This window comes from Ascaphus truei, chromosome 1 (assembly GCF_040206685.1).
Source record: "Ascaphus truei isolate aAscTru1 chromosome 1, aAscTru1.hap1, whole genome shotgun sequence".
Classification (NCBI taxonomy): Eukaryota; Metazoa; Chordata; class Amphibia; order Anura; family Ascaphidae; genus Ascaphus; species Ascaphus truei.
In genome coordinates, this window is record NC_134483.1 from 365,602,691 (window position 1) to 365,674,779 (window position 72,089).

The 72,089-nt window shown below is 41.5% G+C and overlaps 3 protein-coding genes across 6 annotated transcripts in view; all 3 read right to left on the reverse strand.

Annotated features, from left to right (window-relative positions):
• Nucleotides 1-9,400: 9,400 nt before the first annotated feature.
• Nucleotides 9,401-27,362, reverse strand: ASAH1 (N-acylsphingosine amidohydrolase 1). Its single transcript, XM_075610098.1, has 14 exons — nucleotides 27,195-27,362; nucleotides 25,556-25,602; nucleotides 24,370-24,460; nucleotides 22,695-22,781; nucleotides 21,167-21,245; nucleotides 20,098-20,172; nucleotides 19,930-19,975; nucleotides 18,449-18,593; nucleotides 16,383-16,437; nucleotides 16,135-16,216; nucleotides 15,023-15,154; nucleotides 14,794-14,917; nucleotides 12,766-12,822; nucleotides 9,401-10,156 (listed from the first exon to the last, which is right to left on the reverse strand). Exons 1-14 carry the CDS (start codon nucleotides 27,300-27,302, stop codon nucleotides 10,067-10,069), a joined length of 1,218 nt encoding a protein of 405 aa, XP_075466213.1. The 5' UTR covers nucleotides 27,303-27,362; the 3' UTR covers nucleotides 9,401-10,066.
• Nucleotides 27,363-35,012: 7,650 nt separating this feature from the next.
• Nucleotides 35,013-52,684, reverse strand: FRG1 (FSHD region gene 1). 2 transcript variants are annotated; one of them, XM_075610102.1, is made up of 10 exons: nucleotides 52,510-52,684; nucleotides 49,969-50,119; nucleotides 47,848-47,915; nucleotides 46,765-46,887; nucleotides 44,012-44,072; nucleotides 42,152-42,266; nucleotides 40,422-40,526; nucleotides 37,443-37,534; nucleotides 35,853-35,963; nucleotides 35,013-35,153 (listed from the first exon to the last, which is right to left on the reverse strand). In XM_075610102.1, exons 2-10 carry the CDS (start codon nucleotides 50,028-50,030, stop codon nucleotides 35,117-35,119), a joined length of 774 nt encoding a protein of 257 aa, XP_075466217.1. In that variant the 5' UTR covers nucleotides 50,031-50,119; nucleotides 52,510-52,684; the 3' UTR covers nucleotides 35,013-35,116. The 2 variants fall into 2 exon arrangements, with proteins under 2 accessions (XP_075466217.1, XP_075466218.1); XM_075610103.1 differs by lacking the exon at nucleotides 52,510-52,684 and adding an exon at nucleotides 50,289-50,535.
• A 10,936-nt stretch (nucleotides 52,685-63,620) lies between these two features.
• LOC142500249 (uncharacterized) overlaps nucleotides 63,621-72,089 on the reverse strand; it is a 21,910-nt gene continuing 13,441 nt past the window's right edge. For all 3 annotated transcript variants that reach the window (XM_075610100.1, XM_075610099.1, XM_075610101.1), the window contains exons 5-12: nucleotides 69,458-69,529; nucleotides 67,793-68,586; nucleotides 67,614-67,690; nucleotides 67,258-67,365; nucleotides 66,966-67,174; nucleotides 66,807-66,875; nucleotides 66,623-66,718; nucleotides 63,621-66,526 (exon numbers count right to left, since the gene is read on the reverse strand). In XM_075610100.1, the coding sequence (XP_075466215.1) occupies nucleotides 66,316-66,526; nucleotides 66,623-66,718; nucleotides 66,807-66,875; nucleotides 66,966-67,174; nucleotides 67,258-67,365; nucleotides 67,614-67,690; nucleotides 67,793-68,586; nucleotides 69,458-69,529 (1,636 nt within the window). In that variant the 3' untranslated portion in view covers nucleotides 63,621-66,315. The remainder of the gene's footprint in view (nucleotides 66,527-66,622; nucleotides 66,719-66,806; nucleotides 66,876-66,965; nucleotides 67,175-67,257; nucleotides 67,366-67,613; nucleotides 67,691-67,792; nucleotides 68,587-69,457; nucleotides 69,530-72,089) is intronic.

A 72,089-nucleotide genomic window follows, 5' to 3' on the forward strand; every position in this document is an offset into this window, starting at 1 on the left:
CTTCAAATATTTAGTTTGGAGAGAGTTATCATTATCTGAAGTATATGATTTGTTTATGCTCATTTTAAGAATATTAGGGTTATTGTGGCTAGAACATTGCGAGAGGTTTTGCATGAAAACCTCTCAAAGTTCATCAGTACTCAGGGATACAAACATTCAGCACTCACATTTATGTTAAAGGAACAGGGAAAAGCAAGAATATGCAGGACTGGCAACCCACTTACACCAAGCGAATTGCAAGAAAGAAGCTAAGAGACCGGATCTTTCAGGATTACCATGAAGTTCCATTATGTTTCAGAAGTGCTGTACACTATAAACTCGACCAGGAATAACTGACAGTACAGTTCCAGGTACATGTATGTGATGTATACTATATAACAATGTAATACACATTAGCTACACCATACGGAGTAATAGTAAATGTCTTAACACTGAAAAAACCTGCTCTTACTCTGTAAGTGCTGGTGAGTCAAGTATTTTGAAATTATTAATAATGAGTCAGAAATTTAGTTTGTACGGATTAATTTATAGCATATTGCTGCTTAATTTAGTTCAGAACTCAGCATTGATACATCAAAATGTAAATATATATTTTAGATGCGTACCTTACCTGTGTATCTTTTTCTGGCTATAGTGACATTTATTTGGTTGGGAACTATTTGACTCTTTACATCCTTAAACGAAGGCGGAATTGCCAATACCCCAACAAGTGAGGGCTGTTCACGGTTAGGATAGGTCAATGTAATTAAGGATCTTTGAAAATGAGGCTGATTAGCAGTTGCCTTGCACCTGAGCTGTGAATTTATTAAACAATTAATCAAACTGGGATTAGCCGGTATTTGCCAATGATTCACTCTAGTTGTAGATATAAAAACAGGTTTTATTTCTCATGACTTCAGAAAATACATTTTAAAAATGAAGCTATTTATTTTCACAAATAAATACCATCATATAACACAAATCAATGACTCGCACTGCAGAGGGAAATGGTGATATCACTTGTACTAATTGCATCTAGGAGCAAAAGAAAGACATGGGGGCCTATGCAGAGAGCAGCGGTAGAAATAATTGGAGAGTTTAAGAAAAAGTAGGTTTAATGGAGAGTTTTATTCTCCATATGCAGAAATCTGCAATTGAAAGCATGAATGCGTGTGTTGAGTTTAAAATGGAGAGATGCGCGCTGCAGAACAGTGTTTGAAAAAAATCGCGCTTTTTTTTTAATTTTTTCTATGGCCGGCGAGCTCCTGCTTCTTGCCAACTTTAGTTGGCGGAGAAAATTGAAGAAAATCGCGCCAAAAACAGCCGCTAGATGGCGAGCGCGCCTTTCTGAATTCGGATATTTTTCAGACTGGCGAGATGTAGTTTCTCGCCAGCCGCGCGGCGAGATTTTCAAATAGAAAAAAAAAATGGCGCGTTTTTCCTACCTCGCCATTTTCAGCTGTTTTTTGCGCGATTTTCTCCGGAAAATGGCAAGATTTTAAATAGCGCTGCTCTCTGCATGAGGCCCATGGTCATTTCAGGAGTGTTACTAGGTGGTGGAAATGTAAAAGTCATGTGATGGCCATTTCCCCAGAATGAGTCATTGATAATGCCACTACATTGTATATACAGGCAGCTTCTTTAATGAATGGAAATTAAAGTTATGCAGATTTAGAGGCTTTAATAGAACATAAACACAGCGGGTGGGGTGTGTGTGGGTCACCAGGAAGGCTCTGTGATAAGTAGATCAGCTGTGCAGAAAAAGCACATCAAAGTGAGCATGAGACATCAAGAGTTTCTCCCCCCCCTCTGATAAATCTGGTCCTGTTTTTTGCAGCAGGGATTTTTTTTTTTTTTTAATCCAAAAGGAGACCACCAGAACTGCATCATACATACATCATACATACATAGATATAAAATTGAGCACTAAAAAACTGATTGTGAATAACAAAAATCAATAAATGTGAAAACATAAAATCACAACTACAAAAAAGAATACATGACCTTAGTGACGGAAATATAAACGGAGTTGGCTGCTGATCAGATGGGATGGCTCAGCATCACAGGAACTAAACACAACAAACAAGAAGAGCGCACAACTCGGTGTAGTAAATAATGTTATATTTAGTGGGGGAAAAAAGTGAAGACAAGTATCGCACGTACAGGACAGATAATACTTAAAAGCATGTTATGCATAACCCAGCATGGTACTATAGACAGGCAATGTAGCTGCACAGATGGACACCGGAGTAAGCTGCTGGCTCAGATGTAGATCAGTCTTTTCCTCCAGATGTCCTGCAGACACAGTCCAGGCTCCGGAACAGCAGGAGAAAAGGATCAAAACACACAGAGGATCCCGGGAGTAATACAAGTCACTGGTGAGGGATCGCACAGCTATATAGAGACCTGTAGCGCAGTGGGTGAGCACACACTGATCACCGGTACACGGCTCACGCCGTGGGGTGAATGGCGGCTCAGATCCACACCTGCACAGGTGAATAGCCAGTTGCTGTTTACTGCAGTTGTGATGTCAGATGACAAAATAGTCCGGATGGCATAGTTACCCTGTGTGATCCCTGATGCAGTAGGTTTGCCCCCTATGAAACATGTTGGATGTTTTTTGTTTATGCCAGTTTCATCTTCTAAGTGTATCTCTTATTGTGACTTCTGAAAAATCAATAAGGAGATTTTTTTCTTTGACAAATTTTGCAGTTAAAGAGATTTCTCATTTCCAAGAGTCTTTTTTCTTGTCAGTTTAGATGATGCTTATTTTATTTACACTAATGCTGAACTGCAGCAAATAAGAGACATTTACCTCCTGTTAACCCTTTTGCTGCCATGGGGTCCCCACCACAAAGTGCAGTGTTTCTGGTCTCCTGGCAGCGAAGGATAAAGGCCAGTTCCTGACTTGTGACTTTTACAAGTAAAAACCCTGCTCTTTGTTTAGGAAGGAATTATAAAAATGGATATAAGTACACTTGGGACCCTGTATACCAGGAGGAAGGGCTGCAAAAAAAAAAAAAAATCATTGCACTACCTGTTGTCTATTCTAGACATAGGACAAGTGCTTTCACAGTAAAGAAAGCACTCATTAAACAGCCAGGCTTGTTTCAACATAAGATTAAAATAACTGAAAAGTTAAAGTCCTAAAGCCCAACCATAAGAAGCTCAAAAAATGACAGCCTATGCAATACAACTATCTGTTGGGTAAGTCTCACATGCCAATATCAGGGTTGCCGAGACTCCGGGTTTTGGGTACTTACCTCCGGGCTACGGGTTTAGCCTGTCAATCTCTGGGTGGTGGCAGTGGTAGCGGCGGGGTACGGCGGTGTATCCGGCATTCTTGTGCAATTCCCCCTCCAACTGCAGTGAAGATGGCTGTGCGGCGTCAAATGATGCTGCGTTGCCATGGCAACGGACCGCTACGTGGCGCCAGGTTGCCACGGCAGCCATGTTCACTGCAGTTGGAGGGGGAGTTGCGGCAGGATGCCGGGAGCACAGTAAGGGACTTTGTTTTTGGCCATCAGTTGAAGGTGGCAACCCTGGCCAATATCCAACAAGTTAACCCAATCAGTAGTTCTCAAACCTCTCCTGAGGTTCCTGGGGCAATCACCACACATTCCTTTCATATGCAAGTTAACTGGGTTCACCTGTGTGCAAAGTGCATTGGTTTGTCCTAAAACACAGTGTGGCCAACCCCATCCATTTTCCCCAGAGAGGAAGAAAGATTGTTTCAGACCACAGGCTGAATGAATGCATATTAAACACGTGTTCCTTTAACTATTTCCTCTCAGACGGCCAACCCAGAGAAGGGAGAAACCAAAAGGAGAGGGCAGAAAGGGGAAGCGGGCCCTGCTTAAGTGACAACACTATTTATAAAATGTTTTACCAGGAAGTAATACATTGAGAGTTACCTCTCGTTTTCAAGTATGTCCTGGGCACAGAGGTATGATGACAAATACATGGTTACATTAAGTGAACAGGGTTATACATTATATACAAGATATTGCACATAGAAGTCAAGATCAACCTCTCCCAAGTTTCAGCTTAGGCTGTGATTATACACAAAAACGCCTGTGGTGTCTACCGTAGTGACACCGCGCGGCGCAAAAACAAGTGTTATACACCCCTGAAAACTGCTTATGCCAAATGCAACTGTCTCCCCGCTCGCTACTGCAAAGCAGGAGACAGTTCAGGAGATGGGCAAATTTGTTTTCAAGCAGCGACGGCCGCATCACCTGACGCAGACGTCCAATCAAAGTGAAGTTCAGTGCACCAGTGTTCGTTTTGCTGAATCCTGTGAGGAAGTGTGGAACAGGAAGTGTGGTAAAGGAAGTGACATCTGAGCATGTCTCCCCTGCAGTCGCTTGTTAAATCTCTTGCACATGTAGCTCTGCAGCGTCGCTACTAAGGCTGCGCTTATAGCGACGCGACGTCGCGTCCAAACGCATTGTCGCCGTCTCCGTAGCCATTGCGAAATTTGTCATTTGAGTTTTGGAGACGTCTCTTTCTACAAGGGGAGTGATGTCAGGCAAGGGGGAAGGCAGAGGGGCGGAGACAATAGCAAGGGGGAAGGCTGAAATGGAGAGGAGTTGTAATTTCTGTTAGTATGCTGAATTTACTTTAAATTATGGGAGAATTTACTATGTTAAAGTTGTTAATATAGTGTTTCACCACACACACACACACACACACACACACACACACACACACACACACACACACACACACACACACACACACACACACACACACACACACACACACACACACACACACACACACACACACACACACACACACACACCCTCTCCCTGCATCAGAAGCAATCTGATTGGTTTATAGCCTGTCACATGGTGAGACCATCGCGGTAAAAATTCTACTGACTACAGAGATTTAGGTCGTTCCGTCACCGTCGCGCCTACTATAAGCGCATGCGACGGATTAAATGCATTTGTTTTGATGCGACGTCGCATCGCCGCCACTATAAGCGCAGTCTAGTGATGGCGACGCGACATTGCGTCAAAACAAATGCATTGTCGCCGTCGTTTTTAGTGCACGCAACGAAGTGATAGCCCTACCAAAAATCTGGTAGTCACCGTTATTTGATTTTTTCAGCGACGGTCTCCCCTTGTGGCCAATCAGAGAGCTTCTCCGTTCCCCTTTCTGACGTCACTGGCCATGCAGCCAGCGACGTCACCTAAACTTACATTACAACTATCGCAATGGCGATGGGTGATGTCATCGGTCGCATCTCCGTCGCCGTCAGTATAGGCGCAGCCTTAGGCTGGGGCCATAGAGGGGGTAGCAGGGCTGAGGCGCGCTGACGCTGAGGTTCGCCTGCTGAAATCTGCGCGATTTCATGCCCATGCAGGCGAGCCAGCGGGCGCGATCGGGAGGCGGGGGGACTGACGGAGGCGGGGCAGTGACGACGTCCGCACTGATTGGATGTTTTCAGCGGACAGCGCTCTGAAAAACAGCTTGGCTGTCGGCTGAAAAATCCAGCGCCTCAGCACGCTTGCGTGAGCCCCCTCTCAAGGCATCCTCATTGAGGATGCAGGGGCTCAGCGCGGAGCGTCCGCATGGCTCAGCGCGGCCTGTCCTTCTATGGACTCGGCCTTATGAAGCCACAGGAGAGCGCGGCTGCACTGAAGCTCTTGGTATAATCACAGCCTTAAACACAAATTTAGTAGGTTTCTGATGTGTTTATTTATAAAACCTCACAGATTTAACCACTCAAATATGGCACTGCTTTACCTTGGATCTTAGGTGGACTGAAACTTTACGTGGCGTAGGAGAATGCACAAAGCAATGAAAACACAAAGTCATTACACTATGCCTAACATATACATTTTAATTACAGCAGGGCGCCGCTTCTCGGCGCTCCGTTATCCGGCGTTCCGCTTATACGGCGGCACCGAGAAGGGGGCCGCCATCTTGGATTTCCAGTCGCGCATGCGCAGAACGGGCGGGTGCGCCCGGTGCGCATGCAGACAGCAGGTTGCACGCACGCAGAACGGCAAAAATGCCGGTTTGCGCATGCGCAGAAGTGAAAATCGCCGGATCCGCTTTCCGGCGATTTTCACTATACGGTGGGCCTCTGGAACGGAACCCGCCGTATACCAGGGGCCCTGCTGTACGTAATAATCCCCGAAGAACAGGGCTTTCAATTCTTCCAGCCAGGGCATTATTGGCCAGTAATGCCCTGTTCTGAGGGGATTATTACTATTATAAGCTAAATGTTGGCTTCCCCCCCCCCCCCATAAAAAAGATACTTTTGTAGTCATATTGATTTTTATCAGCATGATTGTCTACATTCTTATGCTTTTACTGCAAGTTTATTAAAAGGAAATTGTACTCTCTATACACACACACACACACACACACACACTGCAACCTCCACTCCCCCTACACTCTGTAGCCCCCCCCCTCTACACCCACAAAACACAGTGCAACCCTCCTACACCCTCTACATTCACAAAACACAAACACACTGCAGCCCCCTGTAAACCCACAAAACTACCCACAAAACTACACACACACCAAAACACACACTGAAGCCTTCCTCCACCCGACACACACTGCAGCCCCCCTCTACACCCACAAAACACAACAGCAGCCCCCTCCCTACACCCACTGTAGCCCCTTGTAAACTCACACACTGCAGATAGACCCACAAACAAAACACTCTGCACCCCTCCTTCACCCACAAAACACACCAATAAAACACTCTGTGGCCCCCTTTACACCCACAAAACACACAGCAGACACACCCCCTCACTCTCCTGTGCAGAGCTCTTTGCAGGCAGGGTGGGGGAGGAGTCAGTGCCTTGCTGGTGCCTCCTGTCCAATCACCTCCCCTGTCTAAGAGCTGCTCTCAATCTTTGTGAATGAGAACTGAAAGCTGATTGGCTGAAAAACTTGGCAGAGTGCCAAAAATTCCAGCCCATTATTGATTAGATAATGCCCAGAATTTTAACCAATCAGAGAGCAGGGATTTCAATAATGCCCGGAATTTACCAGATTTAGCCTATAATTAAGAAATAATCCCAGAAGAACAGGGCATTACTGGCCAATAATGCTGGAAGAGTTGAAGTCTAGAGGCGAAGTTGAGGGACATAAACCGAGCCAGGGCATTATTTTTCAGAACGGGCGGGTGCGCCCGGCGCACATGCACAGACAGCAGGTTGCACGCGCATACCATAGGTTGCACATGCGCAGAACGGCAAAAATGCCGGTTTGCGCATGCGCAGAAGTGAAAATTGCCGGATCCCCTTTGCGGCGATTTTCACTATACGGTGGGCCTCTGGAACGGAACCCGCCATATACCAGGGGCCCTGCTGTACGTAATAATCCCCGAAGAACAGGGCTTTCAATTCTTCCAGCCAGGGCATTATTGGCCAGTAATGCCCTGTTCTGAGGGGATTATTACTTAATTATAGGCCAGGGCATTATTTTTCAGTAATGCCCTGTTCTGAGGGGATTATTACTATTATAGGCTAAATGCAAGCTTTTTTTCCTAAAATAGACACTTTTGTATAGATATATAAATCAGGGGGGGAGGGGGAGGGAAAGAAAGAGGTGGGGGGGGGGGAAAAGAAAGAGGTGGGGGGAGGGGGGGAAAGAAAGAGGTGGGGGGAGGGGGGGAAAGAAAGAGGTGGGGGGAGGGGGGGAAAGAAAGAGGTGGGGGGTTGGGGGGGAAGAAAGAGGTGGGGGGTTGGGGGGAAAGAAAGAGGTGGGGGGTTGGGGGGAAAGAAAAAGGTGGGGGGAGGGGGGGAAAGAAAAAGGTGGGGGGAGGGGGGGAAAGAAAGAGGTGGGGGGAGGGGGGGAAAGAAAGAGGTGGGGGGAGGGGGGGAAAGAAAGAGGTGGGGGGAGGGGGGGAAAGAAAGAGGTGGGGGGAGGGGGGGAAAGAAAGAGGTGGGGGTTGGGGGGGAAGAAAGAGGTGAGGGGGGGAAGAAAGAGGTGGGGGGAGGGGGGAAGAAAGAGGTGGGGGGAGGGGGGGGAAGAAAGAGGTGGGGGGAGGGGGGGGAAGAAAGAGGTGGGGGGGGGGAAAGAAAGAGGTGGGGGGGAAGAAAGAGGTGGGGGGGAGAGAAGAAAGAGGTGGGGGGGAGAGAAGAAAGAGGTGGGGGGGAGAGAAGAAAGAGGTGGGGGGGAGAGAAGAAAGGTGGGGGGGAGAGAAGAAAGGTGGGGGGGAGGGAAGAAAGAGGTGGGGGGGAGGGAAGAAAGAGGTGGGGGGGAGGGAAGAAAGAGGTGGGGGGGAGGGAAGAAAGAGGTGGGGGGGAGGGAAGAAAGAGGTGGGGGGGGGGAGGGAACAAAGAGGTGGGGGGGGGGGGGAGAAAGATGGGGAGACAGTGATATTAACTACAAACGAAATAAAAGCCAAATACAAATTACCTTAGCAGATGCTACAGGCACACCCCGGTTTAAGGACACTCACTTTAAGTACACTCGCGGGTAAGGCCATATTTTTAATAGCACCATACCCGTGTCCGTACGCTTGCTTCACGAGTACGGACACTTATTCTGCCCTAATGACCGCCATAGTAGTGACGCGCCGATTGCCCTCGCCCAATAAGCAAATGGCAGCTCGCGCATGCGCCTGTCAGTACGTCCTGAACAGTAATATCTGTTCCCTACCTGTACCGAAGCATCGAAAAGTGGAATAAAGGTAGTGCTTCACTTTAAGTACATATTCGCTTTACATACATGCTCTGGACCCATTGCGTACGTTAATGCGGGGTATGCCTGTATACAAGTTGTGGAAGAAATATTACTAGTTACTAGTTGGGACCCGCCAGCTTCTCACAAAACTAGCAGCTGTGTGAGAGAGAGGGAGAGCCTGCATATGCGAGGAATGGAGATGCAGCTGGAGCTTGGACCGGGAGAGGTATTTACTGTTAGCAGTTTTAAATTTGGCAGTTTTTTTATTTCAATTTCTCAGCGCGTTCCCCGTATCTCTGAAAGGTGAGTTGGCAAGTTGCCAAAAAATTCTGGGCATTACTGAATGAATAATGCCCAGAATTCTAACCAATCAGAGAGGCAGGGATTTCAGTAATGCCCGGAATTTTACTGCTTTAGCCTATAATATATAATAGATATCTAAAGCAGTTTGTTATATTTACACCTAACAATTATTGTTCCAGAAGATAACATTCCCGTTTTTAGAATGCACAAAGCTGCAGCCATCGCTCAACCAGAACTGGCATTGATCCAGATTGCAGCAGAATGGAGACTCTGGTCAGTTAGTCTGAACATTAAATGTTGCAACATGAATCTGGACTTAAACAAAACAAAAAGCTATGCTCTTGTAGTGGTCACCTCACCATTCATTTCAGTCCTGCTGCACACTTTTAAATTAGCCATATTTTGTACGGTAGGCAGTGTGATTCCAGGTATGTTCAATATAAAAAAACAGGACAGGTTCAAGTGTACAGAATTGGCTTTAATAAGGTGTCATTACACAGTGATCAACTTGTTAAAAAAATTCTATATACATATACACACACACACCCAATTTGCAGGTGTCATTTTTTTTTTTAATGCAATATTAATTTCAGAGTCTACCTTTATCCCCTATTTGCAATGGGGTCAGGTTATCCTACAATGATGTATTAAATCCTTCCTAATACTATCAAATATCATTTTTTTTTTTTAAATCAGAACATTTCACATAGAAGCATTAATTCAATCAGTGAGAAGGCACGGTTTCTATGGTGTCATTAGGAAAAGTAAGTACGTAAGAAAAGTTGAAAATGTTAAATAGTAATCCAGGGGTGGCCAACTCCAATCCCCAAGGGCCAACAACAGGTCAGGTTTTCGGGATATTCCTGCTTCAGAAAAGGTGTCAATCAGTGGCGTAGTCAGCATGACTGAGCCACCTTTGAAGCAGGGATATCCCTAATACCTGTCCTGTTGGTGGCCCTTCAGGACTGGAGTTGGCCACTTCTGTAGTAGTCCATATAAGCCAAGCGCTTCCACAAGTATTTCTTCTTCATTTAATTCTTCTGTGCTGTGCTGTGCTAGCTCCCACCAACTGGATAGTTGTGAGTCAAGTAGCAGTCCTTTTAGTTTCCTTCAGCCCTACTTCTCACCAAGGCATGCAGGGGTCTGGACAGTCCCGTAGATAGGCTTCTAGGTTGCCGTCAGAAACAGTCATCAGCGTGGTATATGTAGTAAGCTACGGGAAATAGGACCAAAAAAAAAAAAAGTAGCATAAATATAACCATTCCCCTTTATGTTTAATAGTGTGATTGTAGTATATGCTACCGTATATGCGGTCCAACGTTGAGTTACAGAACAGCGATACGAGCTCCATAAAATGCTGACCGGGCAAAATAGGCGACCCAGAGTTCGCAAAGATATTCTTTATAAGTCCAAATCAGAAGGAGGCTTAGCTCTCCCGAACTTACAAAACTACTATAGAGCGGCACAACTAGGGCAACTTATTAGCTGGCATTCAAACCCAACCGAAAAAAGGTGGGTCGAAATAGAGGATTTGATCTGTTCCCCATGTAAAATAAAAAATCTTCTCTGGCTCAATAAAAAGTCTAGACCAGCTGAGATCTACAAGAACCCGTGAAATCCTTTGCCTGTAATCTCTGGGACTCCCTCAAATCCAGGTTCCAACTAACCGGTACCCCTTCCCTTATCCAACCCCTATTCTCGGACCCCTCCCTTCCTTTTTACACAGGTAACCCGCAATCCAATACCTGGATTCAAAAAGGACTCATAAGAGTTAAGGATATTTTCACTCAAGGGAAAGTCACCCCATTCTCTTCGCTACAAACAAACCATGATATCCCCTCTTCCGAATTCTTCAGATTTCTCCAGGTTAGGCATTATATTCAGTCTACAAACCAAAACAATCCCATGTTTTAACTTTGTATGAGAACTGTTGTCTACACCAGCCCCACACAAAGGGCATTATCTCCAGAATATATCAGAGTTTATCCTCTATCAAGAGCAACCAACCCCCGATAACTATATGGTATCCTGGAAAAGGATCTTAACGTCTGCATAGATCTCGATATCTGGAAAGATATCTGGGAAGCCGCCTCCAAAAACTCATCGTGCGTCGTGATTAAGGAGAACATTTATAAGTTAATATTCAGATGGTACATGACTCCTGCCAGACTAGACTCTTTTCTCCCAGGTGCTTCCCCTCTGTGTTGGCGTGGTTGTGGTGAAGTGGGGAATGTATTACATATATTTTGGTCATGTCCCAAAAGTCAACAAACATGGTCGGAAGTGTTCGCCCTAATACACAAGATTTTGGAAATCACTGTCCCACACGACCCAGTTTATATATTGTTAGGAAAACCAATGGCCAATCACTCAAAAAAAAAAAAAAGCTAAAGTAATATCCAAAATTTAAACGCTACAAGGTGTACAATTGCCAAAAATTGGAAACAACCTGCCCCCCCATCCCTAAACGAAATAAATAACAAAATTTGGCATATAGTCTATATGGAAAAACTCTCAGCCTATTTGAACGGCTCTACCTAGCAATTCTCTGAGATTTGGGCTCTTGGTTCCGTCATGCAGGTATATCCCCATATATAGACTAGAATACTTGGAGCAGAGTGATACATGTGGTATTTAAATTGTTGTTTACAGTGTTATACTGTTACAAATGCTACCCCTTCCCCCTCTCCTTTATTGTTTCATAACCAGTTTATTTGTATTATTGTATCCCCCCTTTCTTTGTTGTCTCTTATGTTTCCCTTATTTTGTATGTATATAAAAATCTTCAATAAAAATTTAAGTAACAAAAAAAAACAAAAAAAACCTTATCCGATATCCGGTGTTGTTACCACACAGAGCAGAGTGGTGGCAGGCGTAGAACTAGACAACCAAATCATGCTTAGAAGACAGGGTGCATGTTAAGTGTGTTTTGAATGTCACCCATCTAAACAGCTTTGTAACTTCCAGTCACTATAAATTAATCGAAAACGCTTCACTTGCAAAGAAAAAAGTAGAAAATGATAAAGATATTTAATAAAAAAGCTATTTACCTTTTCTTCTTCATTACAGCAAGTTAAGTGACCATGTACATTTTGAAGCACTTGGTGTAAAAAGGTGCACAGAGTAAAAATTGCACATACTTCAGGGTAGATGCACAGAAGTGTGGCTGCTATTAGTGATTGTTATTGACCATTCAAGAGCCAGTCACAATTGTTAAGGCTTTGGTACGTTAATCTACCCCATACAAAGGAATGCATGGCCAGGCATAACTATGGTACTGTTGGGCTATATTACAAACGTCTATGTGCAAACAAAGACATTGCATTATAGAAAGAGTGGGTACTGGACCACATCATAACCGCTGCATATTGTACGCTTCAGATCAATAGATATGGGAGATACAGCCAAGTAGGATACCAGGTCCTTCAGAGCTCCCAATACTAGCGTTTCAGTTAACAAAGTGTAAATCACACTTAATAAAAATAAATTTAAAAAAGCCATCACAATTTTAGGCAAATTCATTTTTATTTGTCACAATGTCAGACATCCAGAAACAGGACATCGCTGAAGAATGGTGTGTGTGATACTCAATGTATTTTCTATTACTATTATTTACATTACTTATGACTAGGCTGTGTCCCCTGCTCTGTGCATTCTGCATGGAAGGATGAACTGGTGATAGCCATCTCTCCTGTGCTCAACCCTCTGACTAAGCAAACGTAAGAGTTATCACAGATATTATTTTGTTAAAATAAATGTTATGATTTCAAGAAAAAAGGTAAACCTTTATGAAACAGGACTGTAAAAATTGGAGCTGGTTACCTTGTTGAGGACAGGTTTGGTTGAAAGCACATCATAAATTGTTGCAAATGAGATGCTCTAGAAAGATAATTGAACATATGGCACGTTAAACTAATTTTCCTGCAGCATTACTTTCATAGGCTTCATAAAATAAAAAAAACATATCCTACTCGTGTTACTAGACAGGAGAACATTTCACCTAAACAGATTTGCCCAAAGAGTTTACTGTATAAAGTTTATATTGTGTGAGTTATAGAAAAAATAAACTGTAGTAGTCAAGTAAGAGAAAGTGGTCAGGCACGACACAGCTGTAGAGACAAGAGGGGCAGAAAGAAGGTAGTTGTGAGCAGACTGCAAGATAAGATTAGGCCAGAGAGGCGAAAGAGTGCATTGTACTGTATGTACCAAATTCTACAGAGGAACGCAAGACTTAAGCAGCGGTCACAAATGTTTTTCTTCCTTAACAACAAAAAAAATGTAAATATGTTTTGGTTGTTTATTTCCTTAGAAAAAATATTCTTTTACTGGATCAGAGTAATTATAATATCTGATGATAACTGGTCTCCACTTTCATATAGGTTTGGCCTATACTGTATGCACACACAAAAAAAGTGTGATTAACAATTTGTCTGTACATATATAAAACATTTTACAGACAGGAGTCTAATGAAATATTAGGTACAAATCAGGAAAAAAAACCACAGTATTGTATATGTATTTTTAGGTTTTAAATGTCTGGTCTATTTTTATTCCTGTACGAAAGTCAGTCACTTACATACAACCCCTTAAAGCTGCAGTTCAGTCAATATCCTGCATGTGTGTTTTTTTTTAATAAATCAGTTCTGTAGTAAGAAAAAATAGTTTTAGCATTTTCTGTTTTTAAAAAAACAACTTTGAAAGACCAATTTTCTTGTATTCTATTTTAACAACCATTTGCTAAGGCACTGCCCCTTCATGTCCTGTCACAAGCCCTGGCACACCCCTTTGTCAGCCCTGCCCTCCCTCTAGCACATGTCAATGCAGGAGTGCTCATGAATATTCATGAGCTTCCACTGAGTGACAGAAGCAGAAGAAAAACATATCCCTTCTCTAATGATGTCACCAAATTTCGCCGATCAATACATGGAGAACGAATTGACCTGCGGCTATACAGTTCTTTAGGTAATTAGAGATTGCACACATGAAACTATTGAAGTAAAAAAATTAATTAAAAAAAAAAAAAGACTGAACTGCAGCTTTAAGCTGATCACTATGACTACAGTAGTTCGTTTTGATCCTAGAAGGGACTGGAAATTTAAGGAGGAAAGCGGATAAGAACGTTGAAGGAGGCCGAGATGGACATAAATGCGGCATTTAGAATTGACAGGGAAAACTCCAAGGCAAGGCAGCGGTTAGTAAAAATTCTCAGAATGAACGTTTGGACTAATGTTTTAGCTGCAGCAAGAGAGGAACAGGGCAGACACTAGCATTATTACAGAAACAAGACAGACAAACTGGAGCATATTGGTACCTTATGTTATATGAAAAAAAGGGAGACATAAGTAGTACCATACCTTTTTATTGGCCCAATAATGGTTCACAGTATACAAGTGGTTCATGGTCCAACCGTGGTCTCTGAAGACTTTGGTCGTGATCCACAAAAACCTTCAAAATTACAACAGGCAGCTCCTTCTTGCAGTCTGTGACCTTTCTATTACTAACAGTACATCTGTGCTAAAGATTGCTCCAGGAGTAGCTACTGTTGACATCTTATGTATATATACTCATGAATAAAGCCAATTTAAATGTAGTTTGGCCTCCAAGTGCATATAAACAATAAGGTGAAAAAGAAAAGCCTGAGAATCCCTGGCATAAGCCAATAAGAAAAACATATATATTCTAATGAATACTTTCTCAACGGTTACTTTGGGCAGCTGTACCTCAAAAAGGGGTAAAGAAGGTGGTAACGAATATCACCCGGGAAGAAAGGGTGGTTTCCCCATAATTAAAATAGGAAAACCCTTCTAGGAAAGGACTTGAGAAAGAAATGAGCCCCGTCATTTGATGTACCTGTTGGGTTGTCCGATTCATGCACTTCATTGCTGGTACCCTTCGGTTATCAACGAAGAGAGGTTCCTTCCAATGGTCATAGTTGGTCTCCAGTACGTACCACCTTCCCTGCTGAATATCAAGCCTTAAAAAAAATATGAAAAAGAAAATAAAAAAAAATGCGGGATATTTTGGCCATGTGTATTTCAAACACTTGTCGTTTTCCCAAAGTAAACCAGTAAATACTCACTCCCAGATATCGAGGCAGGATTCTCTGGAGCGGGTGATTACACAAGCCTCTCCGGATTTGTTGCCTCCAAGTATATAATATGCTGGAGCAAGCATTTTTGTTTTTGATAGAAGGGATTTAGCTTCCTCATAACTGCAGAGAAATCAACAAAATACAACGGTGGCAATTATTTAAAAGGGGAAGCAATTGTTTCAGCTTTTTTTTTTTTTTTTACATTTATTCCCCCCCCCCCCCCTCTTTTCTTAAAATTAATCAGAAATACATTTATTGGATAATTTGCTGTCAACGTCCGATCAAAATGTAAACATGTATTAGTTCTAGTAATTTCAGAAGAAACACGCTTTACGTACTAAATGGTCTTGTATTTTTTTTTTTTTAAATAGTAACAAAAACACGACAGCTCTTCTTATGTATTGTTAATGCAAATGACCATGCACACCCCTCCTTGCAAATGTAGTGATGCCAAGAGTAATTAGCACGCAGAATGGCTCAGAATAAGACACTACCTGTTTTATCAAAGAGAATGAAAAAATAATGACCAAGTAGGATTTAGTAAAGTTCTAAAATGTTCTATTATAGTAATATCGTCTTACATAACAAGGACATGGTACACAGAACGCAAGCAACACAAAATGATTTCCCAGAAGTGATTACAATCGGTTATATGCATCTTTACTTTAAGCAAAGTAGTTTATCTGCAATTGTCACAAATATGCACTGACCGTGGCCCCTTGCAGATACACTTACCAGAACACCCTCTTGCCTCTTTAAATTCTCCCTACGTAACCCTTAGATTGTAAGCTCTTCGGGGCAGGGACTCCTTTTCCTATTGTGTTATGTCCGAAGAGCTTATTCCCATTATGCTATAATATTATGCCACATGTATTGTAAAGCGCTATGTACCTGGATGGCGCTATATAAATAAAGCTATGCATACATGTCTAACTCGTGAATGTAAACCTGCTTCTTACCCAGAGATATGGTCCTTAACTCTGTATAGAGTAAATAGCACGAACTGTAAAATCCTTACTTAGGTCATTCTCTTCTGAAGAATAATGATTTGAAGACTGGACTGCCAGCAAACATTAGTGAAGAAGAAAACAGACACTTGCCTGGTAGCATTTTCCAGTACATTTCTCGTGAGAAAACTCATCCAGGTGCCATCTCTCCTGCCAAGAATCCACTCAAGGATACCTGTGCAAACACACAGCAATTCAAAACAAAGACTTGCATTAAGAGCCACGCTACAGAGCTAATGGGACCAGGCTATTCCATCTCTTGTGACTAGTTGCATCAGGAGGAAGAGAAACAGACGGCTCACAACTGCATTATAGAAAGCACAGCCCAAGAACTGACTCACCAATGTAACCACCATCAAGACTGTACCGCTCATTCATTGTAAGAGTGAGTACTCCCTAGGAAAAGATACAAAAACGCTCCTTAGGTGAACAATATCCGAGACACTCGTATGCAAATAAGGACACGTCTCTCTACAAAAGAGTAGCATGTGATATTTGGGGTTCAGAACCACCCCCCCCCCCCCAAACATTTGAATGGAGTATTGCCATTAAAATTTGAGAACACTGGTGCTAAAAAAGAGCCAGACTAGCTCAGGGTCTAAATGAGACTTACTGGGGGAAAACAAAACCAATAAAACTTGAAAGGCCTGCTGGATCAGTATAGAGTTTAACAGTCAATGTAAGGTCCTGTACATGCAATTTTTACCAGCGTATTCATAAAAAGATCCCTCGTAGGGATCATAATGTTGATCGTGCTATAAACTATTTCCTGTTTAAGTGACTCACATAAACCCCACCAGGAGAACAGTTAAAGCAGCCATCCATCTGTGTTTTTCCCCACATAGCACTGGAACCCGTGGGGTTCCTTCGAAGCTGAATAATGCTGGCTTAGTTGCTAGTGTTCCCCCTTTTCAGGAATTCAATATAGTCACCAAATCTTACACGTCCTCCGGGCCAATAGGAATCTGCAACGTCCTCTGCTGGACATTTAAATGTCCAGAGAGAGCACTGGTAACTAAACCGATAAGTATCTCAGGGACCAGGTGATCAACCGAATCTAACAATAACGCAGTTTATCTTCGGAGGATCCCACTGTCCCAATGCTGTATTTTAACCCAGATATTTTTGGAAAGACCTGCAACCCAGCACAAAGCTTTGCTTGAAAGAACAGATAAATTAAAAGTACAATCACCCACATTTTAATTATATATTTTTTATACAGGATAACATACTGAATCAAAGGCTCATCTTATTTACCAAAAAGCATTGCTTGGCTTAAATACCAAACTACCTGGGAACAGGATCTAGGTATCCAATTGAGTGCGGGCTCGTGGGCCAAGATCTGGCTTCATGCAGCCTCCCCTTCCATCTTAACTATTACGGAGGTTCAACTTAAAATACTCCACAGACAGTAATACACAGCAGCAGTATCTTTCCCTAATGTGGAGCATGCGTGCTGGAGAAATCACAGTCACTGGGCCCCGTTATTCACACATGGTGGGAACGCCCCTTGTTTAAACAGTACTGGTCTGAGATTGGTCGCTCAAAATGTCATGCATGGGGTCCCGGCATTCCCTTAGAACCTGTAATATAATAATAAACAAAATGCTCTGTGCCGTCAAACTAAATCTGGCCTGCTATTGGAAATACTCGGTTATACCAAGAGGTCAAAGGGGACACACACACACCAGAGTCTGATAGATACTGGCCCATGATATTCAGTTGTGTCCCAAGATGGCGAAAACTCGTAAACAAACTATTTTATTTGAAAGAATTATGGATTCCTTATCAAATATTTCCAAAAAGTAAACCTGAGGGGTTTCCCTTTATGAAAATATAAATAAGGGGGAGGGGGGCGGGATAAGGCGAGAGGGGTATTGCATGAATCAAAGCACGGTCTAAGTGTGCTTCAGTTCTGTAGTTCAAGATTCACAGGCAGTTCCTTAATACTCTATGTGCCTCAGTGCTCAAAAGGGCACACTCAGCAATCCAGCACAGAGTTATTAGTGTGATACAGATCTACACAAGCATAGTGCACTGGTTATCAAGTGGCTGTGTTGCAATGCAAATTAGTTTTGCAAAAATAATAATTGGCTAAAACACTGCACCTATGGACACAAATGTAAAAATACATTGACTGCTTTCATTCAAAGGGACGCTACCGCGTCTCATCTCAGCTTGAAAATTCTAAGGAATTAAACGCACATTCCCCCTCCCTCCCCTATATACAGTATTAAAGAGCACTACTTAAGCATACTCTGAGCTCTGTATGTTAAGCACACACGCCAACCCAGGCTACCACTTAGGTTAGAAGCTCTCAAGGGCAAAATGTACATTTATGCCTACAGCTTTATCTCCTGTGCTCATACTGTAAGTATTTGCTGCAATGTAAGGAGAATAAACTTACAGGCTTCATTCCAGTTAACATCCCCACATATCCAGCAAAACTTGTAGACTGGAAAACGGTTTTATTATTTCTCTGGAACTTCACATTCACAACTAACGGCCTCAGTAACTCGGTGATCATCCAGGAACTGTTTTTCACATCCCAACTGCATTAAAAGAAGCATGAACGCAACACAGAAAATACATCAACGTCAAACAGAAACTGGATTAAATACTGTGTGAAAAAACGTGGGATACAAGGAAGAATGTGTTTTCTTAAAGGGTTTAAATGTTGACAGGTGACAACTGATGTAAGTGCTAGCAGCAAAGAAATCATTGAGAATTTCAAGCAATACGGTCACCATTCTGGCCACATAAGTGCCAGATTAAGTACCATGGTACACTAAACCAGGGGAGCGCAAACTTTTGGAGCTGCGCCCTCCTGCCTGCTCCCTCACGCCTCCCTTTACCTTGTTTAGCGGCGTCAAATGACGCCATGGGGTCACATTACTCCGTTGCCATGGAGACAGGTGTGTGTGACGTCACTCCGCATGAGACCGTGGCGTCATTTGATGCCGCGTTGCCATGGTGACGCGTCATAGCAACTCTTCACAATTGAGTTGCAGGTTTCATGCGCTCCCCCGGCATTTAATTTAAATGCCTCGGGGAAGTGCGCGGGACCTCTGCAACAGCCCGCGTCCCCCCCAAAAATCCCCCCACTTTGCACACCGCTGCACTAAACATTCCAATTGTGCCTCTTAAATCACTGGTCTTTACATTTGCAGTCTACAGTACCATGGGCCGCGGTCCGCTACTTTATGTAGGTGCCAGGGTTCTGATTGCTATTATGTGAATGCCTAATTATAGTATTTTTTACTCTGCTTTATTAGAGAGAAACATGAAATAGGAATGTATCCATGAGCAGATTGCAGGCACATATCGGCCTGGGCGATGCCTTCAGTAGCGGCCCTCTATCTGCAGCGCCGTCATGTGACATCGCGGTGTCATCACAATGCGTCGCCATGTGAAGTCGGATCACCATGACAAACGCGACGCTGCAGGAGGAGATGCCGCTCCGAAGACGGTAAGCGACAGAGGCCGCGCGCTCTCCCCCCGGCACTCAGTTTAATTGTTGGGGGGAAGAGCGCGTGGCCTCCGTAATCAAGCCCCCTTTACATTCCCCCCCCACCCCCGTTCTTTCCCCTTCACACTCCCCGCTCCCCCCACTCACAGACACACCCACCCCCAACAATCTTGCCTTGGGGTGAGGAGGTCCCAGTCTGGGGACTCTGCAACTCCCTCCTCCAGTCGGACCCAACTCCCGCTGCTGACAGTTAGAGGGAGAGCATCACGGACAGGGACCACCGGGTCACTGCAAGGGAAGCCGGGGGCCACTGCTGCTGCTAGGGAGCCGCAGCACCGACCCGATAGGGCAATCCAGCCATGCAGCTCCCATGATAAGAATTACCAATAATAAATCAACGAGAAATGTCTGCCACTCACCCAAGAAATAATCCAAAATCCAGATTTCTGGCATGATACAACTTTCCTGGTAATGTTAAAACAAAGCAAGGGTCAGTAAACTTCAGTACTTGTCCAACAACGTCCCAGTGTATTCCAACAGTGGGATGTCGGGGGAAAACGGCAAAATTAGCAAGAACCTGAGATTACCGGTTTTGTCTTCTGCCACCACTGACGTGCACACAGTGAAAACTTCATAGAAAATGTTAAACAGCATGACTTCCCCTACAGAAAAAAAACACCACAGGAAAAAGAATGATGCAGAAAGTTTTCCTCCTAATTTGAGTATTTGTTTCCTCTTTAACAAGACGTTGTAACATAATGGTGCATACAGCATTTACTAGGCCGTGACACTTCATAAGACACCTTTCAGCACGGCTTAGTAAAAATGGCCCCTGTTATGTGTTTGTATGGAAGGAGTAACACCAGTTAGTAACTACAGTACAGCCCTTTATGGCCCATTCACTTGAAAGGCGCCAAAGTGTCTGCCAGCATGGAAGGGGTGTTATGGAGTAGCACTTCTTTGTAAAGTGGACGAATATGTAAATACATTCCACAGTGTTTTGGCTCAAGGTATACATGTCACTGCTCAAAGTTCAGACACCCAGAAAGAAAACGGCCCTGTTCTGTATCCAGTTGGCTTTTAAAAAGTAAAATTAAACAAATTAATATAGCAAGAGTTATGGGCTCAGTAATTTGCATTGTGGTCGGGGCCATTATAAAGGCCTATACCTTATGGAATAGTCATTGTGACTGATGATGATTAACACTTGGGTAAATAATCAGCAGAAATCAGCGAAACTGTGAAAATCATTGAGGAGCTTTCCATAATAATAAAATAATAATAATAATAGGTTCCGCGGTGTAAATTCGCCCACAAATTGTTCCAATTTCATTCCGTGTAGATTAATCCATATCCGCCATCGGATACAATCCGCACGGATTCTTAAGAGTCCCATCCGTGGATTCCGCAATCTGCTGGAGGATTTTTTCAAAACGGATTGCAGAATCCGCAGATTGGATCGTCAGTCATTAAAAAAAAAAAAAAAAGACAAATCGTCCTTTTGGAGACCAATTTGCGGAAATCCGCAGACCAAAGGAACCGCCCAATTCGAGGCAGATATGAATCCACAACATTTTTTTGACCATCACTGCTATTCAGCATTTTGAGGCAAAAGTACATCATTATTGCCATTAATAACAACAACCCCTATTGTACCTAATGGAAGCCCAGAAGCATCAGCGATTCCTTTAATCTCCTCACCAAATGGAAAAGGAAGAGATCCAATGAGCAGAGGCTGCAAAACAAACATACATTGCTTGGTTACAGCTAAAAATCTATCTTACGCTTTGAGAGTTGAAGAGTCTAGTGGGGCATTGCAAATGTTTCATTAACACTTCATAAAGTATGTGACAATCTACTCTTCAAATAGGATTTGAGTCAATGTGCATTTTTAATGTAATAATTAGGAGTTTAGCAGAGACACACACACACACACACACACACACACACACACACACACACACACACTTCTGACCAGTGATTCATCTGTCACAAACCATATTCTGCCTATTATGCGAGCCATGTGAATGTAGAATGTTTCCGGTGTTTACCATGAGAAGCTTTAGTACAAGGAGGTGGCAGCACTGAAGATAGATGGATGAATTTGGAAATGAATGAATAATAATTAGGGTTTTTGCAATTCTCTATTGCATCAATAAAGCGGATACAAAGATTTCCATGTTCTATAGCCCATGGCTATTTACAGAAAGTGTTCACAACATTTTTAAAACGTGCATTATTGATTGTCAAGTGACTTCCAGTAAATGCAAGTCTTCAAATCTTCCAATTTAATCAGAAATCCCCTAATTATTTCACGTGGTCCCATTATATCTGCCCAATTTCAGAGCACCGTTTTCCGTTGAATTGCCGATTGTGCATAACACAAGGAAGTTCACCCTGGATCAAAATATAAATCTCACCTACTAAGCACTTACTGTTGAATCAATTACTAGAATAAACTGGAAGCTTTACTCTGACACAAGTCTTGGCTGCAAATTATGTTAAAAATACTCAACACAAATGAGAATCTCAGTTCTCTCCAGTCTGCACTTTGCTGGCCAGCACGCAGCACGGAAACCTGGGGAGGTTTCATAAATGGCGAGGCCGTAAGAGATGATAAACAACCACATTTATGTCATGTGCCTCAATCTTATGGACTCTCTCCATTAATAACATACTGTATGTGTAATGTATTCTCTCTGTATACCAGAGATACATAATGGCCTACATGTAAAGACTCTTCTGACCTGTGAAGTGGGAGTAACTAGTTTTTTTGTCTTGTCTCTGTTTCTCAGACACCAACATTTTGCATGATTGTATCTATGTACAACACTGCTAACCCCCTCAGTATATAATTTTATACCAATTATAGCTGTGGCAAAAAAAAATATATATATATATATATATATCCCCATCATTAGAGTACCTAATCCGTATTTTAAAATGCTTTTTCAGTCGTCCTTTTTCTTGTGTAGAATTTGTTGTATTTATTCAAGAAATGTCTCACTAACATTTTGTGTGTCATTATGTTAGGACCGAGCTACTACTGTACTTAATCAATAACTGGTAGAGAAGGTGTTAGTTACTTTGTTTAATCCTTTCGCTTTATTCCAACTTAAATTCATGGTGCAAAATCAGCACATTAAACCATTCTGTGCTGTGAGTTAATACACTTTATACTTACCAATTTGGTGTCCACTAATTCAATAATCTTTCCACTTGCAAAAAGGGACTTGGCCAAATCCTTAATAGCTTGAATTAAATTGGTTAACTGAAGATTAAGAAGAAATACAGAAATCACTATACAGATCAGCATCGGTTAATTATGTAACAATTAAGCAACTGCCATAAAAACAAACAAATCCAACAGTAAACATCTCATTTAGTACATGTGTTCTATCCCAGGGATAACCCATATCATTTCTCAACTTTAATACTAGTAGTGCGCTGTTACTAGGAATGCAACATTATCAAATCACAGCAGTAATTCTGTTCTACGTACCTTAAAAAGAAAGCAGCTGCGAAATCAACCTGATGTACATGTTATAATTAAGATTTTGATGTCACTCTTGTCTCAATGTCACAGGTAGATTTCTAAAAATTAAATGGTGACACATGAAAGTGCTTAAAAGTGCACAGTGCCCTAGCACTAAAGTGATGGCCATGGTTATGCATGAAGGATTAAAGCTCAGTGATCACCATCTTTTTCAGAGCACGTTACATACATGTTGCTTTCCCTATCACTTCTCCACTGGGTGTGTTAGATGTTCCTTTTCCTGCCAGTAGAAAAACACCCTCCCTTGTCCTGAAGCGGCTTGGTTCTCCAAAAGGGAGGTGCATATCATTCACTCGTGCAAGTCAAATGATACAGGAAAAACAAGATTGACAAGCGGTCAGAATAACAAGGTCCCAGGTAAGAGAAAAGCTTACATTTAAAAAAAAAAACAAAAAACGGAAACATGACAACAAACATTGGTTAAGTCGTTTGCTTTTTATTTTGTAACATGGCTGCTGGAGCTACTGTATATCACATTTGTGGGCAACAGACGGCCCCCACTGAGGCTTCACCTGCGGCCCCAAATACTGACCGATCTTGGCCGTGACCAAACTGCAGCTGGCGCTCCGCCGGTTTTTCAAGTCGCTGCTCCAACGCAATCTTTAAATGGCGATATCCAGCCGCGCCGCCTGCTCCGACAAGCTCCGTCCACCAAGTCCCGCGCTGCCCACTGGGACAAGCCATCTTTAAATGTGGGACATTTAAAAGATAGAGCGCTGGTGCCGGAGCGCACGCGACATTGCCATTTAAAGATGTGTGGTGTGCGCAGCGATGTACCCTGCAGCAGGTGTCGCGCGGTGAGTTGTCCCAGTGTCAACATGTACGGGGGCGGAGAGCCAGCGGCGGTTTGGTTGTGGCCAAACGTCCTATTCCTACCACCGACTACCGCAGCAGCTAACTCTCCTAATACAAAAGGGAGCGGAGAGGGTTCCGTCTTGAAGAGTAGATTCTCCCCACTCCCTCAGCTGCTTTATAACAAGGCACTGATAAATACTGTACTGCCCTGCTCCTCTCCTGTGCCAATCACTAGATCCCAGTGTAAGACGAGGAGTGGAACAGTATTCACAGTATTCCTTCCTGTGGCTGCAACATCCTTACGGCCTGTGCACCAAATACATATGTGGGTAATGTGCTGCCTTTTTGAAGGCTCAAGGGCCGCACATTGAAGTATTTAATGCTGCCTACCACTGGTATATCATGTGGGTGCTCCTTGGGACCACCCAGTAGCAATAATAGAAGTAAAGGCTCAGCAATACTGGCCCCTTAGGTTATTAGCCAATAATTTAAACTTTGACACACTCACCTGTGTTTTTTTATGACTTATTAACTGGTGCCATCTTTCATTGGGTGGCTGGTCCAGATTAACAGTGTACCAGGGCACATTTCCTTTGAACCTGAAAGGAAGCAAATGTAGCTTTGTGTTGCACAGTCCAACAATTACACGGATGTGGTCAACAAGAACATGTGATTAAAAAAAATAATAATAAGAGAAATTCAACACTCCCACCATGTAACACAAAAAAAGTAATGGTGATTTTATTGAAGTCCTCACTGCTATGACATGCTTACTTTATCTCACATATAACTGATGATTTCAGCTCTCATGGAACACAAATCGGATACTCTAACCATGTACAATGTATTATTGCACAATTTAAATACTTCAGCTTGTCCCGATACAGACTCGCATTCCCTTGTACTGCACAGTGTATCTTACAGGTCGGTTGCACAGACTTTAAAGAAAGGTCTGATCCAACATTATCCTTGTGGTCCTCTAGTCCTTACCCCTTTCCCAGTAATGGTCACTGCCCAATGTCGTGTTCTGCACTTAAGATCATGGATGCTGATACCAGGGAAGAAAGCATTGAGATGAGAAGGATTTGATTGTGCACCATCATTAGGCATCCCACTTTGCAGCAGGGCCCAAAGTTATGAGGCCATAAAATTGCTTATGGTGAAACCGTCCTACTGATCGGTGATTTTAGCATCTTCCAATTTACATTTTAAATCTCCTAAGACACACATTGTGCCTTTATGTTTATGTTAACAGGACCAGTGCAAGCTTCCTCTAACCTCATATGTTATTCCCGGATTTAAGAAAAGTCTTGCAATTACCAAATTTTTTTTTAAAAGCAGCTAGGCCAAAAGTGAATGAAACTCAAAGAATGATCACAGCAAAGAAGACAAAAACCCTTTGAAATATTACTCCATGCCTACGAACTCCATGACAATAGGGCAGCTCTCCAATTAACCCCTTTATTGCCAGAGAGGCCTGTCACGTATTGCGCTGCAGGACCCCAAAAGGGACACCCAGTCCTCTAAAAAGGGCAATTTTGGAAATTAATATGGTCTGTGCATATTAGTTAATTTAGATAGCCATTAGAAAACAGACTGTCAACACCTACTAATGACCTTCATATAAGAACAGTTTATAAGCGCATGTCACACATGCATTTGGTGTTCATTGGTATTGTTGCAACATAACTTACGTTGGGCCAGCAGGAGGATACGTCCCACTTCTGCAATCCTCTGTATACTGAAACGAGAGGACAAAGACACCATGCTTATACAGATTCCCTAAAAATAAGCAACATTTCTATTCTTTAGTGTGCATAAAACCCTGGAGTTCACACATACATCTGTGGTTTTCCCCACAAGTGACATACAAAATAACCATCTATGCATCAATGCAAAATAAAATATATATATGGACTCCTTGTGTATCCAAATTTTTTTCCGCTGATTAATATGAGGTCATTGTTCTGCCCCAGTATTACCCCACTTTGGCCTGGACACATAGACCCTCGCCCCCACACAATGAAACACATGACATAGAAGCCCGAGTTTCAAGTAATAATCCTGAAGGAGCCGGTGCCTTCTTGTTCTTACACTTGAAGGTTAAGTAATAACTTCTACGTTGGTTAAAAGGAAAAATAAATGGTTGACTGCTCATGAAACACTTACATTTCTACCATGTATAAAAATGCCAGGTTCCAGGAGCATTCAGGACGCTTTTAATAATGAGGGTTTAAAAAAGGAGTTAGCTAACGGGTTTGGGAGTAGCGCAGAATCAATGTTTGCATTGTCCCCACAAACCTAAGAGAAGCATCTGCCAACCACCAAGAGGCCTGCTCACTGCCCCAAGATCATAAAGTGCCCAGGATATACTTGAAAACGAGAGGTAACTTCCTGATAAAACATTTTATAAATAAATACAGCAGCTCCTTGAATGTCATTCTCTCTCTCTCTCTCTCTCTCTCTCTCTCTCTGCAGATGACCAGACATTTTGGAGAACTCATGAGTATACAAAAACAGCTAGTTGGTACAAGGTCATCTCTACACCACAAGTAATCATTTGTTCTCTTCCAGAGGGGGAAGTGAAATCAGTGTTTAGTTTTTACATATCAGCCTTGCACAGTAACTTCAACTAATAGAACAACGTGTGCTAACCATATAATAGCCGCGTGATGTATTTTCAGAGCCCTACATTGAAACCTGGAGGAACTATTCCAGTCTTAAAGTGTCCTCCTCTTGTCGGGTGGTTCTCCATGTCTTGGTTATCTGTCACAAACAAGAGTCCCACAATCCGTGTGTAATAATAGGATATTGTGAATCTAATGAAAGCAGCAGGACAGCAACAGCGAATGGAAGATCAAGGGAGGTTTTACCATCTCAATTTGTTAACAGTAACTCAACCCGGAAGTGTAGCTGGTACATTAAATGCCAGTACCACGCAGATCGGTTACAGTCTCGTACATAGCAGGCAAGCTAGACGTTAGGAAAAGTACCGATCCAACTGGATCCTTGTGGTACCCGATCACTCGTTCTCTCGCATTCGTTACTATGCGATGTCCTGCTCTGCACTAGAGACCACAGATGCTGATACCAGGGAAGGCAGCATTAAACAGAAGGGATTTCATAAAGCACTATTATCATTAGGAATCACAGCCATACACATACATACATACACACACACACACACATACATACATACATACATACACATACATACATACACATACATACATACATACATACATACACTGCAATAGAAACTGATACCAAAGTAGCAGTGATCTCAGCAGCTGCCCTCCCCGCAGGTATTAAAGAGACCACCACCTCGCTTACCGGCGGCACATCCTGAGCCACCGCGCAGATCCCGCACCCTGACAGGACAATGCACAGCAGCAGCAGCAGCACAGAACCCCGCACACTCCCGCGGAGGTTCCAAGCCATTGTCAGCAACGTTCCGATACAGAACCGCCCGCACACTGCAAGTATACAGTGTGACTGTCACGTGATCTCTCTCGGGTTATGCCATTCTCGACACTAGGGGGGGGGGGGGGGGGGCTGGGGTGAAGGGGGTGCTGTCATTAGCAACACCAGCTGAGGATAAATTGTGGGACGCAACTCAATCTTTATTTAGTTATGTTATCATTTTGTTCGGATGCAAAAATAAATAAATACAAAATGAATGACTCTAAATAACTATTAAAAATTACAGATTTCCAACCCCCGTGTTTCACTGACTTCGCCCATACAGAGTGTGTGGGGTTATGTCACATGGCAATTCGACTGTATGCTGCAAGATTTAGGTCTCATGTAACCTGCTCCTCATGTGCCTGTAATAAGCAGAAGTACTGCGCCTAATTTCCATGCTGACCCATCTCCATATTTATGATGGAGTCTCCCTAATTTTCAGATGACAACTGTGTCATTTTTTTGCTGTCTCCCTGAAAGCAATTCCCCCATCTCAATGCAAATCAATGGAAGTTTTGGAAATCTGCTTTACATCCTGGGTCTCAATGAAAAGAGCTTTGAAATGTTGCTGATTTATAGTAATGCTAAACCTGTTTTAAGATTAGGGACAAAGCTCTTTGAATCTTATTTTTGAAAAGGTTTATACAATACTTTTGCTTTACAACAGAAAAGTAAATTTAAAAAATATGTAAAAAAATAATGAATAATTGGTAAATGAATCAATACTTTAAGGTGTGCAGGCATGAAGAGTAAAAAATAAAATACATTTATTCAAACCACAGTAAAACAAGAAACCTCTCGCCCCTCCGTCTTGTACGTACAGTAGTCTGTTTTATAGATGTAGCCATGTCTGGTTTTGGTTACTACCCTGCCTGACATGTAAATCCTGGTACAGTGCACACAGTGTTAGGCCCAATCTGGGTTTTCCCCAGCAGTGAGCAGCTCCCTTGAGTGACTGGGGGAAGCGGGAAAAGGCCTGTGTTCTGCCCAATCCTGGGCTCAGACCTTGGACCTTCCCCCATGGTACTTAAGGGGCTGCACTTCCTAAATTTAGCCAGTTGTCTCTCCCATGAGAGAGACTGGTCTCGCAGAAGAGGTGTGCAGGGCTCTGTCACCTTTTATCCTCTCCCTTAGGAGAGTTGGAGTGAGAACCATACCTCCTGCTCCATCATGGAGTAGGGGAAGAGTTAGGACCGACCTCTGGCTGGAAATCAAGTGTTAGTGTATGCTGCTGCTGACTGATTGCTGTATTCTTTACTGAGAAAATAAAGCTGGTCCTGTTACAAAATATACTCCTGCCTGGGTTTGCAGTCTATCAGGGGGAGTATGAGAGAGTTCTTCTGCAGGGGCTGCCTCCAGCTCTCCTGCAGCCTGCGACAAATGGAGGCGCTGAAACCAGAGTGAGAAAGAACCAGCTATCACCCTAAAGCCTGTCCTGTTTCCTCAACAATGGCGGAAAGCTCAGCGTCACTTCACACCTGGTAACCCGGGGAATCTCCCAGAGGGTGGGGGAAGCACCGTTAAATAGACACAAAAGCTCATCATCTAATGTCCGGTGACTGCAGAGAGATAACATGACATACAGCGCCACTGTTATTTGACACACAGACACAGACACACACACACACTTTAACGTCGAGCAATTAGAAGTATAGAACGGGACACAGGCTTGCAGTGTGCTGTAAACCACCAACCTGATTATGCCTGATGGTTGATGGTGGATGTTTCTCATAAATTTGAGTGTATAAAATGCTTGCTTAAAAGTTGTAATTCCCTTTAATAAAATGTGTTCATATGTAGTATTAAAATTATTGTACTTAGGCTTCCACACGTGTAATTAATTATGTATAGTATAATGCATGGTAAGTTCTGTCAATGTAATGCAATTATATACTTTACAAGGAGGATTGGGTTAAACAAGTGCAGTAGCTCATATAACTTTCCCAAAAGAGTAGTCAGACGCAATATGAGTCAGGTGTAAAGTAACTACTCTGTATACAATTGCATTTTATTCAGCGCCATCTCCGGTACAGTAGGTGTAATTTCAGCATTTTTAAGTATAATACAGTAATCTTCAGGACTTTATTCTTTATCATGGATGGTCACTGTCACATACGGCACACCTGTGAGCATGTGACCTGCATACGGAATAAGGGTTAATACTCCACTCGCAAGCGGTCCCACTTTTCACCTTCGCAAAGGTCCCTCAAATGGACAATATCTCCCCTACGTCAGTCACCATATACCACCTGTCACGAACTGCACACAAGTGGGCACGTGACTTAGATATGCAATCAGGGTTAATACACACAGCTACTCTAGCCAACTCACCTTTACCTGGGCAAGGTACCTCGTGAGTTAATATTAACACCTTACTCAATTTCAATCATACCTATACGCTTCCACCACCTGGGAAATGTAAATAAAAGATGTAACATTAATATTTGCTAGGGTCCCAAATCCCTGCTTATGATTTAAAAAAAAAATAGGTTGTAGCAAAATGTGTCCGAAAATGTAAATACTCTCCATAGCATGCAAATCAGTATATCTGCCAGGGTCTCAGGCCCCTGTTTATTATAGAAAAGAGTAAATACTTACCACACACATCTGTTGTAGCAAAATGTAAATACTCTTTTCAGTTCATTCAGAGCACCAAACCATTACTTAAAGAATTATATATACACACACAAACCCACAATTACAGAAAAAGGATTACAAGAACATATAACTACAATAGATGCAGAACAGTTTCTCGAAATAGGATAAAAACATAAAATAGAATCCCCATACAGTACATTACCAAAATGTCATAGGTTTTATCCAAGAGAGGGCACTGGCGCAGGAAGATGAGACATTACGTGTTTGGTTGAAACACCCTGTTGAAATCTGATTTTCATAAACCCTTGCTAAGCGTTAAGTACAATTTTCCCCATTACAACAACATATATCCACCCCTGTCGTAAATCAGCTGCGAGACCAGCAGTTTTATGACAGAGAAAAAAAAACCTTTACAAATGACTACGTTTGAGATATATAGATATAGACAGTGTTCGACAAACCTATACATCTACACGCCCCGGGCGAGTGGACTTAACATCATGGCGAGCTCCTATTGGCCCAAGCAGCACACGTGTTTTTTTTTTTTCATTTTCCCTGCTTGCGCTGAAAAAAAAAAAAACTCCCCCTACCTGACTGCTGATTGGCACGCGCTCCCAGGCTTTGTGGGCGTGCGGCCAGGCTCTATATGAGCCGCCCCTAACGAGCGGCCATTCTTTTTGCCCGGAGATCTGTTGGAGAGTAAGTACTCTATGTGCCGCCATCCCGCTGCCTCCTGTGCACGATCCCCCTGGTCCCCACATGGCTAGCGTACTCACCCCCGCAGCCCCTCTGCTCCTTCCCGCTGCCGCCTGTACATCCTCCCTCAGGCGTGTTGGCACTCCCCTCCCCCTTTCCCTCCTCCTGCCCCCTTCCCCTCCTCCTGCCCCGTTCCCCTCCTCCTGCCCCCTTCCCCTCCTCCTGCCCCCTTCCCCTCCTCCTGCCCCTCGATCGCTGCCCGGGGCGGGAGGTCCCCACGGCTGCTGCACAGGAATGGAGGAGCCAGGGACAGAGAAGCTGCAGCAGGAAGAGGAAGCCAACCCCCCACCCCGTCCCCCCCCTCGCCTCACTCTGGTGCCTGCTGGGGAGGAAGAGAAAGATCCCCCCTCAGCTGCAGGGAGAGAGAGAAGCCAGCCTGTGAGCGAGGTGAGAGAGACCTCGGCTGCAGGGATCCCCTCCCTCACCGCTCCACCCAGGAGCCATAGCCCCCCACAGCCTTCTGAGAGCCCCCTCCCTGGCTGCCCACATACCACCACCCCCAGGGTGCCCAGGTACCGATCACCCCCCCCCACGGCTGCACAGAGCCTCCCTGCAGCAGCACCCTTTCCCCTCCACTCCTCTGCTGCAGTTCCCCTGCACTTTACGCCCCTCATGGTGATTTGTCGACCACTGGATATTGATATATATCAACACCCTCATAACTTTCCTTAACTAATATTTACACATCAATACATTCAGGCTCTCATGGTGGACGCGACAAGACTAAGCATGAGCGTCTTTCTCCTAAACCTGAGCGATTAATGAATATCTGTTCACCAGTACCTGCTAAACCTGACGTGTCTGTAATCATTACATGCCACTCGGTGACACTGATACACACATGTACTTCTTAGCATGTTCCGCAGATTATGTCACATGATATTCTAATTTTTAATAAAGTATTTCAATGACGGCATAACCTGTGGGTCACCTTTCTCTGGAATGTACCAGAGATTATTCACAAACTGAGAGTTTGCTTTGAGGCTGGTAGTTAGTGTCAGTTCTGCTTAATATTTACGAACCTCTAACCAACAGGTGTAACTTCTAGTGGGCCATCAAGGATAGGCCCCCCAATTAAGTTCTGTTTGAAGCGCAGCACCCACCCATGACAAACCTGGATCTGTCATAAACCCAATACACTGTATTTTCAAACCCAAGTTGTGCCTTTGTAACCCCTGAAGCACCAGAGGGCTTAAAATACATAATATCTCATGATATTATCATGACAGTCACATACTAGGTAAACACCATTAAATGCTACACTAGATTGCCGAGATGGAGTATGCAATCAGAAGAATGGTTAAGCACATGCACCTTTCACACTTCTGTCTTTGCCAACTGATGAACACAGCGACAGGTGAGCACGCTACTATATAAGTGACAAATGGCAAATGTTGCACATTTAAAAAATAAATAAATAACATATATACATCTATATATCTATCTCTCTCTTTAGGGGATTTTTCAGGTTTTTATTTAAAAGGAAAAAAAAACTCCAGTATTATTTACATGAATAATGAAATATAGATGATATGATTAATGTTTCAGTTTTATGACCATTGGCATGTACCAATAAAGAGAGTAATCTGGGATGGTGTGAAAATACATGTATATGTTTATTTATATAGTGCCATACAATACAGACAGCACAAGGAGATATACTGTACAGTGTTTCATAAGTGCATTAAGCAGGAAGTTAAATCAATGTGGATGAAGTAACTGCCCTCCAGCGCTTACAATCTTAAAGTAAAAGTAACTTTTACCATTGGGAAAAGCACTACCAGAGTAGGGAGAAAAAACTCCAGGTCCGTGTGATAGAACAAAACGATATAAGATGTTCATTCCATACGATCCCTGTGGTAATTTACAGAACATCTTACTACAAATATCAATAATGCATGTAACAAGTATATTATTGGCCTGTTTCACCTGCAATATAAAATTCTATATTACAGAGACGTTTGTTACTACATGTCAGACGCAATAACATATACTGCTAAGTGAGGTGCTACTTGAATCTTATTCTTGTGATGTACAGCTCAACCCCATTATAATGCTGTGCTTGGGGTCCAAAGAATCACATCGCTGTATAAGCAGATCACTTATATTATTAGAAATAATGTACAATTGTATGCATTGTACAATAAAGTATTTAAGATACTAATAATCGTGTTGTAAAGTATTCATAAATACGAAAATTAGGAGCCACGCTTGCATCGCGTTATAAGTGTATTCGTGTTGTAACGGCGTTGAGCTATATATTTTTGTAATTTGGTATCTGTATTATATCGATGGGTATTTAGTAAAGATTAAGAATACACTGTGCTATGCGGATTTATCTGTGAATATATACATATATATATACATATATATAAAAAAAAAGAAGCTACTAGGAATAGCCATTGCAAATCTTCAAATCCTATTGGATTCTTTTCTATCTCTGAAACCTTTTCAGCAAAGGTCTGTTCCCTGTACTGGTCTGAAAAATGGGTTCTCAATATTCCTTTTGAATATGAATACAGTATATGGTATTTTTGAACTTGTATATGTTTTCTCAGAGCTCCTATTTCACATAACCAGTTGCAACTTTTTTTATTTTTACAAGTCACTATTAGTAGTTATTTTACATCATGTTTATATTTCTCTTGAATACTAATATACATGAGCAATATTACTGTTAGTTTGTCTAATGCACGGGTCGGCAACCTGCGGCTCTTTCAGCACCTACATGCGGCTCATGGCTGCGAGGGGTGGAGCAGCGCTGGTTGGGCCTCTAGTTGCTGCCCGGCATCTCCCCAATTGCTGGCATGCCTCCTGCACTGTCCCACGCCAAGCCTCTGATGCCGGTGCGCGCCAGAAGAGCGCACCGCCACTTCCGGCGTATGCTGACGTCACAAAGAGGCCCTGTGTGGGACAGTGCAGGAGGCATACCAGCAATTGGGGAGATTCTGGGCGGCAACTAGAGGCCCGACCAGCACCAGGGGGTAGTGTGTGTGCATGTATGTGGGGGGAGGGAGGAGTAGTGTGTGCATGTATTGTGTATTTGAAAATGACAAACTGTTTGCACAGAAAAACAATGAAAAAAATGCATTTTATTCCCCCACATTTTTTATTTCCCCCAATTCTGATTAAAGTAAGTTTGTCGTATGTTAATGCTTACAGTATATGCATATTAGTGTGTACACTAATGCATGTGCAGCGGCTCTCTGAATATTTTAGACAAAGACTTTTTTTTTTTTATAAAATGGCTCTTCTTCCTTGAAAGGTTGCAGACACCTGGTCTACTGTCACTGTTATGACTGACTGGCACACGAGAAAAATCACAGAATTGTCATGAAAATATGAACAATTATAAGTGTTACAGTAGATTTACATTTAAGAATTATTTGCTAATATAATAAATATTCTTTGCAATTGGTGACAGCGTGATGACCTCATCAAGTGCATAGGTCCAAAATGGTGCACGTTATAAAGTGCTTGAGACAGAGCAAGAATTATGGTCCAAAACGCTTACATAAAATGTTTCCTGACAAATGTCGCTAAAAACAAATTTGTATATCAATGTCTAAATTTAGCATAGGTTGAATTTGATGGACGTACGTCTTTTCAACCTCATCGTTCTGGAGTGAAAGCAGCTGGATCAACACGTTATAGATTATGCAATCAGATAGTGGCGGTTTCATCGATGGGCGCGCATTACAGCAGGACATTTTGAACACACACTGAACTCAAACTTTATAGTAATTTTAGTGTTTCAGATATGATTACAACAGTTTAACACATTTACGAGCTACAAAGGAAAAAAAACTCCTATTTCTCGTTTAATTAACCTACCGCAGTTTATCTGCTACTTGTTGGCATTGTGTGAAGTCAATTTAGTTATGAGTTGATTGTCTACATTGTACTTTTTATATAGTGTTAATCTACAAAACAGACCTACAATTGTGCACATTTTCATGGAGATTGAGTGAGAAATATATAAAATATGATGAAAAACGAAAAGGGGTCCCTTTTTTTCCTGAACACGCGTTATGGGACTTATAGGCTCTGGTTACAAAGCCAGGAAATTATTGTTTTTACTTCACAACTCTAACACACTCCCCCCAAGTAGCGGTGACTGACAGGTCAGTCATTACTGCACCCAGCACAGGCACCAGAGGGGAAATTTAGGGACCCAGAATTTTTCCATCCCTGCATTACCAAGCAATGCTGGATCCAGCAAGCAGTGTACCGTATGTACATAGTTTGTGTGTACTTGAAATTATAACAAACTTCTTCAAGTCTGTTCAACCAGCTTTTTCTGTTTTAAATAAACACTATATGAGGAGCAGATGATAAAAACGGATTTTTTTTAATGCAATGATATACAAAACTGATATGCAGCAATTTACTTAAGAAAAATATACGAATGTCATTTGACATTAGAATTTTCGGTCTCATTTGCAGTATCTATCTGCTTTCAATTTAGCTCTCCTGTAAAAATAGAAAAGACAATGTTTTACAGCTTTCCCTTGACGAACAGAAGAAATTGACAAGTTAATTATCAAACACACAAGAAAAAGAAAAATATTGATAGGAATGTGCAACTTTAATTCCATAAATATTTTAGAGGCATTTTCAACCTAATTTTAGAACTTGAGCCACAGATAATAAAAACTGGCCACTTTCGAAGCTAAGACTTTAGCCACACAGTGAAATGTAATTCTAAATAAGTGTGTATATATTCAGTTTACTTCCCAGAACGTACAGTACCAGTGTTATCATCCCTGTTACAGACTAGCATAGCTAATTGAAGACCCTTAGGCGTCTTTATTGAAAGTCATTTGCAATGGCTGGTTACAACTAAAGGGGTAATTCAAAATACTCTGAAGCAGCCGACCGGACTGCAAGCAGCCGAGAAGCCCCATTCAAATCAATGCTCTGGAGTATATGGAATTACCACCTAAATGTGGTGAAAAATATTACCATGCAGCAATAGTTATTGACAAAACTATATAAAATCTGTAACAACATGAACAAAAAACAAGGGTACAAATAATAAACTACGTTTGTGGTGCCAATGTGATGAATGTTGATTCATACCAAAGAGCATTTAAATATAGTAAGTAGTAAAAACGATCTGAAAATAGTCAATTCTTCAATCATTCCCCACAAACATAACTGCCTGTTTACCTGTCTAGAAGCGTTTCATGAAAATTCCCGTCATTTCTGGCTTTTTTAAGATCCTTGTGGTCTTCATGGCTTACTTTAAGTTTGTTGTCTTGATAACTTTGAAATTTCTTTCTGCAAAAAAGTAACCGAACATAGAAAGCAATGGAGAGTGATCTGTATCCCGCACATACAGTAACAAGGCACTTTATAATAAGAAAATCCACTGAATTACTTCTAAGTGGCAGGCATTTATTCCGGCATCAGTCTCCTGTACTTGCCATTGTCAAATCCTTTGGCTGCTGTATCTAGCAATGCCATCCTTTTAACATTCAGTAGCTGTATTAACCCTTTGGGTGACCCAAGACATAGCCACATCATGAGGTCTGGCACTCCAAGGGCCCCATGAGGTAGTGTCTACAGACTCTACACCATGCCCCAAGAGTGCTCATATTTTAGGAGAGATCACAGGCCGACACAATCTGTGGAACAGGGGAAGAGGAGGACTCGTCCGTTTCCGGGTTAAGGGACACCCCCTGTCACATGATCGCTGGTGCCGTGTACCTCCTCTGGTGCCCAAAGGGTTAAGGCGAGATCCATTTCAGAAAATGTTTCCCCTCCCGCAGGGAAATAAAAAATGGCTGCTGGCATTAAACCAACATATGTTGCCATGGTAACAGCTGCCAGTGAAATAATAAACACAAAAAAAGGGAGCAAAAATAGACTTTGGAAAAAAAAAAGTTAGAAATAAATCTGCATAATGCAAGTAACTTGAAAAAAAAAATACTTAATTTCTGTTTTGGGGGAGGGGGTGGGGGGTGGGGGTTAATTGTAATTTTAAATGGCTTTGTTCACCATTACATTTGTCATCTTGAACTTGATACTGTTTTACAAACTGCATTTCTAAAAACAAAAATGGGTGGGATATTTAAGTAAAATCTTCTATGCCAAATAAACTGGAAACTGTTGGCAGCATCATAAGATATCCTTTTTTTTTTTTAAATAATGTTTAATAAAAATGCAAACAGGCGTTTGCCTATAATCAGTTTTTCAATAGCAATATTATCCATTTTACAAACACTATATGCTTGGACAGTAAAAGGCCAATTGGTAACACTATGCAACACAGTTTGTTTAAGCCGTGCACTGTGGAAGGGTCTAAAATCCACTGTATGTAATGAATGTATGTAAAGTGTTTTTTTTTTTTTTTTAACCAGAACTTACACAGTGAGTATATGGAAAGTACATTACTTAAAGAACTCCAAGACCAATGGCAGCTTTAGATAGCGAGTTTGCTTAAAAATCTACATTTCATTTTATATATTGGATAATTATGGGCCGTAACATGTGCTTTGATATTGTGCCACTTTATTAATTAGTGTTTTATTTTAAATGATTCTTTAATATATTGGCGGAATATGCATTATATAAATTGCCAAGTTCATCATATCATTTATATTGATCTAAATTGATATTTAATTAGGATTATTTATAAAGTGTAGCAACATTTATTTTCTTCCCCAGAAACATTAAATCACTACGCCGACATGATCAATCCTCATTGAGACTCCAGAAACACACAGTTTGCACCTGACAGATACATGCAATACCTACACGTAATTGATTTCACACTGTTTCACGTTTCCTTTATCTTCGTTAGGAATGCCATCTTTTGTCGTTGATTCTCTTTCTGCACAGCATCGAATCTACAATGAGGGAATGAAAAATCCTGTAACATCAAAGCTAGACACCTGCAATACCTTTAAAACACCAAACCACAGAGGTACCTCAAGTGGCACTTTGCTCTATGAAAGCACCAGAACATTTTTTGGTTTCAAATACTTGTGTAATGGAACATCAATTGAAACTGATGTTATTGGTTCAGTGTCTGATTCTAATCATTATTAATAAAATATATATCATTTTAAAGATTAATTTAATGGTTCTCCCTCAAAGATCACCAGCATTTGGAACTGCAGATTTCTTGGTCTCTCGTCCACAAACCTACATACCGTGGTTTTAAAATTAAATTATGACAACCATGTTATGGAATAAACTTAAAATGATATTCACACACTTATAGCCTATACATTTGCGATAATATTATAGGGCAGGAAATTATCATTTCAATAGGGGCAGGTTATGGGTTGTAGAACCACAACAGTGGCAGGTAGGAAGTTGGACTAGGACTGTACAAGCAGATGGAGTAGGCGGCTCAACGGGACGTTGTTGAGCGGTCATAGCCAAACTTCTGAGGAAGTGTTTGGTATGTGAAACGTGTCAAGGATATACAGAGGTGTTGCCCTGGTTTCAGGTAGGACCAGACTGTAATAGCTTGTGGGACTCTATGGTTAGGATTCAGCAAGCCACGACGTGGAGTATCACACCCCGATCTGGTGGTAACCATCATTCAAGTCAATGGAAGTTACCACCAATCTAAATGAGCTTCATGTTGTATACGAAGACATAAGCGCAGATATTTGTTTATGATACATTTGCTAATCAGGATCTGTTATTCTGCGCTTCTTTTGGGTATCGCTCTATGGCGCAAAATGGGTGTTAAACCGTAACATAGGTGTCCTACAGCTAGCTCAGGGAAGTCAGAAACCTGATGTGGACATTAAGGTGTTGTGTTTGTAGATCCATAATATTCTTTTAACATGGTTATATATAATTAATATGAATGTTGGAAAGGAGATCAGCTTTGCCTTGAGGTCCCTGACTTGCAGCACTGTACAGTTGTACAAAAACAGTACTGCATCAATGTGAATAAATAAAAAACACATCGATCTCAGATATCACAAATCCTTGCGGATTGTTTAGGTTTAGGGCTATGCTGTCTGTCCACGACGAATTTCTGTCCCTTGGCAAACTGTGAGCCAAATTAAGGTCCGGAGATGAGGCCATAAGCTCTTACGAATGGTAACTTCCACCTAGTATCTAACACTGGTGAACAGGACTCCAGGAGACCCAAAGCAGATCTGAGGCTTTAGGTAGATATGCCAGAGCCTCAAGGAAGCACCTAGTTCAAGCCCCTACAGAATCCTCATCTAAAGTAGTACCCTTGCCCCCCAAAGTCTAAGTCCCTCCCCCCCCATCAAGAGGAGCTAGCCTGTGGACCTGCAGTCCCTTTGCTGGGTGAAGTTCTGTTCTGAATTTTTGTTTATGACAATTGCCTTACTGAAGAATCATTGCTGCTGTCTACTCCAAACTGTAGTTTTTGTGAAGATTGATTGAGAAGAATTGGTTTTGCGTCTGTCGAAATGTAAAAATAAATACTTAAAAAAAAATAAATGTATAATAAATGTCCCTGGTGCCTTTTTCCTTAAGTCCTCGCCCGCCCATAGCCATTTTAAAATCTCCCTCAGATAAATCCTGGTCCAACCAGCAAACAAAGGCTGTATTTCAACAAGTCCTGTCACACAGAAAGAACTCCGATGCATCTTTTTAGAAGAATATACAGTGTGTTTCTTTAAAGTAGCAGTTTCCCCCTTTCTTTTTTTGAAATAGATAGGAAGCAGAGGGTCTTTGGTGCCGAACCGTTAATTTCAGCTCCGGGGACCCCCTGGTTCCCAAGATACTTTTTGGGGGAAGGTGCCACTAGTATCATTCTCTCCAGTGGAAACAAAATGGTGTTTAAAGCTCCCGCGTTACAGGGGCCAATAGGAAGCTGTGACATCAGGGAGTAACCGGAACCACCTTTTCTCAGTAAGGATCTTGGGAACCACAGGGCGCTGTAGCCAACAGTAACGCGGTTTAGCTCAGAGAACCCCCTGCTTCCCATAAATATGTATAAGAAAGGGGCGAATGGGGAACTGTTGCTTTAACCTAGTTTCAAAATCCACCCCGCTTCAAAGTAGCTTCATCATACAGATCGTTGCCAGGTTTGTCCTGTTGTTGATTATGCCTATGAAGCTGTAAAGGACATGAATTTGTCATGCTAAGACTGTGTCAATGATGTAGCAAGTTCATTTAATGTTAATGGTCTAGGGCAGGGGTGCACAAACTTCCTTCTGTAGGGCATTCATTGCAATCAGAGTAATGTTGCAGGGATCTCCAGGCTGAAGGGATTTAAAGCTGCAGTTCAGTCAATATCCTGCATGTGTGGTTTTTTTAATAAATCAGTTCTGTAGTAAGAAAAAATACTTTTAGCATTTTCTGTTTTTAAAAAAACAACTTTGAAAGACCAATTTTCTTGTATTCTATTTTAACAACCATTTGCTAAGGCACTGCCCCTTCATGTCCTGTCACAAGCCCTGGCACACCCCTTTGTCAGCCCTGCCCTCCCTCCAGCACATGTCAGTGCAGGAGTGCTCATGAATATTCATGAGCTTCCACTGAGTGACAGAAGCAGAAGAAAAACATATCCCTTCTCTAATGATGTCACCAAATTTTGCAGATCAATACATGGAGAACGAACTGACCTGCAGCTATACAGTTCTTTAGGTAATTAGAGATTGCACACATGAAACTATTGAAGTAAAAAAATAAATTAAAAAAGAAAAGAAAAAAAAGACTGAACTGCAGCTTTAACTAACAGTTTAGCCAACATGTTGGCGATTCCATACATTACACAATGCTTGTAGCCGTTACCTTTATCATCTCTTCTTCACCAGCAGTTTTACTTTTTGCTATTAAATCCCCTTCTTCGTTAGAGCTGATAAAAGAACTGTTGGATGCAAGCAGAGCCATTTGTCCCTGCAAAAACAAATTAAACAAAACCACAAAACAGATTTTTTTTCTTCATCTTTTAAATACGCATCACATCTCAGACAACATACTGAAGAAGGTCTTTTAATCACGGAGAGAATAACACAAAATAGGGGGGGAACATCTGTCTTATTGGAGCAACAGATAGTTTACAAAATACAAGTTTTAAAACCTTACTGGGTTCGTCTTCACGTGAGTGTCTTGACAGCTTAATATGAATTTAAAAAAGCCTGGTTATACAGTAGCTTCTTAAAAGCACACGTTACTCGATCCACATGCCTTTTTCATGAATGTAAACTTCGTGCTTTGCTGCATTTATTCCAATTCATTACTCAGCTCACCAATTTTGCCTTTTCATGCTCGATAGTCTAAAATTGAATAGGTGAAGCAGGTGCACTCACATCTACCAGACAACAAATGGGTATTGCTGCACTGGTTAATTTCCAATGCACCTGACCTCTAGCTGCATATGAACCAGGCTGTCTCGGTGCCTCTCTCAAACATTTACATCTGAACACACACAACCTATCCTGAGAATCTCATGAAAATATATTTAAATAAAAAAAAACAAATATTCAATAATAACGAATATTATTTGTCAAAGAAATTAATTAACAAAAGGATGATTTGATACACCAAATTGCCCTTATCTACAGCATGTAAACTCACTAATTGTACATATTTCATTTTATAGTTGTTGAAACTGTAGATTTGATCTATATTAAAAATATTTAGTATGCACAATAAAGATACATCTGGGGACATTTATCACATTCAAAAGACCTAAGTGGTCAGTTATAACTACAGTTTACTCACAACAGTGTCCTTTTGATATACAGAGCAGTAAGCCTTCATTCTTTGATAACATCTCATCACCATTTTGGGACAGATTATGCTTATTTACCACCACTGGATTACACTTCAAAATAAACATCGATTTACTTAGTGTCTTTGAAATGTTCCTTTGGTTGCAATTGAGCCATAAAAAATATTCCTATTGCTTTATACAAAATAATCCACACTAAAGGCGTGACTGGAATCACGATTGAATAATTGTGGCTAGATTAGAATGTACAAGAGTCTATAAAAATATATAGGGTTCCCCCAATGTTATTTTAGTAGGAGTACAAAACATTTGTAATATATCTCACACAAAATATGAAATGTATAGTTGGTGGGATTTTGCTTTTGGGCTTTATGCTTACTACTTCTATGCTATGACGACGATGAGTGTGCAACAATGACAGGTTCTAAATGAGAAAGATTTTTAGGTTTGTTGTGACCACCCACTGTCCTCATCGGTGATTTGAGATACAATGTTCCAAATCTCTGGCCATAAAAAAAGAATTAGCTGCGACCCAAGTAAGGGCAATGGGGTCAAATCTCAGCTCAAAAAAAAAAAGTGTTTGTAGAGTCAAATGTTTATAGGAGATGATTATTTAACAGGCAACTGAATGAAAGACTGATCATCAATTAGACTCCTTATTCCACTATTGGGTAAAATAGGTGTACGTTTAAGCAACACATTAATAACTATTGCCCCTTTTATGTGAGCTTTATTACACATGGCTCTTGCAAACTCTCCAGTTATTACTGAGGAAGGTAGAACTTACATTTTGAAACACGGGCTCCCACTGTTCTCTTGATCCTATGGCATCAGCACGGCCAATGACAAGGCCGTCCGAATTGATACCAACATATTTCCCGTAACCAGACTTCAGCGCAATCCTTTGAGGGAATTGTATATATTTCATGAAACATGGTTATGTTAAAAAAATACAGTAAAAAGTAACAGAAAATGAGGTAGAGCACTTTGCAAAAAAGAATTAGGACAACGGTCCACTGACTGCACTGATAAGATATAGTTTGTGTGTGTATATTGCAGCAATTAAATGCAAGTCATTCAATCTAAGAAAAAAGAAACGTCAGTCATAATTTTGGCTTATTGAGGTTCCTGCAGCACCCCTTAATAGACTGGCAGCAAATGTTCCATTACTTCATAGAAAACAGATACACATATGCCATCACCTTGCTTCTTTTCTATTATGCTGATACCCTTATGTCAGTGTTACAAGTGTACAGCAGCTGGGACAACGTGCTTCAGAGTAGGACCGCCCAGAGGAGGAGAGACGAGGTGCCGAGTGACTGCCTATCCCTTAAGCTGAACTGGAAGTGACGTGGCGCTCTGGAGACCGCGACGGAGCAGAGCTCCGGAGAGCCATTGGGAGGCAGCTAGCCGAACGCGGAGGGGTCCCCAGAGTGTATCAGACTCTCAGCGGGAGCGAGGGGTGAGCCACGGCACGAGTCGATCCTTCATATCACAATTGTGATTCATGCGTATTTTATACGCTTTTATTGTAAGTGTGCATTTTTTAATTTGTCATAAATTTATACTTTATACTATTGATCTGCACTATGGGTATCTCCTTTACTTTTTCATCCTATGATCTCGCTGATACTGGAGTTTAATACCACTTCAAACTCAGAAGACCATCTGTGATCTACACCACCTGAAGCTATTTTGATGTTGCCTGATTAACACTGAAATTCTGTGAGTAGGCTGCACATAGGAGCCAAGATTACCATCGAGTTATTTCACTCAACACTATTGTCTGCACTTAGATTGTAGTGTTTTGTCTCCCTTTATGCTCCCCCTGGGTTACGAGACTTAAATTCTTCAATTTGGGGACCAGAGAAGACAGCCCCTGCCAGAAGGGTTTGAGCAGGGAGTTACAATCTGTATTTATTTATTTATTCACTTGACACGTTAATTACACATTTATTTATTGTTCACAGTTTATATTGCTTTTATACTGTCACGTTATTATAATTAGTGATCACTTGTAGTGTAGCGCCCGTTTGTCACTATCACAATATCACAAAGGACAGTCCCTACCTGGAATTAAGAACTAATGACAGAGGCCATTTCAATGTAGGTGAATTACACTTTTATATAAATTAGAAATTTAAAAAAGTATATATTTTAAATGCTTCAGAGTATTTTCAGGAGCTTTCCATAAGCGCTTGTGAAAAGACTGTAGATTGGTGTATATACGGGGAAATTATTGACCCAGACGACCACCTTTAGTGTTTTGTTTAGCCAACATAATTGCTTGAAGGAGTTAATGTGGAAAGACAATAATTTCCAGATAACATTCAATATATTAGTGTATCGATCTTGATACATTACAGTAACTCAGCCCAAGCCTCTGCAATGATGTAACTACTGCTGAACTCTCATCAGTAATGCGCCTTTCCTCTTTTAACTGCACGTCTCTCACTAACCCGTAATAAAAGCAGCAGGTCTTAAGCTTATGCTTAAACTTCTGCAATGTTATTATACACGCTTAGTTATAAAGCACCTACTACAATGCAATACATTTTATTTACAAAGGCCTTCCCGTGGATTACATAAATGCCAGCATACTGCAAAGGAGAATCACCAATTAGTGTGCGTGTGCAAGAATGATTACCTGGAATCGGATAACTTGATTGCTGTAAATTGTTCTGGTGGAGCAGGACCAGCGTCATCATCTGAAGGAAACGTAGGTTGTAAACCACCTGATCTTAAAAAAAGTTGCCATGGCTTTATAGAACTAATGTGAAAAGTCATAGCAACAATCAGAAGTGAGAACTTTCAATTTATGTCTCTGTCACGTTCCAATCTGAATGATGTCTATTGTTTCGCAAACACAGTAGCCGTTTAAGACAAAGTCTGCATTTTATTGTTTTCCAATCTTTGTAAAAAAACAGCTTAGCAAATAGAACAAAACAAATTACGCAAACTGAGATCCAGCTCATTTTAATAAAAGCAGCTTCATGGATTTGTTCAAGAAATTCGTACAAAATGTTAAGACAAAAAACAAAAATAAAAAAACATCTTGTATCAAAGAAAATTAATTGCATGTGAAACAATTATTTTAGAATCAGCCGTCTAATATTCTGGGCAGAGATTACTAGTATTAATTTAAAGCAGAAAAACAAAAGCAGCCAACAGTGAAATATTTTTTTTTTTTTTTAAATAAATCAGTTCTGTAGTATTAGTCAATTGTGATGAATTTGTTGGTTTTTATTCAACTCAATGCTATTTTGAATGCGTTTTAAACCATCTTTTTATGTTTTAACCCACCTCCCCAGCAGTGCAAAATCTTTGCAACACTTTCCTCTTTGGGGTAATTTGTTGCTAATATCCCCAGCAGTTTGAGCTGCAAACTGTAACAATAGATAATGTTACTTTAGGATACATTGTAGCTGCTGAGTTACAGTGACTGTATGTTAGGCACACAATTAGGATTGTTACATTATTATAACAGGTGCACCAAAGAATTTAATAACACACAGAACCCCAGCAAGCTCTTTTTGGGAACCCCTGAGCCCCCACAAAATATATATGTATATAAGTGTCAGAAAGGAGAGCTATTGAGCGTGGCATATGTATATATCTGTCGCTTGTTGCACCAAAGAATTGCAAGCTTAGGTAAGAATGTAGAATTATACATTGTCACATGCTTTACATATAGAAAAAGAAAAGAAAAAGGTTGGAAAGTAGTACTGCTGCTTTAAGTTATCTGACACAAATTCCCATTTTTAAGAAATACATTTTAATAGACTACACTAGTATTCAGGGTAAACAAAGATAAAACAAAATAAATTAAATAAGCCATCACAGTGAAAAACTGGGAAAAATGGATATCCAATATAAAATAAAATGCAATAATTGAAAATGAAAAAGTAGATCTCAAAATCAGCCAGAATATTGAAAACTGTTTAACACTACTCGATAAAACAATCTCTCAATAAGTGATAAAGTTAATCAATTAAGCAACGCAATAAAACTAAAGTCCCAGTTAAAGCTGCAGTTCAGTCTTTTTTTTTTTTTAATTTATTTTTTTACTTCAATAGTTTCATGTGTGCAATCTCTAATTACCTAAAGAACTGTATAGCTGCAGGTCAATTCGTTCTCCATGTATTGATAGGCGAAATTTGGTGACATAATTAGAGCTGGCATATGTTTTTATTTGCTTCTGTCAGTCAGTGGAAGCTCATGAATATTCATGAGCACTCCTGCACTGACATGTGCTAGAGGGAGGGCAGGGCTGACACAGGGGTGTGCCAGGGCTTGTGACAGGACATGAAGGGGCAGTGCCTTAGCAAATGGCTGTTAAAATAGAATACAAGAAAATTGGTCTTTCAAAGTTGTTTTTTTTAAAAACAGAAAATGCTAAAAGTATTTTTTCTTACTACAGAACTGATTTATTAAAAAAAACACACATGCAGGATATTGACTGAACTGCAGCTTTAAGGCAATGTGAACACAAAATATATACCGGGCGCTCTAAATGTGTCTTCCAATATTTTCACTGTATCTGTTTCCTTTTTTTCTGTTTTTTTGCGCTCCCTGCACTTTTGAGACCAATTAAGACAATGCCAATATTGCAACTCCTGTTGGGTCAAAAAAATCTCAAAAATTTTTTTTATAAAAAAAAAAAAAGCCCTTCTATTGCATACATTTTTTTAAATGAAGTTAAAAGGCAAGTAGTAATGCATTTAAACAAGGACTGAAGCCACAATTGCCTCATATGCAGGCTCCACTCTGCTCACCGTGTCCTGACACGCCTGGTGGCATCATCATCATCATCCCTTAATGAGGTCACCAAAAGTGGTGAATCACTCAGGGATACCGAGACCGAGATACCCAAAGGCAGCTACCAGCTGGACAATGTGGACAGGGAGTGTGTGTGGACATCGTTACGGCCTGACGCAAAACTTGTGGTGTCATTGCGGTGTGCGGAGGAGAGAGCGGAGCAGGGAGAAGAACGCAGATACTGGAATTTGTAACACAATCTGAATATGGGGCCATTTTAGCCCCAGTCCCATTACTACTTGCCTTATAACTTCATACATAAAGATTTTATGCCATGAAGACTTCTTTTACATTTTCTTTCAAGGTTATGTGAAGTTCCTAGGTTTAGGATTCTCACAATTATGGAGATGTATCCCTCATCATTTAAACCTAATGGAAAATGTCCATTTTCTAAAGTATCCATAGGCACCTGCACACAGTGTAAGAAAATCTGACAGCTAATGTAATAACATTTCCATAATGTATACATGTTATTTTGAAGGGGGGAAAAACAGGATTTAAATATACTAAACACTTTTCGTATTTATTATTTCCAAAGTAATACAGCAAACTAAAAACCTACACAACTATAAAAATACTAACCTTTGTGCGGAGCACCGATTGTGAAAAGACCATTGTCAAGAGCATGAATGTATGCGCCTTTGTCCATTTCTATGGCTACTGTTCCTGTAATCTCGCCAAAGTTTTTGACAGCCCACCAGTTTCCTGGAACAATATGGAAAGGAAGCGTAAAGTTCCAGAAAGAGAAATGCAGAAACCTTTTCCCTCTTAAAAAAGAGAGAATAAAACTTAATGACGTTAGTGCATGAAGAATGTTCCATAGCAGAGAAACACCACGCCAAATCAAACGGGTTCAGCTAATAATCGGCACAGAGCTTTGTCCTGTAATGGTGACAGGAAAATAGTTAAGTAAATGTAGATTTTTGCCTTTGCATTAAATGGTAAAACTTTTTTTTTATAGAGATCTGAAGTTTGTTAGTTGTCATCTATTTGGGGCCAACACAAGTGATAAAGTGCACATGATATTTTAGATTGTTGAAGCATCTGATCTTTGTTGTGTTTCATAGCGAGAAGCTGCCTAATGGCCATTATGGATAAAAGAAATAACACTTCTTAAGTAATATCATTTCCCTGGAGCGGACGGTTTCCAGGCAGCATTTTTCTTACACTACTCAACTCTCCGATTAAATTCCCTCTAAACAAGGCGGTGGATTGCAACTTTTACAGGTCCCCCAGAGACCTGGGGAACTAATCGGCTTATTTTGTACACTTAGATTGTAAGCTCTTTGGGACAGGGACTTCTTTTCCTAATGCTACTTTTATGTTTGAAGCGCTTCTTCCCATTAGGACTCCTTTTGTCTTGTCACGTGTATTACTGCTGTGAAGCGCTATGTACATGGTGGTGCTATACAAGTAAAGTTGTACATACATAGATGCAAGGGTACCCCAAACAGGAAAATAACTGATCAAATAAGCACACAAGTTTCACTGCAGGTAAGGGAAATAGGGGGACTAGAAAGGTCAAATGGATTTGATCTGCCATTATTTCCCAGTTTATACAGCTTTACGACGCAGCACTAGAAACCTGGATCCATTTCAGCACTAGCCTGGACATCACAATTTGCCCATATTATTACACAAATAGAGTTCATTTTGCGGTCTTACCAAAAATATCCAGCTTGTCTTCTTCCAATTCCTCTCTCTTCCTTTTCTTATCTTTGGGCTTTTTCTTACTGCACAACAAAAAAATATATTTTTGGAAGTCATTTTCTCTAAGGCCTCACACAAAAACTACCTATATCTTTATCAACATTAACAAAAATACATTAATATTGTATTCCTGATTTCTTTCATTCCAGCTTTTAAATGTACCCAACATAATGTAAAATAAAAATAATAGTTGGCTATTTTCTACATCTGGTGTGGCTGGGGTACCAAAGAACAGTTTTGGCAATTACCCCACATATTTCCATATTACAGGGGAATCCAGATTTCATACGTTACATACAGACGGAGCCCAACTCCCTTTCTAGCAACTCAGGGGCCCCCAAAGCGGCTGAAGAATGTTTTATCTGGTTGCATCTGCATTTTAAAAGTTAAAACTTTATAGGAATTAGAACTTTAAAACTGGGACTAACTACATCTGTAATGAGAAGCCCAATTCCCAGTATTGTCTGTATGTATTGTGTACATGGGTGCATTGTGCAATTGTGTAACAATGCCCTTTGTCTGACTATACAGACGTCTTATACACGTAATAATTAAGTGTACTGTGCATTTTTTTCACTGTGTGGGTCTAACAATGTTTTAAATGCCCGTTGTCTGTGCTCTCATTGGGTAGGAATTTGTATTCCAGCTGCAATAAATAGCATCAGGCACATCACAAACACACAAAGGACAGACATTGCTTTTAATAGCAGAAACATTGTGTTTTGCTATTAATTTAAGGGAAATGCATTTTGAACATATGTAAATGTATCAAAGTGTCTAGATACTTTGAGTCAGTTACGGCTGTGATTATACAGGAAACGTGCGCAGCCCTGCGTGACAAACTTAAGAGAAAAAACAATAGCAGCGCACATACCTGCTGCGGCGTGTGCGCCGCGTGGAGCTGCAGGACGGCTGTCTCGGGGCTCTATCTGCAGATTAGTTATTGGCTGGGGACGGCCGAGTCACGTGAGCGGTTCCAGCCAATGAGGGCGATCCGCTCACAGCCACGCCTCCTTGCCTTCTCTCCACGGCTCTCTGGTATAATCACTGTGCTGCTCGGCGGCAGCACTGGGTGACGTCACAGAATCGCGCTGCCGCCCTGCAGCACTTGGTATAATTGAGCCCTTAGGGCTTTGAGCGTTCGTGATTTGAGGAATGGTGAAAGCAGCAGTGCTACTGTACATTCCTCTCCCCCTTTTTTATTATTTGTATGTGTAAAGCATGTGACAATTTATAATTCTACATTCTTACCTAAGCTGGCAATCGTTTGGTGCTCCTATTATAAATCTGTCAAAATCCTTATGGTGTTACTAACATAATGCTTTTCAGTTTCAATCAATTCTTCAGTCAGTGTAACTCAGCAGCTACAATGTATCCATATATTACTAAAGTAACTATCGTTATAGTTTGCTGCTCAAACTGCTGGGAATATTGGCAACAAATTATCACAAATATAAAAGTGTTGCAAATATCATGCACTGCAGGCTGGTGCGCTAAAACCTGCTATAGAGATCAAAGCATGCTTTAAAACTCTCCTCCCCACCCCCTTTTTCTTTAGCACTATAAATCTCAGGTCTAAGGTAGCATAAAATCATTTGGCTAACAAGTTCTGACTGGTTAGGCTAGGTTCCCAGTGCGCTCCCAGGCAAGTTTGTGATCCCGCGCGGCGTCACGTGGTGTGGCAGGGAGCCAATCAGAGATGCGGGAAGGCGAGAAGTCTACTGAGCTCCGTGTGTGTGTAAGGGGGCATGTTTTTTTTTTTTTAGTTTGGCCGGCGTTGTGGCCCCGGCCCCTCGTCATGGCCTCACCCCCCCCCCCGTGCTCAGAACGCCGCCTGCAGACCACAGATCGCGGTATAGCGCTCTGCACGCGCCAAGCGGACGTGCAGGCGCGTGCAGTAGGGCCTCAGCCCAACACTTGATTAATACTTGCAGAAACAAGTATTTGTTGGATTTAATGGATTTAAAACAATGAGGAGCTTGATACCAAGGCCTGTTTGGGTCCGGCAGAGGTCTATTAGTGAGATGGTGCTCTGTGTACATTACCGTATTTCATGCCGCCCTACAGAACTCTCACCTCTTACCCTTCATTCCCTTCAGAACCAGTTTGGTGGATTTCACTCGGGAATATTCAGCCATGTTGGCAAACGGTGACTTCTTTAATTGATACAGGAGGAATCACGAGCTACAGCTACAATGACGGGATCAAACCATCTCCACTATTGTGCCTTATAAAAGAACAACAAAAACAAACACATGAACAAATCTGGAATTCTTCAGATCCTCTATGACATAGAATTGAATCACAACACAAACTTTGATAGTCTATAAAGAAATATATGGAATGGGCTAGAGTATGAAAAGCAGCATGTCATAAAATCCACCTTTAGCACTAACCTGCTGACAGTGATATGACGTTGTCGTCTGCAGGTGAAAGTACATAAAATACTTGGATTGTAAGCTCTTCGGGGTAGGGACTCCTTTCCCTATTGTTTTATGGCTGAAGCGCTTATATTATGTCCCTTGTATTACTGCTGTAAAGTGCTATGTTGAAATCTTCAAAAAGTTGAGGAGCACAGGTAGCGAAATAGAAAAGATTCCTGGACACATTCTGAGAGAAGAGACCCGAAGGTCTGAAGGCGGTTCTAGTATCCAGAGAGCACCAGCCGGAAGTGACGCGGACGCCTCGGCGTTCCTCGTGAGATCAGCGTGGGTAGCGGTGAGATCGCCGAGACTCGGTCTCTCTGTCTAACCTTCTTGTCTGAAATTGCTGTTTTAATTCTTGAAGAGTGTCAGTGCACACACTGCCGGTCCGTTTGTGATATAAAATACCAAACTGTTTATCCACACTATTGAACCCTTCTTTCTTTCACTTCCGAGATAATCTGAATGACTGGAGGGAAAAGATTTAACCTATTCTTTGCTGCGATGGATACGTGTGTGTTTAAATGCGAGTAATTCCTATATGAGATCATCCACCACATTCCTATTGAAGATACAGTATTGCACCATTGTATCCTTATATTTTCTATTTCGGTACATGCGCTCCCAACTGTGAAGATTTTGACATATGGAAGGATTTGGAAACAAATTCTGAAAGAGGGTGTACAGCTGCATGTTTTAAATTTTATCCTTCAATTTATTACTCTTATCACATTGTTATTCTTATACACGTAATAATTAATTCACACACTTAATATGATATATATCCCGGTTTAATTTAGAAGTACCTTTTGCGCTTTTTTTGTCTTGTCAAGCGCTATGTACTTAAATGGTGCTGTCTAAATATATACATAAATTCATGGGATTTTGAGGATCACCACCACAGTCATCAGGGGTCACCCTGACAACAAGAATGGGAATTTGGGGGATACCAGTGTTGAACTGCGCTATTTACAGCTCCTGGAACCTCCAGGTTCTAACCCCATAATAAAAACAGCAGCCAGGATTGTCGCCTTAATTCTTTAAATTCCAGAGGGGCGCTAGCTCCGGAGTGCTACAGCCCATCTGGCATGTAGCGATGGCATGATCAGGATGTCACTGCTGACAGGAACAAAAGTGGAAGAGTAAGTTCAGCGCTCCCTAATACGATCTCTCCTAGCAAATGTGCAAAAGGCCCAAGGCAAAGCTACTAAGTCATTGGTCCCGTGTGCCAAACCTCAAGACATGATGGCTACACCATGGGGCACCCGATGGGTCAAACCAGGGCACGTTTATGTGAGCCTGCAATACATATACTCAGCAGGGAACAGCTTCCAAAATATAACCTGTAATGCTTTACACACTGCAAGTCCCGCCAAAGGGTCAGCAGAAAATATAGTGTAGGTGATTATAACCCTCTTGAGAGCTGAAGGTTTTTGTATCCATAAGTGCTTAAGATATTTTTTTCTTTTTTAATACAACCAATATTCAAATCACAATTATATTTATCTTTGTAGGACTTTGTGTAGGCTTCACCCCTACCTGGTCATTTCTAGTGTGGGTGCGGGATAAACAACGCAAACAGTGGGATTTGTGGGGTGAGGGGAAACCCCTCCCAAGTTTGAAAGAGGGGAGCTCCCTATTTCAACTTCAGGTGAGGATAACTCTCCCAATTACCTAGGGCCAGAAAAGTTCCCAAGGCTGCTGCCATAAACAGATGTGTAAGATTTCACAAAGGGGCTTTCTGACCTAGTAACTAATGGCTGATGATATATGTATATTTTTGGTTAAAAAAAAAAGACGCACCATTCAATATTTTGGAATATGCTCTTACAGAGACCCTGCTCCCTCATAACATCCTGTAACCAGCACCACCACACTGTGACATAAGTCTAACAAATTCAGTATCATGTCAGGCAACACTCAAAGGGCTAAAGTTGGCTATCTAGTACCCCTCCTCCTCCTCCCCAGTGCTGAGCTCATCCATAATATAACATGCACACACACCTCCACCTCCTTCTCCTCCCCAGTGCTGAGCTCATCCATAATATAATATAACATGCACACACACCTCCACCTCCTTCTCCTCCTCAGTGCTGAGCTCATCCATAATATAACATGCACACACACCTCCACCTCCTTCTCCTTCTCCTCCCCAGTGCTGAGCTCATCCATAATATAACATGCACACACACACCTCCACCTCCTCCGAGCTCCAGAGTCCCTATAACCGGAAGAATACATAGACACGGGACAACCAGCAGTAACCCCGGGAAACACACAGCGGATACGGGACAACCAGCAGTAACCCCGGGAAACACACAGCGGATACGGGACAACCAGCAGTAACCCCGGGAAACACACAGCGGATACGGGACAACCAGCAGTAACCCTGGGAAACACACAGCGTACACGGGACAACCAGCAGTTACCCCGGGAAACACACAGCGAACACGGGACAACAAGCAGCAAACCCTGGGAAACACACAGCGGACACGGGACAACAAGCAGCAAACCCCGGGAAACACCGGACACGGGACAACCAGCACTAACCCCGGGAAACACCGGACACGGGACAACCAGCACTAACCCCGGGAAACACCGGACACGGGACAACCAGCAGTAACCCCGGGACACACCGGACACGGGACAACCAGCAGTAACCCCGGGAAACACCGGACAACAAGTAGCAAACCCCGGGAAACACACAGCGAACACGGGACAACAAGTAGCAAACCCCGGGAAACACCGGACACGGGACAACCAGCAGTAACCCCGAGAAACACATAGCCGACATGGGACAACCAGCACTCACCCCGGGAAACACACCAGACACGGGACAACCAGCAGTAACCCCGGGAAACACACAGTGGACACGGGACAACCAGCAGTAACTCTGAGAAAAACACAGCGGATACGGGACAACAAGCAGATATCCCTGGGAAACACAAAACAGAGAGGGACAACCGGCAGATAAGTTTAGGAAATACACAGCGGACTTTGGGCAACCAGCAACTATCATTGGGAAATGAACTGGACAAAGGGGGCAACAAGTAAACAGACACGGGGCACACACATATTAAAGCTTGTGTAAAACTCACGTGTCATGTTGGCTATTGAAGATATGATTTTACTATTTTTTATCACAGGCCACTTGAATGGTTTCTTTTTATGTGGAAGATCAAAATAGGCTGACTGTTCACCAGTGAGTAAAACAGGCTAAACTTGTGTAGCGCACTTTCCCCAACCCCCTGGGAGATAAGGCGTCTACGGTGTGTGTATGCGTTACCTGTGGCTCGCAGGAGACCCGAACCTCCGCCGCTGGGAGCCTGGGGTGTGCCTGATTCGATAAGTGACAGCGCCTCCACCTGCACGGGATCCTAACTATGTGGGATAACCCCGTGCAGGACCATATATGTACAACACACACTGATGCAATAAAACAATAGCACTTTACTGTGAACATATATGCAATGATAAACCATGATATTACTACTACAACAATAGGCCTCACAGGGCCACAACAATAGGCCTCACAGGACCGCAACCCCTCACTGTGTTTTCCCAACACCGTGTCCATACCCCTGTGGGGTTACCCCAATGTACTGAGGTGCTCCCGGTACCGTACCATCCCAGTATCCACAGAACGAACCACCCACCCAAGTGTATGTGACAGCGCTGCCCCACTAGCCCGTGTATAGTTGGTGCACTTTGGTGATATGAGGTACCAGGCGCGCTGACAGAAAGGAAGACAGGATCCGCTGATCCAGCGATGGCGTCGTCCGCGATGATGATGGCGTCCGCGATGAGTCCGGTGGTATCCGGTTGGAGTGTCTCACCATGAAGAGAGTCTCTGTGCCTTTTAGTGGTGGTCTGGTCCCAGACCACAGGCCGCAGATGCTGTGTAGCTTCGGCTGTGTCCCTTACACTAATGCTAAGTGGGGCAGTGTCCCTTACTATGGGGCCTGTCACTATTGCAGCCACAAACTAAGATGAGTCTGGGCCTAGCTGGGGCCTAATAGGGGGTACCTGGCCTAGTGCAGGTGCCACAGACACCTGCACATACAACCTACCCCTTCCTTGTCCCAGGTTCAACTAGCTTGGTCCCATGCATGCCAAATGTATCCTTTTCCTGGTGCAGGGAATGCTGCAGCCCTATTGGCTCTGCTTGGGCACCTGACAGCCTGACCCTGTGCCTGCTGGGGGGTGTAGTTCCCGTGGAACCTATCCTGCCAATGGCTGCCGTGCTCTCTCTGCGCATGCGCAACTCACTGCGCATGCGCGGCCAATCACAACATGGCGCACAAGCACAAGCCGACAGCACCTGAGAAACCTTGAGAAACGCATAGGGCGGAGCCACGCATGCGCAACGTTGACCGGAGCCGATCGCAGTCGCCAGCAAACAGAGGGGGAGTAAGGAGTGTGGAGGAGAGTGATCCGTCTGAAGCCTTGTGTTTGAGGTTGTTTGCCCATAGATGGCTTCTCTACATTGGAGAAGTGCCAGAGACTCCGCTGACGTCACGGGTAGATCAATACGGAAGCGGAGAGTGCACACCGCTGCGGGGACACCTCGAGGCTAGACAACCACAAAACCCTCCTATACCAGGAACATCAACTCTGCGGGACAGAGAAAAGCAAAGGGGCTGTGACGGCCTGAACGGTCACACTGCGTAATTTTAAGAGGGAATTCGTGAGCATGATTCCAGTTGTTTGTATTTTGATGTTTTAGTAAAGATTTTGTTTGTTACAATATTGCACTATGTGCGGTATCCATTCTGTTTTTTATGTGGAGTACAAGTCTTGATCTCTACATGCAGTCATACCAATTTGAAGATTGCTACTAGCCAAGAGCTAAGTTCCATCATTCAATACACCACTATAAGGGTGCATTTCACTGTAATTAAGCACTTGATATTCAAGGGGTTAAAGTGTATTAAGGAGTGAAGGATTTTTCAACACATCTCCTTTCCTTTCAGTTGTTGTATGTCTTGTACGCCAGGGATTTCGCACAATATATATATATATATATATATATATATATATATATATATATATATATATATATATATATATATATAGACCATACGATACCGGTTGCAACACGACATCAAGGGACAGCACGCAGGTAAGTAAATCAAAAATGTTCTATATTTGATAGAAGACACAAAAACCGACGTTTCGGTCCCCCAGTGGGACCTTTCTCAAGGCACCACCTTGAGAAAGGTCCCACTGGGGGACCGAAACGTCGGTTTTTGTGTCTTCTATCAAATATAGAACATTTTTGATTTACTTACCTGCGTGCTGTCCCTTGATGTCGTGTTGCAACCGGTATCGTATGGTCTGTTATTGCTTTATGGGATAAGCACCAAAACTTATTTACTTGCATATGGTGTGCCGGCTGTGCATTGGATTCTATATATATATATATATATATATATATACATATATATATATATATATAATCAAAAAATAAATAGATGATACCGTTCTGTGGCTAACGAAATGCTTTTATTTGTGCGAGCTTTCGAGATACACTGATCTCTTCTTCCGGCGATGTTACAATGAATGAAGCAAGGATAACTTAAAAACAGTGTCTCTTGGAATGTTATCTGTGCTTGTCCTTCCCCCGTGTGGATGTGTTTTATGGCTAGAGGTGTCAAAGGGTAACGGAAAGCAAGTGATGAAAGAGTGTGTATGTGTATCAGTGTGAATAAAAATGAATAAACAGTATAAACAGTGCTCTACACAAGGTGTGTGTGGAGTGAGAGGGATATAAATGGTGTGGGTGGGTGTGGAAATGTGAGAGTTTGTAGCACAACTAAAAGTGTGTGTGGATACTATGTGGTCCCTATTGGTGTATATGGATGGAAAAATAAGGAGTATTAGTATGTGTGAGAGACAGCTGTGTGTGCATACATATAGCACAGTATGTACAGACATGGCCTTTAGCGCTCATGGGAAGAGAGTTCGCTAGTGTCAGTAATGACTCATAAAATTTCGATCTCTGTTTAGGCCACTACTAAGTGTCCCGAACAGTTGCATAAATTTGTATTCATGCAACCGTCTCTCTTTCGGGGTTTTAAGATTACCTTTGAGTATGGCAACCCTCAGATCGTTCATCTTATGGCCAGAGTCAGAGAAATGTTCGCCAACAGGACTGTCTCTTGTTCTGCGTGTGATGCTGTGGCGATGCAGGTTCATTCTCTTGTTTAGCCCCTGTCCTGTCTCACCTATGTAGTAGCAGCCCCCTGGGCATTTCATGCACATGATGAGGTACACGACATTGCTGGAGGAACAGGTGAACCCTCCTCTGATTTTGTATTCCCGATTCTTGTGTGGTATTTGTATTGTGTCCGCTGTGTAGAGCATTGCGCAGGTTTTGCATCTTGGGTCCTGGCATGGTTTTGTCCCGCATTCAGTTGTACTGCTGAATACTTTACTCCTCACCATAATATTCTTGAGATTATGGGGTTGTCTGTATGATAATAAGGGTGCTTCAGGGAAGACCTGTTGCAGTCTTGTATCTTCCTGGAGGATGGGTTGTAGTTTCCTGGCGATCTTGCGTAGGGCTCCTAAGTGTGGGTTATATGTGACCACCAAAGGAACCCTGTCGCTTGTCTCCTTCTGTTTGTATTCAAGGAGATCACTTCTTGGTATTCTGGTGGCTTTGTGAATTTGCTGGTCTACAATTCTGTGGTTATATCCACGGTTTATAAAGTCTGATCTCAAGGCTTTAATCCGCTGGTCTCTGTCTGCTGTGTCGGAGCATATCCGGTTGTATCGTATGGCTTGACTGTAGATGGTTGCATGTTTGGTGTGTGTCGGGTGGAAGCTGTTGTCCCTCAAATAGCTGGCCCTGTCTGTAGGTTTGCGGTATACAGAAGTCTGTAGTTGGTTGTTCTTTATAGTAATGGTGGTGTCTAGAAAATGTACTTCATCCAGGGAATGGGTGAGTTTGAGGTTGATGGTCGGGTGGAAAGTATTGAAGTTGTCATAGAACTGTAGGAGGTCCTGTTCGCCAGAGGTCCAAATCAGGAGGATGTCATCGATGTAGCGAAGGTATGTAAGGGGTTTCAAGTGACAGGTGGACAGAAAGTCAGTTTCCAGTTTTGCGCAGAACAGATTGGCATACTGTGGCGCCATCCGAGTGGCTCTATACTGTGGGCTCTCCATTCATTTTTATTCACACTGATACACATACACACTCTTTCTTCACTTGCTTTCAGTTACCCTTTGACACCTCTAGCCATAAAACACATCCACACGGGGGAAGGACAAGCACAGATAACATTCCAAGAGACACTGTTTTTAAGTTATCCTTGCTTCATTCATTGTAACATCGCCGGAAGAAGAGATCAGTGTATCTCGAAAGCTCGCACAAATAAAAGCATTTCGTTAGCCACAGAACGGTATCATCTATTTATTTTTTGATTATTGAAGCTCGGCTAACACGGTACTGATACCTCTATATATATATATATATATATATATATATATATATATATATATATATATATATATATATATATTTATAGCAACTGTAAATATTACTGTATGTTCATTGGCATGTCTTAGACAGGTCTGCAACCCTGTCTTTCCCCATTGTCACCCAGCATACAGCGCTTCCACTGCAGCAAAGGATTCTGGGAAATGACATGCAAATGAGCACTCAGTGCCACCTTTTGTCTCAAGCTTGTATTACACAAGCCAATCCTCAAGCCAATGCATGCTGTTTTAAACACAGCTTTTAGACAGAGGCTGGGATGAGATGCAAAGCCATTAGACCCATTCACATAGATTTTTCAACCTTGATGGGTATCATCAGTGTGAGGTTGGTCTTAATATATCAAGTGAGTTATCACAATTAGATGGTGATAGGAATTTAAGATTGTAAAACCTATTGAAGCCTTTTTTATTATATTCTGGAACCAGGGTCACGTGTAGGATGTGAATGAGGCCAGATAGCTTAACTCATCCCTCTTTGAAAGCACAACAAGTCCTTATGCATTTTTTTAACTTTATTGGGAAAGACACAGCAAATAAAGGGTACTTGTAGATGTTGTGGAGTGGTAAGAGAGTGCTTCTCTATGTGGAGTGCTTTGTATCAAGGGAAGGTAAAAACAATGGCCTTGCCAAGGGGTAGATAGCATGAGAGGTACTCACTCAGTCTGATTAGGATGGAAAAGGAAGTGAGTAATCTTTGCCACACAGGAATAGTGACAGGACTATGCTACCTGTGGATACAGACAGGGGAGTATGGAAAAGTCCACTTAGCCAGGGGTATTAAAGAAGTTGGCAAGGCAACCAGCTACTGGCAGTCTAGGAATGTTAAATACATTAGTTCTGTACTATGAGAAAATACTTGTAGCATTTTTTTAAAACAACTGTGAATTACATTTTTTATGTATGTAAATCTTTATTTCTATAGCACCATGAATGTACATAGCGCTTCACAGCAGTAATACACGTGACAATCATATAAATAACAAATAATATAAAAACACATTTATTTATTTAGAAAATGTTTTACCAGGAAGTAATACATTGACAGTTACCTCTCGTTTTCAAGTATGTCCTGGATATAGAGTTAAGATGACAAATAATACATGGTTACAATACATAGTTATATAAGTGAACAAGGTATACATTATATACAAGACATTGCATGCGCAATTAGAGATAATATATATTATAGGCGTATGTAATTAGTACAGACCAGATTAAAATGTGAGACCGCTTTAGTTTTGAAAGAACTTAAACTGGTGGTGGATGTGAGAGTCTCCGATAGGTTGTTCCAGTTTTGGGGTGCACGGTAAGAGAAGGAGGAACGTCCGGATACTTTGCTGAATCTTGGGACCATGAACAGTATTTTTTGGAGTCAGATCTCAGATGATAAGTGCTGCATGTAGTAGGGGTGAGGAGCTTGTTCAGATAGACGGGTAGTTTGCCCAAAAAGTATTTGAAGGCAAGACAGTAAAGGTGAACTTTGCGCCTAGACTCAAGTGATGACCAATCTAGTTCTTTGAGCATTTCGTAGTGATCTGTGTTGTAGTTGTATTGGAGAAGAAAACAGCATATTGAATTGTAGAGGGTATCAAGTTTTCGAAGGTGGGTTTGGGGTGCAAAGCCAAATACTATGTCTCCATAGTCGATGTAGCCCTGTTTCCCCTTAAACAAGATGGCTACTGGTGCTGCCCTTAACCTGTTGGCTCGCAGGGGCCTAAACCTCCGCCACAGGGAGCTTGGGGCGATATACTTATACCTTTGGTGCAGCGCCTCCACCTGAGAGGGATCCCAATGTAGTGGGAGGAGCCCCTCGCAGGACTCAAACAATAAACACACACAGTAAGATAGAAAGGCCTTTACTGGCACACATATATCTTATCCTCTATTAACTCTTATACTATATGTGACTAATAGTACAACTACCCATACGCCACGCACGGCAGTTCCCACCACCGTGTAACCCACACGGTGTCCTGAGAAACCCAGTCCCTCAATGTCCCACAGTGTCCACACCCCAAACCCACAGTGTGTGACCGCGCGGCCTACTAAGTTGAGTGTAGTAGAGTTGGTGCACTTTCTGTATGGGTACCTGCCGGGCGCTACAGCACCCGGGCGCGCCGACAAGGATCAGAAGGGATCTGCGATCCAGCGATGTCTTCCACGGTGCGTTCTCCGCGTGCGGTGGTATCCTGCTGGAGTGTCCCACCGTGAGGATAGTCTCTGCTTCAGCTCAGTAGTTTGGTCCCTGACAAACCAGTCACATGAAGTGGAGGAGATGCGTTGGATTAGTGAGCAGCAGCAGTAGTATAATACGCAGACTGCAGCAGCCAGTGATTAACCCCAGCCCAGACGCCACACGATAATGTGTGCACAAATATAGCACATTACCAAAGTACCAAGGTATAGAGCCAGCATCTAAGCTCTGTTCTGCACCGAAGCACTAAAGGGAACCCCCACTTCCGAGAGTGGAGACGTTACTTCTGGTTGGTTGCCACGACTACCAGGACGGTGGTGGAGGACACAGGGAGCTGACAAGGAGTGCAGGAATGACCCCTGTGGATGAACAGGGTCCGCCACACGCACCACAGAGCTCCAACTACACTCAGGACACCAAAAAGGCTCCAGCGGCTAGGAGGTCTCAAGCGCACGCAAGGAAAGAAGCAGTGGAGAGGAAGCAGCAACTTACTGGCATCGGAGTCAACAAAGGACTGGTGTGTCACGCTACAGGCAACTTTACTTCAATAACACCACCTTTTGTGAGTGATTTTTATTTTATGAAAAACAGACAGTGAATCCCTGCACTTCTCCCTTAATCCTTCTATCTATCTATCTATCTATCTATCTATCTATCTATCTATCTATCTATCTATCTATCTATCTATCTATCTATCTATCGTTGGTTAAGTTATGGTGAGTAAAAAAAGTGACAAAAACCCTCCACAGCAAAGCATATGGCAAATGGAAATATTACTGTATGCTCATTAGCATGTCTTAGACAGGTCTGCAACCCCGCCTTTCACCATTATCACCCAGCACACAGCACTTCCACTGCAGCAAGGGATTCTGGGAAATGACATGCAAAGGAGCACACAGTGCCACTTTTTGCTTCAAAACCATATATATATATATATATATATATATATATATATATATATATATATATATATATATATATATATAGATAGATACACACACACACACACAATTGTTTGCTCGCAGGAGGCCTGCCCACAGGTAGTCCTGCCTCTCTACCGAACATCATGAAATAGGGTGTGTACCCAGTGGATTCATGCCTGGTGCAATTGTGCATGGTGCAATTGTATGCATGCACTAGTGGGTCGACTATATATATAGTATATACTATATATATATATATATATATATATATATATATAGTATATACTATATATATATATATATATATATATATATATATATATATATACTGTATATATGCATAAAATTTTACTATATATATATATATACAGTGGTTGACAAATCACCAAAAAATCTACTCGCCACACAAAAAAATCTACTCGCCACCTAGTACCAAACGTGTGCTGCTTGGGCCAATATTTACTCGCCCGGGGGTTAAATCCACTTGGCCGGGGCGAGCAAATGTATAGGTTTGTCGAACACTGTATATATATATATATATATATATATATATATATATATATATATATATATATTATATATAGTAAAATGTATATTGAGTTGTCATATAACACGCCTTCTGAGGAACAGGGTACTGCTGTCAGGCCCAACAGGATTAGAATCCCCAACCTCTGCTCGGCCTCTGCAAGGTTTTATATAAAGATGCCATAATCACAATATTTTACAGTGAGATATGATTAGAGCTAGGCATTTGGATAGAAGTGAATTGATTAACATCAAATGTAAACTGAAAACATTTCCAAATCCTGCTGGCAATGCGCCTTTATCACTAGATTCCATGGTGCAGTCGAAAAGATAAGGAATATTGTGGGGAAACAGTGGCAGATATTACTATGTGATCCTGTTCTTTCGCAAATGTTACCAGAAGAACCAAGAATGTTATATAAAAAAGCACATTTGTTGAAAATCATTCTTGCACCAAGTGAGATACAAATGGAAAAGCTACAAACTTATAATATACAGTGGTTGAATCAAAAACTGCAAGGCTTTTTTTTTTTATATGTGGAAACTGCTATATTTGTAAATATGGTGGTGAAGATAACAAAAGTTTTTAAACTAAGAGAGAATGGGAAATGTCACTAACTGCACAATAAACGATGTTATCTACCTCATAGAACGCCCATGTGGCTATCAGTACGTAGGGGGAAGAAAGGGTGCTGAAACAGAGGATACCGGATCATGTTCACAATATACAAAAAGGGGTTTGTAGGTACAGTATGTATATATTTTGTACCTCATTACATATCTGTTGTAGATGTATGCATGTAGGAAAGTATTCTTTATATGCTTATTTGTATACGTGTAGGGTGACCAGATGTCCCGGTTTAGCCACAATAGTCCCGGTGTGTGTGTGTGTGTGTATGCATGTATATATATATATATATATATATATATATATATATATATATATAAAATGAATAGACAATACCATTTCTGTGGCTAACGAAATGCTTTTATTTGTGCGAGCTTTCAAGATACACTGATCTCTTCTTCCGGCGATGTTACAATGAATAAAGCAAGAAAGGTTTAACTTACAAACAGTGCATCTTGGAAGGTTATCTGTGACTGAAATCTATCCCTTCCCCCTGTGCAATATGCGATTTATGACTTGAGGTGTTAAATGGTCCCTGAATGTTAGTGATGTAAGAGTGTGTCTGTGTGTGTGCAGGTATGTATGTAAATATAAATGTATAAAGCGCCCACAGTGTATACAGCACTTTACAAAATGTGGGTGGGAGTGGGAGTGTATACCAATGGTGTGGGTAGGTGTGGAAATGTAAGAGGGTGTTGCATTACTATAAGTGTGTGTAGATACTATGTGGTCCCTATTTGTATATAGGGATGGAATTACATTGAGTATTTGTATGCGTAAGAGACAGCTGTCTATGCATTCATATAGCGTAGTATGTATAGACATGGCCTTTAGCACTCATGGGAAGAGAGTTCTCCTGTGTCCGTAGTGACTCATGAAGCTGTGGTCTCGGTTTAGGCCACCGCTAAGTGTCCCGAATAGTTGCACAAATTTGTATTCATGCACCCGTCTCTCTTTTGGTGTTCTAAGATTACCTTTGAGTATGGCCACCATCGTTCATTTTATGGCTAGAGTCAGAGAAATGTTCGCTGACAGGACTGTCTCTTGTTCCGCGTGTGATGCTGTGGCGATGCAGATTCATTCTCTTGCCCCTGACCCATCTTCCCCATGTAGTAGCTGCCCCCTGGGAATTTCATGCACATGATGAGGTACACGACATTGCTGAGGAACAGGTAAACCTTCCTATGATTTTGTACTCCAGATTCCTGTGTGGTATTTGTATTGTGTCTGCTGTGTAATTATTGCGCAGGTTTTGCATCTTGCATCCTGGCATGGTCTTGTCCCGCATTCAGTTGTAATTTTCTTGAGATTTTGAGGTTGTCTGTATGATAATAAGGGTGCTTCAGGGAAGACCTGTTTATATATATACAGTTGTGTGAAAAAAGAAAGTACACCCTCTTTGAATTCTATGGTTTTACATATCAGGACATAAGAACAATCATCTGTTCCTTAGCAGGTCTTAAAATTAGGTAAATACAACCTCAGATGGACAACAACACATGACATATTACACCGTGTAATGATTTATTTAACAAAAATAAAGCCAAAATGGAGAAGCCTGTGTGAAAAACTAAGTATACATACAAAAATACTTAAAGAGGTACAACTTAATTTGCACATTACTATGTAGCAGTGTAGTGTACGTTATATAAACTCAGGAGATGGATAGGTGAACAGGTATAGCACTGCAATTTTCAGGCCATTTGAAAATTGTACAAAATACAGAAAAAATTACAATGCATTTCATCTCAGATTCGCTATTATAGACGGTTGGGGTTCCTTACAATGCATCTGATCTCAGACGCGCTATTAGAGAGTTGGGTTCTGCAGAATTTCACAATATAATTATAGGGTTCCTTAACAAAATAAGTTTTAAAGCCACTGCTATAACATTTTGCCTAAGTATGCCATTTAATGTGTTCCTTTTACTTTCCACATTTGCACTTTGGCTAAAATTTGTCACTTCTGCCTCTACAGTATAATATTGCCAAGATCTGCCCTTTTTGGCAATACAGTATACTGTACAGCTTCAGTGCATGCACTGATTCTCTCCCGCCAGGATTATTGTAGGGCTACTCAAATGGTGCATGGTTTACACCATAGATTATTGTAACCTACTGCCAACAGGCCTATCTGCCTCAATTTTCTACTTTGCAATCTATCCCAAACTCTGCAGCTAAACTCATTTCACTTTCTCCCAGAACAGTTCCTGCTCAGCTCATCCTTAAATCCCTCCCCTGGCTTCCCATCAGGTTCTGCATCACTTACAAGACTCTCCATTTGTCCGGTTCTCCCTATATATTACCATTGATCTCTATTTATGTTCCCACTCATCTCCTGCGCTGTGCTCATAACTGCCCCTTGTCTGTAGTATTCCCTCACCCTTGGTATACACCAAGCCCCAACTCTCCCAACCTTTAGGTCAAACCTAAAAACACACTTTCTGACTTAAACATTTCAACAGACTGGACTCATGTCTAATGCCCCACACCCATGGTTGCACATACCCAAGGACAGCCATCTACTGCACCTACTCACTCCCCTGCTCTTTGTGTCTCCTAAAATACCACTTAGATTGTAAGCTCTTCAGGGCAGCTATTTCCTTTGCTAGTGTGATTTTCTGTTGCACTTTATCATATAATTCCTGGTATTGTTTCTTTTGTGAATTTCTACATACATTGTTGGCGCTATGTAAATAAAAATATGCATATTGTACAACTTAAGTCCAGCATCTTACAAGATTCAAGGCAGCATGAATTTACGAAGAGGAAATTATGGCAAACAATCCTAATTGGTCTTTTTGACTAGGTGACTAAGATAACACATAAGAGTCAAGCAGCATATGTGGCTTATGTATGCATGTTTCATTTTATTTATATAGCACCAACAGTGTGTGCATTGCTTTACAAAATTACAATACAGGGAAATAAATACAAACCTGGGGGTGTAGGGGGTTGAGCACAGCCAGTAAATGACAGCACAAGGCGCAGAGTGGCTTATCTAGTTTTTAGTAAAGCCTTGGACACTGTCTTACAGAGGAACAAGTTGGAATCCAATGCCAAGCATTGCAAAGTAGTTGAATGGCTAAGACATTGGTTGAAGGATAGGCAGAGAGTTGTGGTAAATGAAGGTCATCTCAGGAATCTGTACTGGAATCAGTGCTCTTTAATATCTTTATTAGTGACATTACAAATAGTCTGGAATGCAAAGTATGCCTTTGATCACAATGATCTGCCACATGGTTGACACTCCAACATAAAATTATTATTGATTTCGGTAGGTTTTGAGGAATGATCGTGTGTGGCAATTACTATGTAATGGCAAAAAGTGCAAAATAATGTACCTGGTCACAAAAACCCAAGGGCAGAATACAAGATTAATGGAAATATGTCAACAACTATAGAGGAAAGGGACTTGGGAGTCATCATTTCTGCTGATTTAAAAGTAGGCAAGCAATGTGGGAAGCCAGCAGGATGCTAGGTTGTAAAGACAGAGGTATTCACAGAAGAGAGAGGTAGTGATGCCACTTAAGTGTTGTGTTCAGTTCTGCAGACACTGTCTCCAGAAGGACATAATTAAATTAGCGATTGTGTATATAAGGGCTACTCAAATGGTGCATGGTTTACACCATAAAACTTACCAGGAAAGACTGAAGGAGGTTAATATATATACTTTGGAGTAAAGAAGAGGGAGGTTATGTTATAAACTTTCAGATACATAAAGGGTTTCAACAACATACAGCAGGGAAGCATATTTCAGAGAAAGAGCTTATAGAAAAAGAGGTCTTGATCTGAAGCTGGATGGTGGTAAGCTCCGGGGAAACGGGAGGAAGTACGTCTTTACAGTACATATAGGGGATGTAAATTCATGAACTAGCTTCCCAAAAGAGGTGGAAGAGGTTAATACAGTAAGTATGGTTAGGGTAGACAAACTATTCTAAATAGAAAAGAAAGCCAATGATCAAATGGGGTTTGAGGTTTTACAGCAGATAGGAAAATGGGCGGACTAAGTAGGCCAAATGGTTCTTATCTGCCGGATCATTTTATATTTGTAGGTTAAAAATAACGTATTGAGAGAATACGTTTTGCTCTTATATTATTTATATAAAATATGTACTTTAAATCATAATTTACATTTATTTTGGCAAATAAAATATAAAAACATTAAATATACCAATATTTACACTGCGTGATCAGCTACATAAAAAAAAAAATGACTTGAGCAATGTTAGTCCTGTTGTTCTTTTATGTGTCGCTTCAATAGCTGATCTACAACAAGCTGTGCAGCAGATGGAGGAGATACAGTTCGATTGGTGCTAGTGATGACTTCTCGGTTGTCCTGCAGTATCATGCTCTGGTGAATTATTTCCGTCATCAGTGATGGAATGTACTTGTAATCCTTTTTCACAGTGACACAACACTGACTCTTGTGTCGAAGACTACAAAATCAAATGGAAAAAACAAAATCGTAAATATAATAAGAAACACAACAAACTAATAACAATCTCGTCAAATGTGACCTAATGGTTCCTTACTGTTCTCGCCCTTGCTGTGATGATAGTCGTGCTTCATCTATGTGATGATTGTGGTCAATTGCTGCCAATATACTTCTCATGAGATAAACTTCATCTCTGCCAGAAAAAAAAGATATGTGGTAATGTTATTATTATATTTCTAAAATATTGTGTTAATGTTATGTTTTTATTATGTGGTACTTACTGGAATGCAAATGTATTAGCAGCATATGTCAAACTCAGATTGTGGAAGCATTTGAATTCACTTGCTGACCTGGAAGATGAAAATTGTACAACATAATGGGCCCAGGTATATTAATAACCTTGGAGCATTTGTCAGCGGTCTTTATTTTAGTAAATGTACCTTCCATTGGTAAAATATTGGAGATGTGATGTGAACCACTGGTCATACACAACCTCTGCTAATGCCAAGTGCGCTGATGAATTCTGGGTAATCCAATGTTTGTTGCATTCCCCTAATTCACCATGGAAGCATTGATCAATCCCACCAGGAAGCGATATTGGCCACGCGTGAATATTAACTACATGAAATAGGATACTTCTCCAGATGGACTGAAAAGAAAAATATTTTACTTGGGAATAGTATCTGTAGTAGAAGAATACCTATAATCTAGTTAATGTTTGGCAGAACTTACATGCAACACCACATGATTTCTTTTACAATTGCGAATAGCAAGTAAGAAAATATTTTGGATATCTTTGGTCCACTGCATTAACTCGATGTTTCTTCTCTTTCTTGCTACCTAAAAAAACAACAAGACATGTTGCAACTGAAAATAGTGGCCTGCAGTAAAAGGTTTGGAAAGCTCTGTACAAACTATAGTATTCATGAAGATCTCTCGTTGGTCCATTAGAATTTATCACAGCTTGAAACTAATCCATACTCTCTAGGACACATCTACCTGGTTACAAGAACTATGCATTGCAAAGAAGAGTAAATCTAACCGCACATTCATTGCTATATTTATTGTGTTTCTGATTATTAACTCACCATTAACAATCTTTTCAACACAGCCTTTTCACCATGGCAGATATCGATCTGATGCTGTATGTTTGGATAATTTTCCTCTGTGAAAAATAAGAATGAATGACCATGCATAAAATCGCTATAAAAGACAAATAATTAAATATTTTCAGTTTTGTTTACACAAAATGGTATGTGGAACATACTCATATATGTCTTGATTTGCGAGTGTGTGTCGGTGATTATCTCTGTCACAGCGATGCCCTTCGAGATAATAAACTCCAAACTTTTTTTTAAAGCCAATATTTCCACGTGGGATGATTCTCCAGTCACGTCTTGTGTATCTATTACCTTGATGTCGACGATCTTTTTGGTGCTATAATCCATCATTGTACAGGTCTGGTATTTGGATGACAGTCCTGGGCAGTCACTTCTGCAGTCACCCATTACAATCAATGGTTCTTTCATCTCTGATAATATAGATTGTTGCATCTGTCTCCAGTGGTCCAAAACAATTGGGTACACGTACTTTCTCTCAACTGAAAAAAATGTTGCTTTCCCGACACATGCCATGTTCATAAATCTACACATTAGCTTTATTTTCTGAAAATTGTTTCCACTAAATATAATGCTAGATGGCAACTGAATATTTGCAAGGGGCACTCTTTGTACTATTGGCTGTGACCACCAATCAAAAATATGATTGTTTTGGCATGTTGCAATTACATGTAGGGCAGTTCCTAAACCTTTTATTACTATGTCCATTTTCTCATTGCAAGTCTTTTGTATGCACACTTTGAAAACCGATTTGAGGAAAGAGAGTAGGCAGTTGTCATAAATAATGAATGCTTGTGGATTAGAGTGGTTTTCGCAGGAATCGTCAGCACTTCTGTTTTGAAAAGATATAGTATGTTCACAGTCTGCACCATCTTCCTCACTACAGCTATCACAGTCTTCTTGTTCTAATTCAGTAGTAGAAGGAGGAGTATAATTGAAGAAACTAAAACAGAAGAAAATTATTCTGACAAGTCACTGAGGCACTGAATAAAGAGACAACAATGGGCAGTTTTAAGTGCAGACAGTGTAACAGTGCGTGTGCTTATGTCTGCTACTACAGTGCATATTCTCAAGTGACTGTTCAAGACGATGTAGAAAGTTCAACATATTCACTACAGAGTTGGGAGAAAGGGTGCGAACACTGGCAAGAGTGCTTGAAAGACTTCTTCCAGGAGTTAGTTAGTAATGTTTTTAAGATAGGGAGGTTGGGTGTCTGAATAGAGGCTAGAAAGAATGCTTTCAGAACTGCTGAGTTACACAGATATATGGACAGAGTAGGAATTTTTGGGCAGACATATGTGTGAAGAAATATAGTGATTACAAATAAGATGTACAGTAGAAAGGGGACGACATATGTAATGCCTTGAGCGACAGGAGAAGGATTTTAAAGGATATATATGGAATTTAATAGGGAACCAGCAAGTGAATTTGGGCGAGACAGAAATGGTTTTAAGTGACGCATTTAGAAAAGGATGAAGGGGTGAGCGATGAGAATCAGGGTGGTTATTTAGTAGCAGGTGGCAGTAGTCATGGCAAAAGAAAAGACGAAGGCATGTACAAGTGTTTTAACAATAGCACGAGGAAAGGAGGACACAGTATCTTTGCAAAGTTGTGTATGAAGAAGCAACATGACTGCAGAGAAGGAATGAGAGGAAGTGTGTTTGTGTGACAGGGTACGTGGTTATTCTACTCACTGTAATTCCAAAGGGGGATGGAGAATCTGTTTTAAGTAAGAAATTCCAATTCTCGGTCATGGACATACAGTATGGAGTTCTTTGTGGCATGTAACAAAACAAATGCACATATCTACTTACTCCTCTGCCGACTGATATGATTCATCAGTTGGATCCAATTCTAATTCATCAATGTCTTCTGAATGTGAATCACTAAAAATGGAAAATGAATGAAGGATTGTACATGAAATCTGAAGATCACACTCTATTCTCATCCCTTGAAACTCAAAACATTTCCATTACATTCTACAATCACTACACTTACACAAATTAAATGGAAAACACAAAGAAACACTAGATGATGCTATAATTATTATAACCCTGAGAACACTGCCAAGTTTGAAATGTTCTGACATCTCCATATCACTGTATTTGAAGACTAGGGATACATTGGCATATGATAGTGGAATTTCCATTCCACTATCTTATATTACTATATCTTCCCAACTGTTGCACTCTGGCCATAGAATACTATAATAAATAAGTTAAAAAAAGCATTTTCTTTTGTGAAAAAACTCACATGAATTAAGTTTTGTCCAATTTTTTTTTAAGAGATGAACAAGAAACTCCATGTAGCATTTGTAAATTAATTTAAATGAGGCTGATCTAAGAGTGAGAGGATAGATGTTTTTTTTCCTGCTGGTGGTAGGGACATTATTGACTATGTAAATATAAAGTAGGTCCAATGTAATATAACCATCAATAAGGGGAGACCTTCTAAAGAGACAGTACATAGTAGATCATAATTAAAGTGCTGACCTCTGATGGTGCAGGGATAACCTAGAGAGTAACATAAAACTGTATCTGTGGATACAACATGGTGAAGGAGTATACTACAGGTGGACAAAGTATGCTGATTAGTCGGCAAGTGGTATGCAATATGGTAAAATTTGCCCAATGAAAAAAGGATACGGTTTGGAACCAGCGTACTAGAGGGCATAAACTACACATTCACATGAAGAGGGAAATCTAGGGAGTGGTACATACGGATTTTGAAAAAAAAAAAAAAAAAAAAAGGAGTACATAAACGACCAAAAAGATAGTTAAAATAATATGTGACCTAAGATCTACCATGTCAGAGACAAGGTCTTTGTCTCGTCACCCAACCTAGGATTTTAATGTCAGAAGGCAAGGCATTTGTCCCACCACCCAACAATTATAAAGGTCACACTCTTTGTTAAGTACTTTTGGGGTGATGGTATCCAGTTCTTGGATCCAATAGATTCTCTTATTTTGTGATGTTTAATACAATCACCACCGTGGCAGAATTTGAGCTAATCCATGCCCAGCCTGCGTGAAGTGTGTAGCTACTGGTGCCTCACGTACATTGCTAATGGAGGACTTTTGTTGACTAATTTTCTTTTTCCTTTTCATTTTACATGTAGTCTTATCTACACAGGCCAGGTCACATGGGTACTTGATAACATAAAGCAAAAATTCCAGGTCACATGCATGGTAGTCCTTGACCCGATGTACCAGTATGGTAGTCATACACCTGGAGGGAGGCAGCACAACAATAAAATCCATGGATAGGTGGGTGCACGGGCAGATGGGGACGGTCAAGGGCTTGAGCAACCCACAGGGTAATGTCCTCTGCCAAAAACTCCTTCACGTCTTTGCGGATCTCAGGCCACCAAATGATCCATTCAGGGAAATCACGTCTTCCTAACTCCCGGGTGACCAGCCGTCTTGGAGTTATGACCCCATTGCAACACCTAACTTCGAAATTGGCGGGGGGACAAATAGTTTGGATGAACGAGTGGACGTTGACCTGGGATCGTCTGCCTGAGCCTGTGAAATCTGTTGCAGAAGTGAAGATGAAACTCCAGAGATGATCTGAGAAGACGGAATGATGGGCACCTGCTCTATCTCCTTGGCGTCGTCTGAAGAGAATTGCCTGGATAGTGCGTTTGCTTTGATATTCTTAGATCCTGGACGATAAAAGATCACAAAGTTGAACCGAGTGTAGTAGAGAGCCCACCTTGCCTGACGCGACCCGAGTCTCTTTGCTCCTTCAATGTATTCAAGGTTCTTATGGCCCGTCAGGATTGTGATGGGAGAAGTTGTTCCCTCAAATAAATGTCTCCATTCTTCTAGAGCATTTTCATAGCCAGTAGCTCCCGATTTCCAACATCCTAATTCCTTTCTGCGGCAGATTTTTTTTTAGAAAAGAAGGCACAGAAGTGGAGTTTCCCATGAAATTCCTTCCTTTGAGAAAGAACGGCTCTGGCTGCCAGATCAGATGCATCCACTTCATGCACGAAGGGTCTGGATGGATCAATACAGGTGCAGAAGAAGAGGCGGACTTAAGTTTCTCGAAAGCCAGAAGAGCCTCAGAGGGCCATGTTTTGGGATTCACCCCTTTCTTACTAAGAGTCATAATGGGCGCAATTACCTTGGAGAAGTTCCTGATAAAACATCGGTAGTAGTTGGTGTAGCCCTGTTTCCCCCTAAGTAAGAAGGCTACTGGTGCTGCCGCTACCTGTTGGTTCACAGAGAACCTAAGTCTCCGCCACTGAGAGCCTGAGGTATACTTATCGTCTCGGTGCAGCGCCTCCACCGGCAAGGGATCTCAGCGTAGTGGGAGGAGTCCCTCACTGGAACCAATATACACAATAATTACACACAAGTATATTATAACAATGTTTACTAAACACATAAGAAAATATAGCATCCAACATAACACGGCCCTGCAAGGCCTTCCCCAACCAAT

Excerpts from the sequence above, each read along its gene's own strand:
- FRG1 (XM_075610102.1), bottom strand. The coding sequence starts at position 50,030 with ATGGCTGAATATTCCCGAGTGAAATCCACCAAACTGGTTCTGAAGGGA. Across the intron at positions 46,888-47,847 it reads AGACAAGCTGGATATTTTTG|GAAACTGGTGGGCTGTCAAA; the intron begins GTAAGACCGCAA and ends ATATTGTTCCAG. Across the intron at positions 42,267-44,011 it reads ATCAAGTTATCCGATTCCAG|GATTGCGCTGAAGTCTGGTT; the intron begins GTAATCATTCTT and ends ATTCCCTCAAAG.
- ASAH1 (XM_075610098.1), bottom strand. The coding sequence starts at position 27,302 with ATGGCTTGGAACCTCCGCGGGAGTGTGCGGGGTTCTGTGCTGCTGCTG. Across the intron at positions 16,217-16,382 it reads TCTTGATGGTGGTTACATTG|GTATCCTTGAGTGGATTCTT; the intron begins GTGAGTCAGTTC and ends GTGTTTGCACAG. Across the intron at positions 14,918-15,022 it reads TCCTGCCTCGATATCTGGGA|GCTTGATATTCAGCAGGGAA; the intron begins GTGAGTATTTAC and ends ATTTTTTTTAAG.